The following is a 72,089-nucleotide window of genomic DNA, read 5'->3' on the forward strand; positions in this document are numbered from 1 at the left end:
AATTCATTTCCATAGCAGGCGCCCGCCTCCCTTGCTTGCAATGAAATACGACAAGCATCAGTTCCTCCTCTTCAATCCACATCAAAAATGATTGTGCTGGAATGGACAGTATTCACCTGACGTCACTGCGGGTAAAAACCCCTCACTGCAGTGCATTGTGGGAACTGTAGCAGACGAAAATCCGGCACTACAGCGTATAATAACACTTGCTTTTGTGTGGCTTATAAACTCTTCTTTCTATTTAAAAATGGCAGGTTTTTTACGTTTTTAACTAAGAAACGTTGTAAAAGAATGATGAACGATTCATTTGATACGAAATACTCTCTTTATTATCGTATTTTCATGGGTTTAAGCCTCTTTGGTTCCTTATCAGAAACATGGTGAAAACTCGAATTCTATTTTTATTTTCCCCGTTTCTCGCCATTTTTCATGCATTCGTAAGTCTTTTTAAGCCCTAAACATGTTCATTATGCGCATGAAGTCCAGTAATCCTTAAATAAAACGAGTTTCTTTAGCACTACTGACACTACGTAATTGGTCAAAATACCCGCAGACGGACAGCTGATGGGAGCGTTGCCAAACCGTGAATAAGGTCCATTGTATGCTAGCTAGCATTAAAAGTGGGCCAAAACAGTGCATGGCATGCTAGCATGTCTGCTAGAACTAGCAAAAAATTAAAGCAGCACATGGTAGAAATCTTGCTAGAAAAGCTAAAAAAAAGCAATGAATGGTATCTAGCAATGAAAAAATAGCACGCGGTGGTAGTAAATTACTGCTAGAATAACAGCAAGTAGTGAGTAAATGCTGCTAGGCTAGAAACTTAGTCAAGCAACACAAGCTAGAAATTGTATGCTAGCTAGCATTAAAAGTGGGCCAAAACAGTGCATGGCATGCTAGCAAGTCTGCTAGAACTAGCAACAAACTAAAGCAGCACATGGTAGAAATCTTGCTAGAAAAGCTTAAAAAAAGCAATGAATGGTATCTAGCAATGAAAAAATAGCATCTGGTGCTAGTCAATTACTGCTAGAATAGCGGCAAGTGGTGCTAGTCAATTACTGCTAGAAAAGCAGCAAGTGGTGCTAGTCAATTACTGCTAGAATAGCAGCAAGTGGTACTAGTAATTGCTGCTAGGCCAGCAACTTATTCAAGCAACACAAGCTAGAAATTTTATGCTAGCTAGCATAAAAATTGGGCCAAAACAGTGCATGACATGCTAGCAAGTCTTTTGCTAGCTAGCATAAAAAGTGGGCCAAAACAGTGCATGGCATGCTAGCAAGTCTACTAGAACTAGCAAAAATTCATGCTAGTTTATGCTGTTTTACTTGCTGGGAATAAGCATGTGACGCTATGCTAGCAAAGAAATTCTAGCATGAATTTTGACCTGGGGGGCATCCCCCGCCGGGCGGGAGTGAAGACATGACAGCGAGCCCTAAACCGAGCTTTAGCTGCATTAAAATGTATTCTTTTTACTTTTATTCAGTACTAGTGGTACCCACGCGGCTTTGCCCATAGTAGAAAATTAAAAGGTCTTTTGGTTCGCCTGTATATTTAAATAATGTATGGTGAATTTCCCGCCAATTCGCTTGCCCATGTTACAGTTCCGCATTATGATGATTTCATAATTTACTATTCCACGTTGTGATAATTTGTTCGGAGAAATTTTCTGAAAATTCGAACAGAAAAAGAACAAAATCAAACTTTTGAAAAATCGCTTCGAGGTGCACACCCTCATGCTACAAACTTTGCTAAATTTCATGAAAATCGGCCAAACGGTCTAGGTGCGATGCGAGTCACAGAGATCCAGACAGAGAGACTTTTAGCTTTATTATTAGTAAAGATTTAATTTAAAATACTATAACACATTCCTGTCTTTTTTAATTAAAAGGAAAGATAACATGGTCATAGTCTCTTCGGACGATCCTGCCCCTGCTTTACTACCCTCTGTGCAGCCTTGGTCAGACCCAGATCTTAATACTCGCAGACCCTGCAGTGTGTGTGGGGAGGGGGGGGGGCATGCCACTGAAAGTGCCCCCCGGCCTTTAGTGATATAGAAATTTAGTAGGCAGATAGCCGCCATTATGGTTTTTGGCAGAGGGCCTCAAAATTAATAGATTCGGGCCTGGCCCTGGTCATATACTATGTTCTTTCATTGTTCGTTTTACAGTACATGCAGGTGAAATTAGTTTTATAATTTTGTATTGGAATAAAATTTCTTTTTTTTGAAGCTACACTTATTTTAGGGTAACAAAAAATTAGTTTACATTTTACTGATGAAAAAACAACTGACTTCCTTAATAACAAAGAAGACATACTGCAATCACACCTGTTTAAACGAAATCAAAGAGACCTATTATGATCAAGATGAACTAAAATAAGTAAAATACAGTAAAAATGTGTTTAGTTGAAGTAAAAAGAACTTATCACTGCACAATGTGTATCATCATTTCAAAACTGGATGTATCTTATCAATGAGATTATTTGTAACTATTCTAGAAATTGGCTCCAACTTTTGAGTTTAAACTTGTACGTAACCCAAACTATTAACAAAAACTCTCATTTTGCTTCATAAGTAAACATATTTTTACTTACTACTTGTGCAAATGTATTCAACGTAGGGGAACTAACATGTTCAAATCAAACAGATATTACAATAGGCAGTTTAAATTCAAAATTCTCTAAGTATTATTCAGTTGTTGTTGTGAGAAAATTATTTGAAAATCTTTGACCCTCATCAGATTCATTCTCATCGGATGATTATCAAATCGTAATTTTTCTTTAAACATCATGCGTTTTATTCAAAACAAATACAATATGCCTAGTGAACATATAAAGCATTTCTTAAACTGCAACATTTTTTATCCAGTTTGCTTTTTTTTCCAACTGTAGAACTGAAAGTTGAAAAAAAAATAGCACGGAACATATCCATTACGCGAGCGAACATGAATTCAACATCAAAACAAATATTGCATCACGATTTTAACCATCTCAAACCCAGGGAGCTCAAACCTAATTCTCTCATTGGTTGACGTCAGTTAATCGCTCCGATTGCAAATCTCGTCGATGGCGATTGTCCCTCCCTTGGCGCGCGAATTTTGTTTTTTAATCTTCGTGTTTGGCAACCGCAGCATTTTTTATTGTTTTTGCCGATTGTGCGGATTCGCGTATCTTCAACTTGTGTGTCGTACTTTTTTAGTTGTTATTTATTAAATAGCTATGGTAAGTGCTTTAGCACTCTGGTTCAGGTGTAATATCTTACTGCTTAAATGTTTGCTTACTTAGTTTTTAATTTAATTTTTATAAAATTATTTCTTATTAAAACGACGCACAGTGGAGTATTTGACTGAAAATCCTGGCCAAAACTAGTTTGAAATTTTCACTCTTCTGAAGGCGACACCCTTGTGTGCGTTTGTGCGCTGTACGGCGAAGCTATCCCATTTATAGACATGAAACTTGGTATACAAGTTGTCTGAAATGTCTGATGTTACAATTTGAAACTCTATTTTTAAAATTTGAATTAGGAAATGAAATATTTAATATTTTATCCACGGTTTAGACTTTGCATGTTTACGACCGTAAAAACGATCCTAGTAAACGTAGAAAAAAACCCAATGCATCACTAGATAGGAAAAATAATTTTCTTCAAGCTTATGGTTTGTTTAAAATTCTAACGTAATTAACCGAATTTCTAAGAATTTACAAAGGGAGGTCACTTTTTCAACTTTTTTCAATTATTCAATCCATGTAAACTAAATTTCTTGCATCCAATATTCTAATAATGTTATGGCTCTGAAACTTTTTCAGGAATTAATATAAACATCTTACCTTCATTTACAGCGAAAATGGTGAAGCTATGTTCTTTCACTGATTTATAATGAATTTTTTTTCAATGAGTTGAAATAAAAATTTTCAATAATTTTCACTCGATACGAAATTGATTCCACGGTTGGCTCTTTGACCAATAATGCTTAGACAAGTGAAAAGTAAACATGTTCGATGCGAATGACTGTTTTCCTATGAAGATATGTAATTAAGTGCACTGTTCAAGGGAAAAAAAGCAAAGGCGGTTAAAAAATCCTAGTATTCTGTACAAAACAATAATTTAAAACCAAAAAAATAATCAATTTTATTCTTTTCGTTTGGTTTCAATTATTAAAACCCTAAATTAATCATGCACAAAAGAATTAAAGACAAGGGTTTCGGGGTTACAAAGAACCTTTTTTCTATTGAAAAAAAAATTAGTAAATGAACTAGGATATTATAACTGTAAAAACACTCGAAAATGGATATTCAAAAGCTCTTTGTTTTTGAATTGTATATATTGTACTCGTACCTTGGGTCGATCCTTAGTTTTACATCGTGTGATGTGTCCCGCTAAAAATTGTACGAACAAATTTGGAACTAAAATTTTATATAACTTGAATTTCACAATGAGTAGGTAAAATGTCTTAAATATGGATAGCTTCCTAGCGTAGGAACGTTAGGAGACAATTACAATTGTCTCCTAACGCTAGCAAATGGGGGGGGGGGGTTCCCCTTTTGCTACGTATAAGGGGGAAAGACCCCCTACCCCGGCACATTATTTGCAGCAATGATCTGATATAAATATTTATTTATTTTATCTAAAATCTATCTCAATTTTAAGGAAGTGCAAATTTTCTTAGCGAGATCACAAAATAAATTTAATTTATTAACTCATTAACGTACATGAGAAAATTAGCATAACTGAACGCAAACACATGTTTTACGGGTGCAGTGAATCTCTTTAGCGATGCATAAAGGTAAGCGTTTTCGAAATTAATTGGATGATTCTCATTCCATAACTTACATCTTTACACATTGATGAAGCGGTTTCTCGTAACCCTGAAACTCGTGTCTGAAATTTTATTGTTGTTTGTGCGCTCAAACATGTCGATCTTTTCATTCAGTAATACTTATGATAATTTTTTTACAAATTTATTAAATCTTTGTAGGTAAATTCAGTTTAAAATCATGACTTGTCACAAAAAGATCGGATTATGCACTTTAAAAAAAAATCATTTAAAAAAAGGGCAGTTGTAGGCGGAAGATTTTTTTGCTGAAATTAGCACTAGAGACTTTGCCAAATACGATGCAACTTTCAAAACAGCCCGACCAAGCCCGACACCCATTTAAAAAGCTTTCTCTAGTTATAAATTAAGGCGAAAAGCCTTTAAAAATCTCACGTACCAAGTTTTCTTTATTTTTTTTCACTAAAAGAAAATAAAAATATTTACTTTGATTTATAATTAGCACTAAGCCCTGACATTTCTTTATACCGTAAAATTGGTTTGGTTCAATTCCATTCATTTAGAAAGCCACAAAAAAATCTACACTGAAACGTAATAATTAAGCTGAAACGTAACAAAAAAGCGAAAATTCTTATAGAAATCTCATCTTTCACCGAGGCTATGAGCAATTGTATGTGACTCAAGTTTCCAAAACAGGTGCCGATCGATTCACCAGTTAGTCAACTATCATGGAATAAATTTTCATAAAAATCGAGTAAATTTTTAATTTTGGACTTTTGGCCAGGATTTTCAGTCAAATACTCCACTGTGCGACGTCAATATTTCTACAAAATTAACTGTTTAGTTATATTGGTAAGATTGTATAAAACTTATATTGATTTTTACGCTGAACATATATTTTTTATATCCATCAAAATATCATTTATAGTATATTTTTTTTCATCAACTCCCCAGTTGTGATGTTACTGCATTTGTTAGATTAAATATAGTTTAAAATATTAGGAATTTTTCACAAGTGAAGTATTTGTGCTCGTCCCGGATTTCAAGGGACAGCCCCATATTTTAAATTGTCCCAGGGAACATCCATACGGGACAGCTAAAGTCCCAAATTCTGGCGAATAACAGTGTTTTACAAAATGAGACATTATTTTAAGGGAGAAAAAATAACAAAAATGAGAAATAAAGAGCAAAAATAGTTATTGTTTTGATTTGGTTTGTATGTTTTTGTTTTGGCGGCTAGACCATGAGCCTTACTCATTCAGATTTCCCCATTGTCTGGTGTGGCATTAAAGCAAGTTTTGCTCCCACGATTCCTTACTCTACTATTTCAGATAAAGTAGTCGCATTTAACAAGAAAATTTATCGAGTGCACCTTTTCTCTTATAGCAAGCGCAAGTCTAAAACTAATCAGCACTTGTTCCTATCAAGGTCAACCTGCACACTGAACATTGTTCAATTGTTTGCTTTATTCTCTGAGATTCTTTCGTTCCTGCAAAATTGCGCTCGCCCATAGACAAACGGAGAGGAATCTTCCGAAAGCTATAAAAATGGGGTTGTTTTATCACCCCCCCCTTAAAAATACACCATAGCCAGTAACTGCATGTAATCTCGAGAACACCCCCGCCCCCCCCCTTTCACTCCTAGAAGCCTGTCCTGTATTGTTTTTAAATCTGGCAACCCCGATGCTATCCGAGGGACCCCCTCCCTCATCCCAGTGCCTTTGTTTGTTGAATAAAATGCTTTTTTTTTTGTGTCTTAGTGTGTGAAAGTGTCTGCTAGATATTTTGTGTTTCTTAAAAACAGCTGTTTTTCATTATCTAGTTTCTGGCCAACCCAGGTGATCCGAACCGTAAGGGGATTGACCTGCGGAATTTGGAAAACAGCGGTAAGAATATTTTCCTTTTTATTGCTTAGAATGCTTTATGTGTGTGTGCATATTTCTCATTTTTAGAAGTTCTTCCTTGTTTCATTTTTTTCTGAAAGTAGACTTGAGAGTCTTAGTAACACTTACACTCAAAAGATTAAGGCAGGGATAATTTGTTTCGGTTTAAAATGTTAGCGAAATTTTAACAACATTTAAAATTTTTTTATTTTTAAAGAAAATAATGACTATTGAAAGCTAATGAGTTTTGTGGATCCAAAATCCCTTGGATCCCCTGGAATGTCCAAGAAAAAATATATTTTCAGCTGCAAAATGTACCTACCCTTTCAATTGGATCGAGAAGCCCTATTGTCAGGTAGCAAGCAGCCTTGTTTTGGTTTGCGGGAGGGGAGGGGGACGACATTACAAAGTTTTTGACTAAACAAGATTTTCTCTGTGATGGGCTTCGCTAAAACAACATTTGACAATGACTGCATTTTGCATTTGAAAATAAAATTAATGTTTTCAAGTAGGGTAATGTCACCAGTTGGGCAGTAGTGAAGGGTTACGAACAAACAGTCACCACGAGGTCTGCCGACGTTTCACGTTCATTTGAATTAAATAAGTTCTTGAAATAAAGAACTTGTTGAAGAGAAACTCTTTCAAAGGGGAATTCAAGAATGTCTGTTACTGGTGTGGTTACCCTACGTGTTTTTATTTTATTAAAAGGAATTTTTTCAGGAGTTGGGGGCCCTTAACTCTAAGAGCCATAGTTGTTTAGCTTATAAGTAAATCCTACACTGGCTTGTCTTATAAGAAAATTCATTTTTTTTAAAAGTTCATTTTAAAATTACCTGATTGTTTGCTTTTTTTTTTGTGTACTACAATTCCTAAGAAGTTGGTTCATTTGTTTTGATCTGTCCTGTTGTCCCTTTCCCATGTTATTTTCTAGGAATACTTATGGTCCAAAAAACACTCTCCTTTGCACCATGAGCTTCAAAAAGAGAAGTTTTGATGCACATCCAAAACTATTGAGCATGTTGAAGGAGCATGATGAGCTGTGAAGCAACGAATTAACAACTTTTTTACAACTATACAACCTTGTTACAAACAAGTTCAACTATATTGTGAAATTGCTTTGCACCAACTTAGCTACAAAGTCTGACACTTCCCCCTTGTATTAACTATGTGTTCAATATTATAACGCATTCTCATAATGGATTAGAGCATTCTGATACTTTACCTCTCAATTATTACCCCCCCCCCTGCCCCCCAAGTAGTGTAATCCTAAAACGTTTTATTTTGCAGTTGATTTCTTAACTCTTGATCTCCTTGCTGCATCATTAGGAAACATATTTTTTTTCCACCATTAAAAACAAACAAAAATAGTAGTTTTCTTTTGTTATTTGTTACATTTAGTACGACATCGAATATTTCCTGCAGGTCAAATAAAAGCTTGTTTCATTAAAAAAGAAAAAAACTTTCATCATTGAGTTCATTTTTTTTTGTTACAAATTTAAAAACGCAAAAGGAAAATAGCAATTTAGCTAAGCAGGTTTTAGAAGTGTTCATAATGCGGAAACTGGGACAATGTGTACTTTATAGCTTAGAATAAAATTGTCCCCCCCCCCCCCAAAAAAAAAATCACCCAAATGGTAATTTTCTGCATTTATTTTTGAATCATTCCATGTCAAGTGACCTAGTGGTCCCTACCTCACCAACTCCAATTTGGATGAAATTTTACAGAGGTGAAGATAAGGGTGCCTATAGGGGGGGGAGGAGATTTTTAATTAACCAACAAGATATGATTCTCCCTAATTAGTACCCTCTTTGTCCGTTTATTTCTGTTGTTGTAGGCACGGTTGGCAAAAACCCGGGTTTTTAAAAAAAGAGCCCATGGACCCAGGGTTTTTTTTTGGGTTTTTAAAATAAAATCCAAAAAAAAAAAAAAAAACCCAACTGAAGCTGAGTTTTTTAAAAGAAATGTGGGTTTTTGTCTTTTTTTAGGGAAAATGTGGGGTGCTTGTAGCATACATATTGTGGTCTAAGTATATGGACAAAGCACAAAAATCGTCTTGGGGTAAAAAAAAGCTGGAAAATTCAGCGTTTTCTGAAGAAAAGTAAAAGAGATGACGAAACCCAAGAATAGTGAAGTTTCAGATTTTTTAGTTTCCATGATTACCAACAGTTAGGGCAAAGTTACTTCTCGAGTGATAAAATCTACTGTTCACTTGTTCCTTTTTAATTCCTACATTTCTTTTTTTTTTTTTTTTTGCATTTTACTTTATTGTATTTCATTTTATTATGCAATACTGTAGAATCTGAAGTAGTTTAAATCCCTTTTTACTGAATTCCAGCTGAATCAAGACATTTCTTTGAATTTTATGTTGCCTGTTTTTCTATGAGAAATATTAAATTTTTTCGTCGTAAGATAATGAAAATACTGTACATCCTATTCTGTTTTCTGTCCGACCATTTGTAAAACCTGTTAATTTCGAAAAAATATACCTTGTTTATTCGAGATTCGTGACGTGTTGGTTTGCAGAAGATAATTCACATGAAAGCCATTTAGCCAGAGTAGTTTCCTCTGTACAACCTACAAATAGTGAGAAAATCAGACCTGACAGGACTTAGTCAAGATAATTTGAGTTATTTATTGACCAGCTAAAGAAAATAGTTAAATATATTTATTTAAAATCTTTGAAGTATTTTTTTAATGTTGTTAAGCGTTAAGAAATACTATTAAAGTTCAAAATTCATTTTTTATGTCCATTGTCTGTGGTGGAGAACAAATAAAAAAGATGTTTAAATTGTGAAAGTATTTAAATTAATTAATTTTCTTAAAAACATCTCGGAAAATTTAAAAAAAACCAAAAGTGGGCTAAATAATGTTTTTTTTTTAAGAATGGGTTCTTTCAAAAAAACCCATTGGGTCCAATCCGGCCAACGCTGGTTGTAGGTAAGGTGGTTGGAACTATGTTATGCTTAATCTATCTAGTCGTTAACTCACTCAATACATTGGTGAGGTTCGTATCGGAACCTTAGGACATGTACTCTCTCACTCTGTGGGCACTCATGGAGTCATGGCGCATCTCGTTGGAAATTGCAAGTTTCCTGGATAAAGATCCAGGGCCCAATACAGGCTGGTTTTGCTACCGTTTTTCGGTACTTTCACAAAAATCTTGTTTTGAAATCGGTACTTTCACAAAAATCAAGTAATAAAATCAGTAGCTTCATAAAAACATCAAAAATTCAAAAAATCACATTTTAAAATATAAAATTTATTTCTCTGTTTAAAACACAAATTTACTCATAAAATTCTAAGCTGGTTTATATGAACAAGCACTTAAATAGAAACCTTTTTGTAGTATTTTAACTAATTTTTAGCTGTTTCTCGCCAAAGTGTATTTATGCAATATTATCGCAATCTTTCAACATCTGTTTTGGGAAACCGTTTTTTCTCATCATTTCCTATATTGTACACAGTACATAGCCCATTAAGCTGAAACTACGATGGTATTTTTTCTATTTCTTAGGTTTTTAGCTCCCCCTCCCCCCCTCCCCCAAAAAAAAAACGAAACCTGTTAAAGATAATACTAGATGACATTTACACTTTTGGAACTAAAATTTCACTTATTCTACTTACAAAAATGAGGATGCCTCTTTCTAAAATTTCACAAAAAAGAGTGCAAATGATAAAAAAAAACTTTCACAAAATAGAATGATGCAATACTTTCACAAAAATAGGTAGCGAGAAAAAAATCCTGGATTGACCCCCTGGGATCATTATATGGAGGTGAAGGGATATTGGGGCGGTGAGTGAGTCTTTGGCGGGACTGTAATGGAAATGCCTACGTTGGTTTCTCTTTTATGTGACAAATAACATGGTGTCATTAAGGTACTTCTTTTCTACGGAAATGTCTGCAAATTCAGTATATTTTGCTCCCCCCCCCCCCCCATATCATCCCACAGTTTTCAGGTCGACAAGACTTCGCTCGTTGGCTGCAATAGCGGCACAACTCAACAAATCTGGTTTTGGTAGTAGTGGGTTGAAAGCATAGGAAAATGCATTTTACTTCTGCCACATTACGGCGTCATATTGGATTATGCAGGTCTGTGTCCAGATTTTCATATAGGGAGGGGCTTTAGAACTCAGTAACTGGGGGGGCAGGGAGTTCAATCCCTTACAAACTTTAGTTTTAACGTTAAATTGCCGATTCCAGTATGACATTTACACACCTGTAAAGACTGCTCCCCCCCCCCCTTCCCGCACTTGAAGGATAATTCTGGCTCAGAAAGTGACAGCAGTACTTCATCATTTTACAGCTTTTTTTTATTCAAACTTAAAAAAAACCTTGCTTGTTTCTTTCTATTCAAATTTGTTTACTATGCAGTATATGCAATAAAAATGTTTAAAAAGCTTTTCACAAGTTCTCTTATAATGCAGCATGTATATCAGGCCTTATATTCTGAACATGGGTGCAAGACCTTCCGTCTCAGGACGGATTTCCGTCTTGACAAAATTTCCGAGACGGAGGTCGGGACGGATAAATTAGATGACGAAAAGAAATTCGATGACTTTCTTTTAGTTTTTAATGAAAAAAGAAAAATTGAGTGTTTGAAAAATATGTTTTAATATTACTGAACCGTTCCATAACCACGAATTTACATCGACATTCTCTCGGTTTTCTGCCATGGGCTCATTTTGTTTGCAACGTGCTTTTGGAGGAGTGGCTTTTCGACTCGCGCCGTTTCACTTTTTTTTAGGTGTAGCTCTGTTATTTCCAACTCACTGCATTGACCAAGGAGTTGCTGGTTGGAAACACCGATGGGTAACCGTTCCTGCATTTTTGACTAAGACTTGAGGAAACACTAAATTCTGTCATTGAATCTAACACTCGCTAAACTGGGAATATTGGAGAGGGGGGGAGAGAGAAAGGAAAGAAGAAAAATAACGGAGCACGAGTTTGCGAAAAAACGCTGCTCTTGCAAAGAGGGTAATCTGTTCGCAAATTAAAACGTAGGTTTTAAAACGTTGATATCTTGGATAATCTAAGGCGGGGTGGGGGGTTACTCACGGGTTACAGTATAAAATATCGAAAAACTGAATTGAAAATATTTTTGAAGCTAGGAGTGGTTCGATATTTCTCCTCTGCAAACCCTTAAAAATTTAAGGGTTAAATTTGGAGTCAAAAAGTTTTAGGCTGTCTTTAATGATGTAAAAGCGGGGAGGGGGAGGTTTTAAAAAAAAAAAAACGAAGACTGGAGACTTAAAAACACTAATTTAGGCAATCTTTGGTGAATTTATGAGAGATGGTTTTGGTGTTTTAGCATGAAAATGTTTTGTAGCTGATGTATTAAAAACTATTTGAGGCTATACGTAAATGACTTAAGTTAAAGGGCATTTGAGACCCTCTTCCGAAAAGTGTTTGTAATTGAAGTCTTAAAACTTTCATGCTGTCTTTGGCAATGTTAAGAGGGAGGGAGGGCGCTCTCTTTAGGCGAAATTCCGAAATTGGAGTCTTAAAAGCGCAACTTAAGACCATCTTGGGGTTTGGGGTTCTCCTTTCCCAAAAAATATTCAAAGCTGAAGTACTCAGCTTTAGGTAATCTTTGGAAGACTTAAGAAGAGGGAATTCGAAGGCTTTCTCTCAATACGTTTTAGAATTTAAATTCTTAAATCTTCGGTGATGAAAAGGGGAAACCGTAAATTTAAGTAAAATTTAGTGAACTTAGAGGAAAGAGTTCGGGGGGTGGGGGGGGGGGGGGTCTCTCTCCCCGAAGTATTGAAATGCTATTTTAGCTATTTTTGAGTGAGTTAAGAGTTAGGGAATTCAGGGGTCTTTCTCGAAACGTTTTCGAAATTGAAGTCTTAAAACTTTGGGTTGTCATTGGCGATATGTGGAAGGGAGTTGCTCTCTCAATAGAAAAATTAACCTTAAACAAAAACTTACACTGCATTTAGTAAACACAATGAGAGGAGGGGGTATTCCGCACCCTCAGCCCGAAATATTTTCGTTTCTGAAATTTTTAGAGCTTTGTTTTGGGCTATCTTTGACTGACTTAAGGGGGAAGGATTTAGGAAGATTCTTTAAAAAAGTTTCCAAAATTAAAGTATTAAAATTTTTAGGCGGTCATAAGTCATGTTTATAGGTAAGAGGGGTACTATTCCTACAAAACAATTTAGAAACTGAAGCCTTAAAAATTGAAATTTAGGACATTTGTGGTGAATTCAGAGGAAGGGTTTCGGGAGTTCTCTTCCGAAAATTCTCTGATGCTGAAATATTTAAAGCTCCACTTTAGACTATATTTGAGTGCCTTAAGAGGGATGTGATTCGGGAACCCTGCCTGGGGTTAGGATTCGGTTCCCCTATTTCTTTTTTTAATTAATGAATGTTGGAAAGGGTACCTTGTTTAAAAAATATATCTACTTCACTGAAGCGATTTTTTATTGCTAATTCTATCTTATAAAAGAATTATTTTTCAAATGAAGACTGTGTGGGGGAATGGTGACAGTTCATTATCATTAGTCGGCTTTACCCTTCCCCCACCTTTCCTTCTTTTCTAGTTTGTTAGCGCTACCTTGGGTAGACTTTCCGATCAGAACTGATTTATGTTGCAAAAGTGAAAATCTTATGTCCTATGCAATTTTATTGCTACAATAAAAATGTTTACGATCGGCAAAAAACTAATGGTGGGGTGCTGCAAACGCTTTTACCCCTTACATTATCCAACATCGTCTAAAATTGCGTTTTTGAAACTTCAATTTCGAAATGTTACCGAAGGCGGGTTCCTGAACTTCATCCCTTCAATGGTGCATTCAAAAAGCGTACAAACGTTATGAAATTTAAATTACAATTTGTTTTTAAATCTTCAATTTCAGGAAAAGCCCATAGCCTCCCTCCCTTCTTCTCTAATATTTTTTGAAGTTTGCCCAATATTGTGATTTTGGGACTATCAGTTTCAAATAATTGATGTAAGAGTCCCTGAACTTCTCCTTTCCCTGAACTTTACCAAAATGGCCTACCATAGCGTTTTTTGGACTTCAGTTTGAAAAAATTTATGGGGGAGACCCCCAGAACCCCCTCCCCCAATTTTAGCGCCGGATTTTAGACTTTTTGGAATTGTGATGTCAAATCACTTAAATATTACAATTTTAAGGCTTAAAATTTAAATCAAACAGATTCCAAAACTGGCATTGTTAAAATCTACAACATTTATACATACAAATTTTTCCTTAAGCCCGCATGTGGGTGGGGGGGGGGGGGCTGAAAATATTTTCCGTCTTGAACACATCACCAAACTTGCACCCATGATTCTGAAGTAATGCTTATTATACTAGACAAGAAAAAGCTTATTGCAGATGCAAATTAAATTACCAAACACAATGAACGCATCTTCATTGCTGCAACATGTACCAAGTTCATAATGCTTGGTATTGACAAATCATTCAGTGGTTCATCCTCCATAGTTTTTCAAAAGTATAATTTTAGTTGATAAAGCTCTCACAGTTGTAAATTGCATATAACTTCAAATTAAAAGTTTTATTTCTTTTGGTTTTTTTTTTCCGATATCGCTGCACACTAACTTTTACATTTGTGTTAATAAAAACCAAATACACATTTTCTTAATTTGGCTTATTAATTTTTTCCCCAATGGGTTGGGTTTAACTCTTAAAACCCTCCCCTTGGACACAGCCCTGGAATTATGAGTTGCGCTAGTATTGCTGCTAGAAAGAATGTGTATTTTCTTATTTACATCCGCCCTTAGTCCGTGACTCATGTTTTTTGAGTTGTGCTGCAGCGCATAAGCGACAATCAGAAAAACTATCCTGCGCATACTTTTTCTGAAGAACAAATTTATTTCGTAATCATTCTAGAACTTGAAGCCCTCTAACGAGTGAACTTGTCTCCCTACAGCAGCGGCGTACGCAGACAAATCAGTTCGGGGGGGGGGGGGGGCTGAGCTCGAAAGTCTTTGAGCTGGGGGGGGGGATACTTATGAACTGTAGCTAAGAAAAGTTCATGTATCGCTTTTCTGATATCAATACGAATGTAAGATTTCAAAAATACATCGTAAAAAAAAACTTGTTCTTTATTATAATTTTAATAATTTTGAAAATTTTGGGGGGGGGGGCTGTAGCCCTATCAGCCCACCCCCTGGGTACGCCACTGCGCCTACAGAAGTTTTTACTGTCTTTAGCAATCATGTTTGCAGTCAGAGTCGAAAACGAAATATTTTAATGGAAACTTTTGTTTTTTGATTTTTTTTTTCTTTAGTTCAAAATTTATTTACAATAATCACCTTGACAGCTTTATCAAAACTCTTTTTAATGAAGTTGTTTAAAAAAAATAATAAACTTCCATACATGATTTTAGTGAATATTTGAGGTATTTTTAGTGCCCATAATCCGGGCCCCAATCACTTTCTTTTGAAACTTGGTGAGAGTTATTTTTCTTCACTATGTGCAATTTTTATTTTATTACGCATGTTATTGTCAGTTTCGGGAATTGTAAAACAATTTAATGAAACAAATTTCGACTTCAGAAGGAGCAATTCAACGAATATTTGTTTCTGTGAATGTGAATGCAGTTGTACCGAATGTGTGTGGACCGTCAATATGAATCTTAATAGTATTTTTCTTGCCTAGTGATTTTGTATACATTTTAATGATTAAGAAATGTTTTACATTTTTTTTTTGTATTTTCTAATTTTTTTTTCATAATATTGCAGTGCTGTCAGCCTTTTGATCCAATACATTTTTATAGGAGCGATATAATGAACAAAGAGTGTTTTTTAAAACTCATACTGTCCCGTCTGTGAACATGTGCAATTCGCAAATTGAAGTTATAAAAAATTGTTCAGAGTTGGTAACTTTGAATTTGCCTAGGAGGGGGGTCACGTCCCACTCCTTAAGTACACCCTTGCCCCCCCCCCCAACTTTCAAAGTGCCCCTCCCCCGGAGCAAAAAGAAACACTGTCCTGGGCTCAGGGAGCAAAATAGTACAGGTGAATATTTTTTAATTCATATTTTATACAAAAGAATTTTAACCTTGTACTCTTTCTAGTTGGGCTATTTTTGTTTGGACTTGCAAAAGTCAGGTATTAATAATTCGTGCCATTTTAAAATTGGGGTAGTTTTAAAAATAGCACAAAGCCAGAAGAGATACTTTACGAGTCAAAGAAAAGTCGAATTTTCCAAATTATGTTTGCAAATGAGCAATTTTCATGATCATGTAAAAGAATGGTTTTAATTTTTGTGTTGAGTTCATTCGCTTGCGATTTTTCCCTTCTATTTACGTTATTGCCAATGGTAACATAATTCATGGGGGGGGGGGGGTATTTTTACATAGAAAAATTTCCAGGTAAATAGGAGTGCTTTCTGCTTGATCAATGGGGGCACTTTTTATGGTAAAAATGTTTATGATATTGTTTGAAAATAATTTTACAATGACAATCACGAAAAGTAAGGGCAAATTTAACCAATTTATTTTAATTCATAACTTTCACTATGTGGACAGCTTTTTCTCCTAGTATAAATTAGGTTCAGTTGAAATTGAAATTTTATTTTAACATTGCAAAGCTTTAAATTCTAATTTACCAATATACATTGCATAATTTTTGAGCAGCTCTGTGGGTTGTAAATAATTCTTATTTTATTTTTCTGCTTTTAGTTCCTGCTGGAAAGAGGAGGAGGAAGCAGAGCCCTGAGGCTACTGCAGGTATGTAAACAGGCCAAACACCTCTTTCTTTTTGTTAGGCTCAATGGTTCTCTTCACTTTTCCAATTGGTACCCATGTGACTAATGTAACTGCACCAGCAACAGACGTGCTTAAGACATCGCTCTCAGTTTAACTCGGTTCTCTGAGCCTTTTAATGTATTTAGACTTTTTTCTCTCGTGCAACTACATCCGTCTGACGTTCGGCTGCTTCTGGATCCTCTGAGTTGCTCAATTCTATTTTCATTTGCTCCATTTTGAGAAAAGGTGACCAGAAACCAGGTAAGATGAGGAAAGGATAAGTAATGAACCCCTTTTCTCTTCAAAATGTGCAGAAGTACTTTATTTTTAGAACTAAAGCCCTACTAAATTCAAGTGAAGATGAATCTCTGGGTAGTTGTTCAAAACCCTCCACCAGAGCCTTGTAAGTACCAACTGGCTCACAAAATGCACTCTGAATAGCACTAGATGGTTGCACTGTGTTCATGGGTCGCAGCAACCTCATTTTTTCATGCCAAAATTTCTTATTATTTACAGGGTTCGTATTTCCTTAAGAAACCCTTAATTTCATCAATCAAAATTAAGGTCCCTAAAAAACCCTTAAAAAGTCCTTAATTTTCTGAAAATTTCCTTAATTCTTTCAAACCTATATTAAGTTTGGTCCCCTTTTCTTAGTTTTTCTATTTTCTCCCTTCAAATTTTCATCCTCCGCGTTTTCTGCCGAAAACGTATGTTTGGGAAACATGCCAACGATGCCAAACACGTGTTTCGCCGAAAATTGCATGCGTTGTTTAAGATTTTAATCTTTTTGCATCCTGATTATATTTCAATCATTTTTAATGTTGGAAGGTTTTTTCACCATAGGCTACTTTATATCTAAGTATTTATTCATTATTTCAATTATAATTTTTTCTTAAATTTATTTTAGAAAAAATGCAAAACTCAGTCAAAAAAATGTGGGCTAACTCCCACAAGCTCAGATTGTATTGAAACTTGGCATGGTTATTTAGTGATACAGCCAAGATTGAACTCTAGCCCCCTCAACCCTTTATTTCATTACTTGGGGGGCTAGAAATTGCTGCCTCTCTTTCAAAATTTAAATTTATATTGAAATGTAATCCACTGATAATGGGGCGTCACAGTCAATTGCTCCTTTTCCTGCAGTTTGGGAGCAGTGTTATGCATTTGTGTATGTATCAAGTACTTTCACCCCCACCCCGGGAAACTTGGAAATGGTGTGCCTAAAATTATCTTATTATTTCCAATGAGTCCTTAAAAAGTCCTTAATTTTCACTTTTAAAAATAAGTATGAACCCTGATTTAAATCCAAACTTACTACTGTCTGTTACTGGTGCTGTTGCCCTACATTGCGTAATTTCTGAACAACTCTATGGGTTATAACTTATAATTCTTTTTTTCGTTTTTCAGTTCCTTCTGGCGAGAAGAAAAGGAAGCAGATCCTGAACGCTTCTGCAGGTATGTAAATTAGCTAAGTTTGTAAGATAAAACACCTCTTCCTTTTTGTTAGGCTTAATAGTTAGTTCTCTTCTGTTTTTGGACGGTTCTAATTAGTAGCCACTTAACTAATTGTGTAAACTTTATCAGGGTGGTAATACAACCTGGAAATCAGGGAACTTCTCAGGGATATTTTAATTTCTGGAAAGAATCTGAATTAATTATCAGGGTATTCAAAAAATTTCTCCATATAATTTTCAATCACCAAGCTGCAAACTTATGCTCCCTAAAATTTCTTTTTGTTTGGACATAAAAGATTTTTTTTTTTGCAAAATGAAACTGGTTGAACATTCTAAAACTATTTTAAAGCACTGCTACAAACCAACAAAACCTTCGTTGTCTGCTAAAGCAGAATAATCAGAGGTTGAGGTCTGAGAATATTTTAATGCTTTAAATTTTAATGGTTTGTTGTGTTTTAGTTGAAAAATTGCAGCCAGGGCATGTATTGTGAGATTTTCAATGTCGGCAGGTTTGGTTATGTGATTACCCATAACGGACAGCGGCTTGGTATTTTAACATCGCAAAAGCTTTAAACTTTAATCTGCTTTATATAAGTTGCTTCATTTCTGAACAACTCTGCCTGTTATGCCTTTCAATTCTTATTTTCTTGTATCTGCTTTCAGCTGCTTCTCAAAAAAGGAGGCGTGCTGAAAAGGATGAGGCCGTTGCAGGTATGTAAATATAGCTTTTTTATTTTTTAATGTGCAGCCAGGGGGGGGGGGAGCAAGCCCAGATTTATAAATTTTGGGTCCCCATGGAGCAAAATCTGGCCACTCCACAGAGTCCAGCAGTCATATTTGCAACGTTATATAAATCTTTGTGCTGGCTTTTTTAATCCATTTCTTGGGCCGTTGGGCCCCCTAATTGGGAGGTCCCCCCTGCACTTGTATCACCGGATTTAGTCATGATGTAATTAAATCAATTGTATTTTAGTGAAATGGAAAGGATGAATATTTATTGGTTAAGGGTGGGAGTAAAAATTTCAATTTTGAGTTAGCTGGATCGTATTCCAAATGATCAGGATCATTTTAATCACGATGGATAAATAAACGGGGGATGTCAAACATGATGGACAAATTGTATATGAAAATGAAAGCATTAATTTAGAATGTTGGAAACTGATTCTGAGGATGTGGGTTGTAGTGCAAGTTAATGGCAAGCAGACTTCAAAGCTTCGTAAGGAGTTCAGCAATAGTTTGATATAACTATTTCTCACTTCTATCTTTTTTTTTTATTTTCTAATGTTTGGTCTGTATTTTGAATGGTTGTATGCGAACTAAAACCCACGTACATAGTCTTTTGCTTTATTGGAAAACAACCATTTTTCCAGAAAATTCGCTGTTTTTTTAAAAATATGATGAAAATTTTACTGGAATGTTTTCAGAGAAAATGAATGGAAAGTGAATCAAAAATGTTAGCACATTGAATTGCAGTAAGGTTTTTATATGAATTTTTAGGTAAAATTAGGCTCAACTGAAAATCTACTTAGGGTTTTTTTTTTACACACATATGCAGCCTTATGCGCTGTTCATTCAATATCAAACTGCTGCATTTTCCTGTATATTATCCGCAGTGGCTTATAATCCGCATGTCCTAAAATCGGCCAGAAGAAAAAAAACCTTCGTATATAAATGATTTTTTAAAAAATAAAGATTTCTTGAAATTGTCAAGAGTCAAGAAAGGAGCAAACTGCCTAATTTTGTGCATATGAATGCCTTTACTGTATGTTGTTTATTTTATAGCCTGAATCAAGGGGGCCCATACTCAAAATTTTAAGGGGGGGGGGGGCTCAAAAATTTTCCCCATGGTTTAGCAGAATATTTTCCCCATGGAAAATGATTTCAGTAAAGATTAGAGATATTAAAATGACATTTTTAATAACTTATTCATTAATGGCTGGAAAAGAAATTTTTATACATTCTTGCACTGAAAATAGCACTAACAGCAAGGAAGTTCTCATTTCAGGGGGGGCTTGAGCCCCCCTTGCCCCCCCATATGGGCGCCCTTGACCTGAATCGCATAAGAACATTAAGCAAGTAAAATAACCAGCATACAGGCAAGGGTTTACGATCTCTTAGAACATTTAAACTGTGTAAAATAAACAACTTACAGGCAGGGTTTATGATCGCTAATGGCTAACCCTGCTGGAAATGTTGAGGTTAAATATGTTGATGGTGAGAAAAAAAAAGATGTACAGATAATCCACACCTCATTAATTTTACATCGTTTTAACGTGCGTATTATATACAGGAAAATATGGTATCTGTTCTGACAGTTACTCAACCGTATATTCTTCTTTTAGGTCCTATCCAAAGCGTGAAACCCATCGGATCAAACCAGGCTTCAACTTCAGCGCCCGGTAAGATTTTTAATGATTTATTTAGTTTCTTTTGGAGAAAATAATTTCACCTAATGAAATGATGAAAATGGCAACGATCGCATGAACTTTTCAAGCGAAACTGGGCAAATTATAGGGTTGTCACCATTGTTTAAGTTTCTATAAGCGCGTGTTGTTACGGAGAAACTATTAGTTACTAATAGTTTCTCCGTAACAGGGAACTACTAAGTAGTTCACTGTGAAATTTTCTGTAGCAATGCATTTTGCATTGACTAGCTTGTTTGCATCAGAAAAGATGACATTATCCCACTTTGTATCCATAACATAGCATTTTTGGCAAGCCCAACCCTTGGTTTCTTTTGAAGTTTTAAGAGGCGGTCATGACATAAGTTTCACATAATGAAACTTTCTCTTCCTGTAAGACTGGTTGAGCAGTTCGAGAACTGAATCGAAACTCGAATTCCCATTTAATATATCATTGTTTGTTTTTTGGAGTAAGATTGTCTTGTATGCAGAATAAAAAACAGGATAATTTTGTTTTTTGAACACGCTAATCTCTAATTTCCTTTGTAATTTTGTCTATATTACAGGAGTGTTGAATTCCAACTCCATTCTATGAATACAAAATTCCTACATAATTCCAATTAATTAAAAATATTTCTTTTATACCCCTGATAATCTGTTCCCAGAAATCTATAGCGGAATGCAGTGGTTAATTTACAGGTTTGGGGGGCCTGTCGAAATGCGTTACGGTGGTTACTGTGTGATCTGAGCTGTTTCAAAATGCGTCCATATCGGATTAGGATTTTTTTTTCTGGCATTGTCGAATTACATTATAAATAAAAAAGGGAAATATAAAAGAAAAGTACAATGATATTTTAAACAAGCCCAGATGGCAGGTCAGTGGACCTTTCATAAATGTTCCTCATTCTGCAAATTTTGCAGACGATTTGTCAAACTTAAAGACATAACTGTGGTACAGCGACAAGCTTTTTACGTTTCTCAGTATAAAAATTTTCTTTTAAATGATTCCTTATGACTTTTTTCAGAAAAAAATAGTAATGTAGGTATATTATATTTCATTATGAGGTAAAATTCGAAATTTATTTTGGAGAATTTTTTTCTTCTCCCCCCAAAATACTTATTATGAGACTCCTCTGTAAACAAGCTAAATGAGCAATTTTTTTTATAGCATTTACCTCATGAAATTGAAATGTTTTACCTGTTTCAGTAATTTCTTAAATCACTGCAAGTAGGCACATCCAAACAGCATTAAATTTCCATATTATTTTTATCCTCTCTTTTTCTGAACGTATGAAAAAAATTAAGATAGTAAATTTTCTAGAGACTAATAATCTATAGACTAGTTTTCAGTATGGTTTCAGGAAAGGTAAATCTTGTGCAACTAATTTATTACATTTCTATGACAAAGTTACCATGGCTTTGGACAATAAGAAGCCTGTAGTTGTTGTTTACATTGATTTTCAAAAAGCTTTCGATAAGGTACCGCATGTTGCTCTACTTAGCAAATTAGCTGATATAGGAATAGGAGGGAAAACTTTCATTTGGGTAAAAAACTGGCTGACCGGAAGGAAACAAAGAGTAGTTGTAAGGGGAAATTATTCTAATTGGAGTGAGGTTTTAAGCGGGGTTCCTCAAGGATCAGTGTTAGGGAATGTTTTGTTCATTGTTTTTATGAACGATATTCACAAAAATATTTCTGGGAATATGAATTGTTTTGCTGATGATGTCAAAGTTATGGGGACTGTAGAAAATGAAGAACAAGCAAAACAGCTGCAAGAGGATCTAGATCATATTAGGGAGTGGGCTGATAAGTGGCGTATGGCTGTTAATGTTGGGAAATGTCAAGTGCTACATTTAGGACATGGAAATAAGTTTCAGTCATTAGTCAGGCAGACAAAGTTAATGATCTGGGGGTCTTAATAAGTCAGGATTTAAAGTTTAGCCAACAGTGCAGCATCGCTAGTAACAAGGCCAATAAGATGCTTGGGTTTATCAATAGATCTATTTCAAACAAATCTAAAGAAGTTCTTCTGCCCTTATATAGAAGTTTGGTAAGACCTCATTTGGAGTATGCTGTTCAGTTTTGGTCTCCTTATCTTAAGAAAGACATTAACGTATTAGAAAGGGTTCAAAGGCGAGCTACAAGGCTAATAAATGGACTTTTGGATGAGCAAAGAAGAGACCGAGGGGACATGATTCAGTTGTTTAAATTTATTAAAATGAAAGATGTTACGGGGCTGAAGTTTAGCACTGAAAACAGGACGAGGGGTCATTGTTTTAAGCTATTTAAATCTCAGGCTAACATGGATGTTATTATAAATTATTATTATAGCAGGGTAGTGGAACCTCGGAACAGTTTACCGGAAGAGGTGGTAATGAGCAAGGGAGTAGATAGTTTTAAGAGGGCCATTGATCTTCGCTGGGGACTCCTAAATTGACTAGGACCAGTCTAGCTGGGCCCAGAGCCTGTTCTGGTGGTCACATTTGTATTTGTAAGCTATGGGGCCGCAACATCCCTTAATGCCAATGCCGATTTCTTGAACCAATCCACCACTGAGTCTGAGCAGCTCGAAGTATCGCCGAAACAAAAAAACTCGTAAAATCCGGAGCCCCTTAACATTCAAATTATATGGCACGAGCTCGCAACTTTGAAAAAGTGTGTCGCGATAACGAGGTTTGACTGCATATTTAAATCTAAACTTTATGAAATATTTCAATGACGGAAGAAGAAAACAATCTTAGATCACTTTTTGGTATACGCGCTAGACAATGCAGTCAGCAAGGAAAAAAAAAAGATGTTTAAAACTTTGTAAACAGAAAATATCTGTAATTGTATGCTCTTAAAAATTTAATGTCAAATTTTCACCTTTTAAAGAACCTTTTATATCCAATGTAATAAAGGAATGATGTATGAATGGTAGAAGAATAAATACATTAATTTTTAATAGTACAATGTCTTTTTTATTGAGATGCGTTAAAAGAATATTGTCGTTATTTGGATTTGTATTGGAAAAAATAAGGAATAAATCAGGATTGGATTTTAATTAAAATAATATTTTTGAAAAGAAAATGTATTTTCCTAAAGCCAATTTGTCCCATTTGTATATGTCTTCGCAATGATACATTACTTATAAAGAAAGATGTCTGTAACTTCTTCTTTTTCTTATTTTTAAACAAAATGCGTGTTGGCCTTTTTTTTAAAATTGTGCGTCAGACTTGTGATTCATTTGCGGACACTTTCTATGTTCAGAATACTTGATTTTCACTTTTATTTATATTCATTTGTGCCAAGGTCTATTTATTAGATGTATGGTACCTTTTTTAGTACTTAAAGATTTTCAAGCAATATTTTGCCTATAGAAAGCTCTACGCGTGAGGAAAGGAAGTCATGAGATTTTACTTTTAATTATTTAATTAATCATCAAGTAATTAAGTTCGACTGTGACACCAAATGTGGCCGTGGCCAATTGTTAGTGAATCAAGCACTCACTAATAACTAATTCAATAAATATTCATGACTTTCCAAAAATAAAATTCATTTTCTTACGTATATTGTCGAACCTGAATAAACCCAATTTAAACTGAAAAACCTGGCTTAAAAAAAAACTTTTTTTTTTCCGAACCCCACCAAAAACAAACAGAGGAGTTCTCTTGAAAGTTGGACTAGTTATCTCCCAATTTTTAATTTTTGGCACATTCAAAAAAAAAAAAAAAAAAAATCCCTTTGCCACTGTCAATCACCAAAGTTGATTGAACCGTTTTGAGCGTTTACTAGTACAGTAGAACGTTAAAAAAAAAAAAACTATTGTTTTGAACAGATTTTTGAAAACCATTAAGACAAGACAGCCACTCAGGAGAGCAGCAAAACTCAGGACTTCAGCAAAAGCATATAGCCATATTAATTGGCAAAATAAAGAGTGGGATTAAAACGAGCTCTGGATTCTTCCAATAGAATAATATTCTTCATGATTTATATCAATAGTGCAGATTAGAGAAAAACATCAAGTTATGATTTAATAATGTCAACCTCATATTGTTCAAAGATAAGTCTGTCTTTTTAAAACTAATTGCTTATTGTAATCCTATGTTTTTCTTTTTTTTTTAAATCAACACTGTTGTTGTGTTTTTTTCTTTACTTTTGTCAGCAAAAAAAAAAAAAAAAAGATTCATCACAGGTTAAGGTCTGAGAATATTGTAATGTTTTAAATTTTAATGGTTTGATGTTTTTCAAACCTTGCCAACACAAGATTGTTGAAGTTTAAAATTAAGTGTTTAACTTTTATATGGCATTGGGCTTCAAACAATACTAAAAGTTTCACTAAAATGAAAATTGATCCATTAGTTAATAAAATTTGCAAATCTAAAACTTGAATTCGCCATCTAGCTGTCATTTAAAAATTTAGCCAAAGAGTTAAAGCATTCGATACCTTCTTTGAGGTAAGACATTGGTTTTTTTTCTTTACTTTTGTCAGCAAAAAAAAAAAAAAAAAAGATTGATCACAGGTTAAGGTCTGAGAATATTGTAATGCTTTAAATTTTAATGATTTGATGTGTGTTGGTTTAAGAAGTATAGCCACAGCATGCATTGTGAGATTTTCAATGTCGACATGTCGGCAGGTTTGGTTTTGCGATTACACATAGTGGACAGGATTTTGACATTGCAAAGCTTTAAATTCTAATTTGCCCAACACATGTTGCAGAATTTCTGAACAACTCTGCCTGTTATGATGCCTCATAATTCTTATTTTCTTGTATCTGCTTTCAGCTCCTGTCTTGAAGCAGCAAAAGCCTGCATTGAAAAGGAAGCCATTGGGGAGCAATGCCGATGTTCCAAGTATGTAAATAGCTTTTTTTTTCTTAAATGTGCAGTACATAGTACAGGACAGATTACGGAAAAGTCGGGGAAATATCAGGGAATTTTGAAGAAATAACAAAGTTCAGGGAAAATTGATTAAATGAAGAAAAAACTCCCCCCCCCCCCTGAATTATCAATTTAAAAAAACGTAAAATAGGTGCGATTATACCCTGCCGTATATTAGTGCATCTCTTTCACTCAACGTCAAGATACTGATTTTTAAGTTGTTAACCCCAGGATGAACTTCCCTAGATTGCTTCTGTGTCTGTAAAATTGTTTATTTTATGTAGTTTGAATTTTCCTTCCAATTCATGCTATGTAAAATAAACTACCCTACAGGCAAAGATGAAGCCATCATTAATGCCTTAGCTTCCTTGCCTTTACTCATTGTTTTGAAGTAATTACCGAACTGTAATTACAATTTCAAGAAGAAATATTTGTTTCTATCAGTATTAATTTAAGAAACAAAGTTCATGTTCTTAATTTAATTGCTAAAATTGAAAGAAAATCAACTTTGTTGTTGCCTTTGTATCACTCATTGACGCCTCATAGTTTATTAAATGTTTTTTTCAGACTTCAAAAATTCTTTATTTTCAAACAAAGTTTTATATATAATATGTATATTGAAATTAGTTGTTTTTTGCATTTCAATGTTTGTTACAAAAGTAACCTAAGATTTTTTTTCTCAACAAATAATGAAATTATTTGACATTGCAAATGTTATGTTACTATTTACTCATTATATTAATAGTTAAAGTTGGCATTTTAACTATTAAAAAAAATATTTTTTTAATAGTTAAAATGCTTTATTCATTCATTAAAACCTAATAGCTCAATATGACTGCTTGTTAAAAGGGTTCAATTTGTTTTACATAAATACCTACTTTACTGTTCATATTTTTTAGCTTGATCATTTTGTAAAATTTACCTTGCATTTTTAAAAACATGAAGCGAAACAAATCAATTTTTTTTAAAGAAAATAATAAATTTTAGTTCAAGTGTGGGATACCTAAAAGTTTTTGAAAATCCGAATAAATGTTTTTGTGGTGCATATGGTGTGTGGAATGTAGGGGCAACAGAAATTTCTCTGTTGCTCAAACCTTGCCAACACAAGATTGTTGAAGTTTAAAATTAAGTGTTTAACTTTTATACGGAATTGGGCTTTGAACAATACTAAAAGTTTCACTAAAAGGAAAAATGATCCATTAGTTAATAAAATTTGCAAATCTAAAACTTGAATTCGCCATCTAGCTGTCATTTAAAAATTTAGTGAAAGAGTTAAAACATTCGATACCTTCTTTGAGGTAAGACATTGGTTTTAGACATTTGTGATGTAATTTCAAAGGAATAAAGAAAAAGAGAATGCACGTTTTTCGATCTATGTTACATTAATTCCCTTGGCAAATATAGAAATATTTGCATTAAAGAACGTTAAAAGAATTGATTAATCTTTTGTGTCATGTAAGTAAAGATTACTTAATTTTTCTTGTGTAGTAAATTTCAAAGCATGAGATACAGAGGCCAACATCACAATATGGGCAGAAGTACCAACTTTCCTTCTTGTATCTCTGTAATTACATTTGAAATGGACTGGTACTGCCATCTGGTGTATAAAAATAGAAATAAAACGAGATCCTGGCAAAAGAAATTAATCTGTTTTAGCGGGGAATTCAACTGAAACGGGTTCGATCGAATCAGAAACGGTCTAATTTCTCCTTCGAATTCATACGTTTTCGGAATCGTTTGATTTTTGCACTTCAACTTGCTTTTTGACGTTAGATCGAAACGCGTAGGGTTGCAATCGAATGTTTCCCTCGCTCGACATTTCATCATGTGGCCGAAGTTTGAGGCAGCCAATCACAAAATTGAATGAGGGAATGAAGTTACCTGTAACTGCAGCTGTTGTCCTTGTTTACATGTAACTTGTATCACAAACAATTGTTGTTTTTATTGTTTTTTAGTTATAATAATAGCTTATCTCAATACATTTTGCTTTAAGTTGAAACTTTAGAAGTATTTGGGGGGGGGGGGGTAAACACAGCTCTGATGCAATTTTATTTTTACAAAGCACAATTATTGTGAAAAATGTCAACGGAAAATCATGGACTTGAAAACTCTGAATATAACAGATACCCTGCTCATAAAACTTCGAAACAAAAAATCTTTTCTATCACATTTTGATTGTTCAGTGGTGTATTACCTCTATTAAAAGCAACAGCACAGTTGAAATTTAATGTGAAAAGTTATTAATTGCAAATTATTAATTTATTTTTACACTTATGATGTGTATGTTTTCTATACAAAAGTAACCTTTTAAATAATTAGAACTTCATTTTATCATTGGATTTAATATTTTTACGAAACAAATGACAGTTAAATTTTCAGTGTTCTGTAAATATTTAATGTTGTTAAATTTCTTTTCACTGATTTATTTATTTATAAGAAATATTACTTTAAAAAAAGAGCGAGAACATTTGGTTTAGAAAATAACAAAAAATGCAATTTACGAGTAGCAGTGTAATTGAGAGAAAGAGGCAATCAATAACCAAGTACGGCAGAACAATATAAAAAAATATTTTACCCTTGAAATACTTCCTGCTTTTTTTGTAAATAGCATTACAACTTTTTTAAATCAGTCTTCACAAAAATTACACTCCTCCCCCTTCCTCCAAAAAAAAAAAAAAAAAAAAAAACAGTTCCTGTAATTAGCCATGCAATATTGCTTTAAACAATAACTGCCATTAATTTTAAATTTATCAAAATTATAGAAACTGCGTAATTAACATTGTTTTCAATAAAACAAAACATCTATTACAAGTACAAACTCGTTTATTGCAGATTTGTGCTACACAATTTCTAACATTTGCGTGCCCAAATGCGGAATTATTAGTTTCCTTTGCTGTCATCATCAGTAGCTTTGGCACTCATACTTGGAGATCAAATGTAAGAAACATAGGTACAACCCGACCGTCTCTCAACAACTCCAATAGGGAAGTTTTTGATTTCTCTATTTTATTTTTATATGATCGAGTAACATGTATGAACATCATAGGTGAAAAAAAATTTTGCGATACGATAAGTAGTTTTTTTTAAATTCATTTTTAAAGTTCAAGCGCTTGTGACGTCAAATGGCATGGGAAGTGACATCATGCGCTCTTCCGATAGGGGAGAAGTCGAAGGTCACGCATTTGACTTCGAAGACGAAACGTAAAAGGCTCATCTTCTCGCATTTAACTCCTCGCGTTTCTGGAACATTAAACCTCTCATCCTCTGGGAAATATTCGAATACCATCATTGATGTTACACGAGGAAGATTATTTAGATTGTGCTTTAACGAATCCGGCCTCCATAGTGTGTTCAAAAGGATTATTGAATTTCTAAAAAATAAAAATATCAGCGCGCTCAAAATGTTCCTAGCGAAAACAAGGGATCTTCGGCGGAAGGCTGCCCATTCGCGCCCTGTGACGTAGGCTCGTGACGTTTCAGAAGAGCGCACTTTTGCGCGTGGATTTTTAAACATTCATTAAAAATCAACCACGGTGTTTTAAAATTCGGCACTGGTGAATTTTTTAGTTTTGAGGGTCAATTAACAATATCCAATAGCCAAAATATGAACATTTAATAGGTTGCAACTTCCCTATTGTTTGCAGTAAATGTCACACACCTAAATTAAAAAAAGAAGGAGAACAGTATCAATTCATTATCAAAACACACAAGGCCGTCCACAGATGTTGGATATGATTTTTAGATGTTATAGAGCTAATAGCCTACAGCTAAGCTGAAAATTAGGCAACTCATTTCCAACTGAAAATTTGAGGGAGTGGTCTGCCCGAAGAAAATAAAACATGAATCATTCTTTACACTGAAAAACATTTATTTAACATATTTTAAAAAATGGTTACAATACAATAATTTGGTCCTCCGAGGAAAAATTAAATTATGTTAAATCAAAAGATCTTACAATAAGTCCATGCAGGTGTCAAAAAGTCCTGTCGATGTTCCATAGCGAATCCCCACAGGTAGAAGGACGGCGTCGCAATATCCCCAGAATTGCACGCTGGTCAGTTCACACCTTATGAGCCAAGTTCACCATATCAGGAAAAATATCGAAGATGGACACAATCCTTTTTCTTTGGAGACCAAATGACCCACTTAAATTGGACTATAACTTTTCACTTTTATGGACGTCATGGCAGCACGCGCTTCCAAAACTGAAGACATCATTAGCGAATCATTCAGAAAAGATCAGACCTCACCTGAGAGGCCAGTAGCAAAAACTTATGATGACATGGACGAACACATTTACAAACACAAACAACACAAGACGAGGAGACAAGTGAGAGAAAAGAGTAGCCATCGAGCTACGGCCGGTCAAAGTATTTATAGCCAGATCCGACCTTGCTCATAATAATGTGACGTTACCTTATTTGCATATTGCAAGAACAACTCAACCCGAAAAAACGCAGCTTGCAGGTTGCACAATTCTTATTTAATTCAACATTCAGCACCCAACACCTCAACATGGTTTTCTCATGTGATCAACATGTGCTTTGTCGGAAGTTTACCGACGTCTGCCGAATGACGGCAACCAATCATAGCGTGCCACATATTTTTCCGAACACTTCCGATTCAAACTCGGACATTTGAGTGTCGGTGGCACGTGGATGGGATTTCCCGTGCAAGGTTTTTCCCGGAATGGCAAAAGGTAAGTTACAATTTTTTTTTAAACAATATTGGTGAAATCCTTCACGAAACAAAAATAAAGGCATTTAGCACAACAACAGAGATTTTGGGGCCCATCACAAAATGAGTTTTCCCGCCCCTCCCCCCCCCCTGTATTGTTTACTTCTTCATTCCAAGCCTAGTTTTGAAGATATTGGGCCCCTATCGGGTGCGGGTGTCCCTTCAAACTCCTGTGCACACTCCTGGTAACAAATGAACATTGAGTAAAGTTATCCCGCCGTAAACATACATGTCAAAACAACAAAACTGTCTACGGTAGGATACTACTGTCCGACCATCGATCACATGGAAAGGCTAATATCCGGTTTATAGTCGAAAATGGACGTATCTATTAGTTTTATAGGGGTGTTAGTTGGTTTGTCACAGATGTGCACTTTTGCCTCTCTATTATTTAGCCTTAGTTTTGTAAAAATGAAATTTGTTCACAGCAGCATATTTTAAATCTAAAGTATATTCGATCCATATTCTTACGGCAAAAATTAATTGATTTATTTATTCACAACGAAATTTTGAGCTTACCATTTTGCTTTTACGTTTCTGAAGGAAATGAAAATATTTCCTTTTATTTTTGTTGTTTCCATGGTATCTATTTTTGTCTTCCATTATTTTATTTTAGAGAATGCAATAAATGAGTAAGGCACTAGTGACATTGTAAAACGCGTGCATCAAAAGCCCATCGTTATTTTCCCATCTCACCTGCTAGATTCATTCAGATGGGATCGTCTTTACTCGGCAGATTGCCAAATTACATACAATCCATGGTCAAACAGTAGACTAGATTTTTTCTTGGCAGCAGGAAAATAAGCTGACAGCAAGCGAAATAAGTAGTTCCCAGCACTGTGTCGAGGTTTGAAGAGATATTAGGCATTTTACTTTAAATACATAGTTAATTTGTCAAACTGGTGCGTGTTTTTTCTTTTTTTGCTATAACTTTTTTAATTAATAATTTCAATTTTACAAGCGGGAGTCTTTTGTAAATGTGTTAGAATTGAACGTGCCAGCCAATAACTCAAAAACAATTTTCAATCTCTTCTGATTCGCCAAGTAGGTAGATATAATTTTGGTAAATTACTGCCCATTAGCTAGGGCTAAGGCAGAAATATATGAAATACACTGCCAGCTCAGTCATTTTAGCCGAGGACTGCAGTTTCGTACTTATTAGCACTCGATTTGTTTGGCACCCTTGGCTTCCTTAAGAGGTTTTCCACCTCCAGCTCAGTCACTTCCTGGGTCGGGCTGTTGAGTGCTAATAAGCACGAAACCGCAGTCCTCGGCTTTAATGACTGAGCTGGCAGTGTATTTCAGATAGCTGTAGTTGGGCCAACCCTAACCTGGCAATAATGCAATACTGAGATTAGGATCTGTGTAGCCTTCACAATGCTGCCAGGTTAGGTTTGCCCCAACTATAGTTAGTATAACATTTTATCTGCTAACTCGATTTTTCTACCGAAACTCATCACTTGACTCTCAAGAAAGAAAACAAATTTATTGGTGAAAAATATATATTTCAGAAAGTTGTATGAATTATTTTGAATATATTAATCAATAATTCCAAAATTAGTGTCGTAAAATGAATCAAAATAGATATAATCGAGTGTTATCTCGATATAAGGTCACCCTTCCAGACTGTTTGAAACTGATCTGAAGTGGGTGACCTCATAAACAATTTTTGTCATTTGTCTACAGTTCCTTTTAAGCTTCATATGTTCGAATATCTAGTGCTGTACCCAGTATTCAGTATAGCGTTGCTCAGAGCAACATTTAATTCCAGAAATAACACTAAAGTACCATACTGTTGCTCTACTGACCGTTCTGCTAACATTTTTTGACTTAAAAAAAAGGATTTTTTCAACCGTCTAAAATGGTTCCCCCCTTAAAATCGAGTCTAGATGAGAATCCACCCTCCAAAACTACATGGGACTCTGTTTGCGCTCAGATATACCATTTTTGGTGGTGGTTGGAAATGTTTTGAATCCTTTCTTTTTGACTTTCAGGTCCATCGGACCTGGTACGGGTCCCAAAGTCCGTCTTGGATGGCATCCATGCCGAGCTGCGGCAACTTCGCGAGAAAATAGCCTCCAATGACCAGGGTAAGTTGATTTCTCACTCAAAGGCTAAACGTTTTATCTTCCTCCCCCTCATGGGCGGATTTATGGGGGTGCAGAGCGGGGCAATGCCCCTCCAGTTTTGGGAGGACTTTATGTAGTAACAACACATCTTCCAAAACTTTTTAAAAAAAAATCATTTTTTCGTTTTCGAATAGTTCAGAAGAGCATGGGTGGCTTTATAGGGGGGGGGGGGGCAAAGGGGGCAATGCCCCTCAGTTTTGGGAGGAATTTATGTAGTAGCAACACATCTTCCAAAAATTAAGAAAAAAAATCAGCATTTTTTCGTTTTTGAATAGTTCAGAAGAGCATGGGTGGATTTATAGGGGGAGAAAGGGGGCAATGTCCCCCAGTTTTGGGAGGAGTTTATATAGTAACAACTTATCTTCCAAAATCTTACTACAAAAAAACTTTTCTGAAGGGAGAAAAGAAAAAGAAAAAACCGAACATTAAATACAAATAGTACAGCTGTCACTAGGGTACTGAAAATGTGTCTACATTCACTATTTTGGACTGAAAACCATTTGGGCAAGTATATGAATGAAATTATAGGCTAAACAAGCTATGCATTCTGCTGCAACACTTATAATAATTGACTCGATCTACTCGTTACGATTTGTTTTCTCTCTTTTCAGAATGTTTTTCAATTTGCGTGATTTCAAAAACTAATGTTTTGGGTTGTTACAGACGAAAGATTTTGAAGAACCTACTGGATTCACACGTTCAAATGAAATTGGTTGATTTGAAATGTATGCTATTGCAAAAGAAGTACATAGCTAAAAGGTTTTTGTACAGCAAAATACTATCAAATGTAACAGTTAACACCATACTCAACGAATGTATGTAACAATGAAACAAAAAACCAATCTAACCAACCAAACCTTGAAAATAATTAGACAAGTCTTTGAAACTCCTTAGCAAAGTGTGCTTCAATTTTATTTCTTATCAAGTGTATAAATTAAGAATTGTTCCAATGGGTGGTATGTTACTCTCTTGATACCTATTCTCTAAATCTGTGCACCATTTCTTTTAAAGTCTTAACTTGCATCATAAAGCACTTTTAAAGCGCAAAACTTTAAAAAAAACCCTTATCAGACTTCAAAATGCAGCACTTTATGTCCATTTTATATAATTTCCTCCGGGGGAGTAACCCCCGGGCTCCCTAAATTAGAGATATTCTATATCCTACTTAAAAGGGAGCCCTACGTCACTCTCTTAATACCAGCCCCCTCTCTTTTAAGGTCAATTCAATAAGGACAGCATGATTACACACAGTAATGAAAACGACACATAAAAAGTAAAGAATGGCCATATGCATCACAGAAAACAGACAAAAAATGGGAGAGGGGGGAGGGCAATTAAAAATGTTGCTCCAAAAAAAAAAAATCCTGCCCCCCCAGGAACTCAGTCCTAAATCCGCCTATGCTCCCCCTTTCAGATCAACTGAAACCGTAAAGCCTCATTTGTACTGCTTTCTGTTTCGAAAGATGCAGGAATCACTTAGTATGACTTGATTTAAAAATGGGGAATGTTTGATTCCTTAACACAGTCGAACACCGCTGTAGTGAACTTGGGATATAACAATCATCCGGTTGTAACCAACCTTTTAAATGCTGCCAACTGAAGTCCTATGTTGACTGAGGTACTTTCAAACACTTATAACAGAATTTTTCGAACATCACTTTGTATGACTTGATTTAAAAATGGGGAATTTGATTCCTTAATCAGGGGGGGGATTCAGGAATCAGGGAATCAGGGAACTTTATCATCAGGGAAATATCAGGGAATTTTGAAAAAATAAAAAAAAAATCAGGGAAAATTGATTTTATGAAGAAAAAAATTTTTTTTTTTGCTTTACGAAATTAAGTACTCTAATTCCCTACGCATTTTCCGCCAATTATCTGTTCTAAAAAAAATAAAATTATTGAGGTGTGATTATACACTGCCTCATATTAGTGCATCTATTTTTCTCAACATCAAAGTATTGGATCTTACTTATTAACCACAGGAGGAACTTCCTAAGATTGCTTCTGTGTCTAATAGGTTGTTTATTTTACCTAGCTTGAAATTTCCTTATACACTTTCAATGCTACGTAAAATAAACAACCATACAGGCAAAGAGGAAGCCTTCATTAACGCCTTAGCTCCTTTGCCTTTATTCCATTGTCTCAAAGTAATTAAGTACTGTAATCATGATTTCAAGAAGAAATCTTTGGTTTTTGAATTAATAATATAAAGGCTTAAAAATTATTACTTCACGTTTTTAATTTAATTGCTAAAATTGAACTTTCAATAAAAAAAACTTTGTTTTTTGCCATTATACTGTTTGTTGTCACTGCAGATTATAAAGGTTTTCTTTTCTTCAGACTTAAGTAATTCTTTAATTTTATAACCAAGTTGTATTCTTCTTTTATATATTTTGAAATTAACTAGTTATTTTTTTTCTTGCATTTCAAAGTTGTTTGTTACAAAGACAATCTAAGATTTTTTTTCGTTACATACTGAAATCATTTGAAAAAAAGTTAACTTGTGTACTTAAGTGAATATCTTTATTTTTTTATTGTTAAAATGCTGTATTCATGCATTAAAGCCTATGTTCTTGATTAGAGAAAAGCTCCCTATGAATGCATGTCAAATGGTTTCATCTGTTTTGCATAAATATGTCTATTAGTTATATAAGAATTACTACATTACTTCTATTCTTTCACTATTACTTGTTATTCTTGCAACAGTTATTAAACTGAAAACTTAGTTAAAAAAAATTTCAATTATGTTTAGTTCTATCATAAATACACGTATGTTTTTAAGCGTAATTCTAATAGTTTTTTAAAATTCTTATGTTAAGTGGTTTCTGGAAGTAAAGTATTTTTTTTTTCAAATTTTCTATAATCTTTCCATTGTATAAAAATTTAATATACTGTTTTGTAGTCCCCCCCCCCAAAAAAAAATTGTCTTGGCTTTTTTTTTAAATTATTTTATTATAAAAGCTGCATCTTTTTAAAATATATCTTTATTTCATCAACTTTACACAACTTAAAATGTTTAAAATACTGCATTTTATACAAACATACAATGGATTTCAAGTAGAGCAAAGAAAGAAAACCATTATCATTGGTAACGTAAATCAGGGAAATTTGGTGAACTTAATCAGGGAAATCAGGGAAAAGTCAGGGAACTTTTTTTCACAGTTCCTGTCGCCACCCTGTTAATACAGTCGAACCCCGCTATAGTGAACCTGGGATATAACGATCCTCCGGTTGTAACGAACCTTTTAAATGCCACCAACTGAAGTCCTATGTTGGCTGAGGTACTTTCAAACACTTATAACAGAATTTTTCCAACAAGTTACGACTGCTTTCCGCGATTGTAAAATCAGGGAAGTTTTCGGAGCTAAATCGGGTTATTGTCGAGGAACTGTTTTCTCCAGGATTGTGTTGCCACCATGTACAACTTGACCTGAGCACGCGAGAAATATTCCGTGCCTTCTTGGAGGTCTGATAGCTTTCTCTTTTCTCGGCAGTTTTGGCGGAGTTGAGTCGTGAAAAGGCCGACCTAGAGGCTCGCCTCGAGGAGCGTGAAAGGCGCAGGAAGGAGCTCAGACGCCGGGAGCCTGTACCACGGGAACCCGAACCCGGTAAGTTGCGACAACTGTTACTTTCAGTAACATCTGTTAAATTCTGATTTTTTTTAATAAAAAAAAGTTGGATTTTCTTTATTTAATAAAGACTGTTTTGATCTGTTAAACTGTGAGCTTTTAAAAGTGCTCAGCTTATTAACTTTAAGTGGAAGCTCAACCAGGACGTATGATACTTCTTGAAAAAACATATTTATCTTGTGCAACATCAAGAAGAGCCAAATTTAAAAAGTAACTTGTTTATTATGGCTATGATATATACAATGACATGTTAAAGGAAATATTGGGAATACGCTCTTTACAATATTAAGTAGCTCATAATACTTTAAATGACTTCTGAAGCTAACATTCTAAGTCAAAGTATGAAACGTTAAACATACTGAGCTATGATATTCATGTCAAAAGCAGTAAGCCGAAACCATCGGCAAAAACGGACAGACTCGACTGAGCTGCCGAAAGAAACAACCAAGTCTGACTTGGGTTGAAATTGAAAGGGAAGAGAATGAAGCAAAGTGCCGGGAGCTTAAATGCTACTGGCAATTTGCATATTCTGCTGACGCGATCTGGTTGCAAGAAGGACAGAATGAATGAGGAAAACTAATGCAAATTAAGGTTGCCAACACTTTTGGAAAATAATTTACCTCCTGTCGTAACAGGCCCGCCTCTTGCAATCAAGATCGTATCAGAACATTATATAATAAAAATAGCAATTTAAATTGAAATATTTCATTTCAGCATCTTGACTTGAAATTCTGGCACTGCAAAAATTAAAGTCCATAGAACATCACTTTTTTTTTTTTTCAAAAAATCAACCAAGCTGATGAGTTGAACTGTGGAAGCGCATCGGCTCCAGCGAACTTTGAAGGATCCAGAGGACATTAATGTTATATCGGGAATGACAACACCAAAAGTCCTACACGTGCTGTTGCATTTAAACGCTCCAGAATTTCCAGATACGTGAAAACAAACGACAACAGTCAATAACATATGAACATTTTTACAAAGTACACATGAAAATGTATTTGGACTTCGAATTTTTTTTTTTTTTTTCATTTAAAAAAATTTCTTATGAAAAAGTTTAATTTAATTTTGTTCAAAGGTTTTGTAAAAATATCCGCAAAATTTTGTTTTGTATTCACATAATTTAAATCAAACAAATTTTCTAATATTAAATTCCTTAAAAAATGAAGTCTTATGTCTATATGTTTTGTTCTACTGTTTTCTATTGGCGAATTTGAAAAATTAATTGCTGCTTGATTGTCGCAAAGTAAATTAAATTGTGGTTGATCTGAATAAATTCAAACTTTACAAGTTCATTTATTACGCGAACAATCCAAACAAATTCCTTTGCAGCTTCAGTAAGTGACACATATTCTGATTCCATTGTTGATAAACTAACAAATTTCTGTTTAAAAGTTTTCCAAATGATAGGCGATTGGTCAATGAATAAAAACGTTCCACCAATCGAGATTCTATCATCGCGACTTGCTGCAAAACTTGCATCACTATAACATTCGACTTTTAAATTTGAAACGTTAGACAAACATAATTTCAGAGATTTTGTGTAATTTAAATAGCCAAGAAGTTTCAGTAGAATATTCCAGTGATTCAAACCTGGGTTAGTTTGAAATTGAGATAATATGTTTACAGCGTAACTTAAATCTGTTGGCATAATTAAAGTTAAGTTTAAAATCCAAAAGTTAAGATATTTAAACTAAGCCAACATTAACTGGCCGTGTAATGTCAAGTTGGAGACAAGCAAAAAAACATGTTTCAGAAAAATACATTTATTAAATATGACTAGAATTTTTATAACATCCCCATAAAATAACACCCCCAAAATATCATAACAAAAGTGGTTCCAGTAAATAAAGGAAAAATGTCACCAATATGTCGATGTAGTCGCTGGCCAGTCCGAAGGATCAACTTGAAGACACACAAAAGGTCGCCCGGATCACACTTCAGGAATGTCCGTAATGGAAGGGCAACATTAGACAGTTCGTAGATCGGTCAACATCTCAGGTAGACACATAGGAACTCACTTCCCCGGCAATATTAATTGGCCGGACACAACACAAGTGTTTCTTCACCTGGACTCATACTAATTCCAGGACTTGGAAGATTTAGTTTCACATACCACAAAAAACCCCCGCTAGCATCGCGGGGAACCCCCCCCCCCACACACGTGAGCCGGACTAGGCTTCACGATCAAAACAACAACTGGGGATCGTTGAGAGAAGAGAGACTGCTGCTGGAGTGCTGCCACTCGCCACAATATATATGTTTTATCAGCCAATGAGATTCCATGCCTCGATGACGTCACCATACTAACTTCTACTTCGACCATCACTCATTTGTTTATTCCACTGCTGCGAATATTCGTACTCCTCTCCATAGCACGTGCGGTCAACAAGTGGAATTAATTCGAATCAATTAGGTGACAACTCAACTTTTTCTGAATCGACACATCGAGACATGCAATCTTCAATGGTTTCAGTAAACAGTCGCCATTAATTATGGCGTGGGGGAATTGTCGATTGAAGTGTTAGCACCAACTAGTTGACAAGTTCTACTTTTACCAGACTGGGCTTAAAGTAGGTACACTTAACTTTAAATTATTTTCTTTAAATTATCGGCTGTGGACCGAGAATAAAAATAAAATAATATTTATGCCAACAAAATCCCCCCTTCTCGGTCACACAGCACGATACACTTCAAAACGACATGAAAACTGACATATTTCAAACAACAATTTAAAAAATTTTTTAAACACTTTTGAGAAACATTGAAAAAATTTACACATTTGAATATTAAACTTTTACATTTTCATAATTACCAAAAATGAGTTTGCACATTTTTTTCAATGTACCCCGAGTCAGAGACTTGGTAAACGTATCCGCAGGATTTTCTGCGCTTTTCACATATTTTAATTCAAATGTATTCTCCTCTACTAAGTTTCTCAAAAAATGATACCTGACATCAATATGCTTTGTTCTGGAATTTTCTATAGGGGAATTTGAAAATTCAATTGCAGCTATATTGTCACAATTAATTACAGACCCGTTAAATTTATATCCAGCTATTTCAAAATGTGATGTTTCTTCTAAAATTCTTTTTAACCACACCACCTCTTTTGCTGCTTCTGTCAAAGAGATATACTCAGCTTCCATGGTGGACAATGAGACACACTTTTGTTTAAATGTTCGCCAGATAATAGGTACTTTGTCAATGTAAATAATAATTCCCCCCATCGAAATCCTATCGTCCCTATTAGCAGCATAGTCTGAGTCAGAAAAACCATTGATTTTAATTTCATTTATTGCAGATAGACTTAATTTATAATAATTTGTATATTTTAAATAACCTAAAAGTCTTAATAAACACTGCCAATGTTTTTTACCCGGATTTGCTTGAAATTGAGATAATAGATTAACTGTATAGGCAATATCCGGTCTAGTTTTCCCTGCTATATAGGACAAACATCCCAATAAATTGCGATAAGGTACTTTCTCCATTTCTTTTATTTCTTGGTCCGTTTTTGGACAATCACCTAAAGACAAAATTGTACCTTTCGCTATTGGGAGGGTCGAGTATGGGTATTGATACTTTTCAAAATTTTCACAAACTGTCTTAATATAAGAATTTTAGTGTATAAAAATTCCCCCATTTATTTCTTCAAATTCTACCCCCAATAATTTTTTAGTTCTCCCTAATTCTTTAATATAATTTTTTTTTGATAAATCCTGAATTGTTTCCTGAATTATGATTTCATTTTTTCCAAAAATTATTATATCATCTACATACATCAATAAAAACACATTTCTGTTTCTTGTATAAACACAGTTACTACATTTAAATTTCATAAAATTTAGACCTTGGAGAACCCTATCAATTTCCAGGTACCAATTTCTCCCCGATTGATGGAGACCATATAGCGATTTCTTTAGACGGCATACCCAGTCTTCTTTTCCCGGGATTACAAAACCCTGTGGTTGTCGCATATAGATTTCTTCAAATCAGCATAAAGATATGCGTTTTTTACGTCTAATTGAAAATGGCTCCAACCCAGGAATATCACCAGAATTGAGAAAAACATTCTGATCAGGGAGAAATTGATAACTGGGGAGAAAACCTGAGAATACGATTCTCCTGCCACCTGTCTATTTCCCATCGCAACCAATCTGCTTTTAAACCTGGCAATTTCCCCTTTAGCATTCCTCTTCAAATCATAGACCCACTAATTACCAAGTACTGGTTTACCAACTGGCTGGGGAACTAACTGCCACACCCCCCTTTCTTGAATCACTTTCATTTCTTCTGACATGGCTTCTTGCCAATGTTTTACTTCTGGGGTTTTCAAGCATTGATTATAGTTTTGGGGAATTAGCACTTCTGACAAATTTGCCTCTGGCTCGGGTTCCATTTGTTCATTAGGGGAATTAAAAATATCAAACAAAGGATTATAAGGTACATTTTTACTTTTGAAATCAAATAGCTCAGGATTGTAAACAATGTTATTCTTCTTACAATATTTTCTACATCATTGGGTGACCTCAACCTTGTTTTATTTCCCTTTTCATAGTAGTAGATATCAGTACGGTCCCCTGTCTTTCTTTTTACTGCATCCCTTACCCATTCAATTTCCTCACAAGGGGTGGGAGCTTTTATTGCATCTATCTCTTTATCTAAGAGAACTTCACTCATAGATTTAATAAAAGAATAATCATCATCATTGTCTACATTCCTATTCAAGTTTGATTTCCCCCAAATTAAATTTTCCCTGAAGTCCACATTGATAGTTTCAAAAATTTTCTTTAGCTCTGGGTCCCAAATTCTGTACCCTTTTGCTTGGGTTGCGTAGCCCACCATTATGCCCTTCTTACTCCTTGAGTCAAATTTCTTTAGATTTTGTTTTGGCATGCCTCTGTAGGCAATACATCCAAACCTCCGAAAATGCCTTACTGAAGGCTTGTTTCCCCAGAACAGCTCAAATGGGGTTTTCCCCCTTTCTTTTAGAACTGTTCTATTCCTGACATAATTAAAGCATAAGGCGGCTTCCGCCCAAAATTCTTCCTTTAGTCCAGAGTCTTTCAGCATCGCCCTAACCCCATTCATCAAGGTCAAATTGTATCTTTCTACTACTCCGTTCTGTTCGGGAGTATAAGGGTTGGTTCTCTCTATGCTGATGCCTTCTTTAATTAAGTGGGTCTCAAAATTAGAATTTGTAAATTCCCCCCCATTATCAGACCTTATGGCCAAAATTTTCTTGTTGAGGGCTCTCTCTACATGCCTCTGGTATCTAAGGAAATATTCCAAAGCTTCATCTTTTGACTTTAGAAAGTAAATAGTGGACTTCCTTGAGAAATCATCAATTATGGAAAAAATATATCTTTTCCCCCCTAGTGACTCCACCGGAAATGGCCCTGCTAGATCCATGAAAAGAAGCTCAAGTTGTCTTCTAGACCTTATCCCTGGAGTGGGCTTAAATGAACACCTTCTTGTCTTTGCAATAATACAAGGCTCACAATCTGGCCGGTTTCTACCTTTTATATTAAGTCCTTTGACACAGTTCTTCTTTTCAGTTTCCAAGATACTGTCATAATTAATATGGCAAAACCGTTCGTGCCACAACTCCAGGTCTAATCCTTTGACCTCGGTTACATTTACATTTGGTGGTGAGTCGCTACTTTGATTACTTAAAAATGAGATGGGTTTTACAAAATACAATTTATCAATTAAAAATGCAGAAAAAAGTTTGATACCATCATTGTTAAAAATACATATTCTACCAGGATACCACCTTAAAGAAAAACCAAGACTGTCTATCCTGGATCCGGAAAGCAAATTTCGTCTAAGTGTTGGAGCATAATAGACCTCATTCAATGTGATGGTTACTAGCTTACCATCTGTTTTAATTTCGAAAACAATTTTCCCTACCCCCTCGACTTGACTATTTACATTGCCCACAGCTACCTCCATTTTTGTATTTTTAACAGGCCTCAATTCACAAAATAGGTCAATATCTTTACAGAAATGTGCCGTGGCACCTGTATCCAGTAAAAATACTGGTATTTCCTCCTTCAAATTTGTGTTGTTGGCCTGTACTCCTGATACTTTACTGATGGTGCAAAACATTCCAGCCTTAGGGGGATTACCTTGTTTGAAAAAATTACGATTACCTTTATTTTGATTATTTGGTTTTCTGCTCCAACACCGAGCCGAAACATGCCCCTTTTTGCCACATGTGAAGCAAACTCTCGTTTCAAATTTATTTACATTTTCAACTTTCCGCCCAGTCTGGTGTTTATTTTGAACAGAAAAAGCATTAACACCTGAACTACTATTTCCAAAATTTTCATTTCCTAAAAATTTTAATCTCCCCTCTTCTGCCAAAAGTTCATTCAAAACATTTGAAAAGTTAAATTTATTTTCATCCCATCTATAAATATTTTGTACTATTCCCCTGAAATTTTGATCTAAACTACGTATTAGTTGAAATCCCTTTAATTTCTCATCCATTTTATAGCCATTCTCCTCCAACTGTCGGAGCAAACACTTCAATCGAGCCGCGAACATTCCAATAGTTTCTTTTTCATTAATTCTACTAGAAAAAAACTCCTCCCACAATCCGGCAACACGGGCTAAAGACGGAGGTTCAAAATTCAACTTTAATGACGTCCATACCGCATATGGATCGTCTAAATCATCAATTAGTTGTTTTAACTCATCCTCTATGTTGAGGTAAATAATCGCCACTGCTTGGCCCCTCCGTTTCTTTATTTCTGCCGAAATACCTTCTTCTAATTTTGTTTGGGTTAATTCCCATAAATCTCTTTCTATCAGTACCATTTTCATATTTTTCGACCATGTTGCCCAATTGCAGGAGTTAAGTTTCTTAATGTTTCGATAGTCCCGTTCCATTATTCTGAAAGCTTTTGCAAATTTGTCTCCAACTAAAAAGACATTCGACCGAGCTCTGCTACCACTTAGTTGGCATAATTAAAGTTAAGTTTAAAATCCAAAAGTTAAGATATTTAAACTAAGCCAACATTAACTGGCCGTGTAATGTCAAGTTGGAGACAAGCAAAAAAACATGTTTCAGAAAAATACATTTATTAAATATGACTAGAATTTTTATAACATCCCCATAAAATAACACCCGCAAAATATCATAACAAAAGTGGTTCCAGTAAATAAAGGAAAAATGTCACCAATATGTCGATGTAGTCGCTGGCCAGTCCGAAGGATCAACTTGAAGACACACAAAAGGTCGCCCGGATCACACTTCAGGAATGTCCGTAATGGAAGGGCAGCATTAGACAGTTCGTAGATCGGTGAACATCTCAGGTAGACACATAGGAACTCACTTCCCCGGCAATATTAATTGGCCGGACACAACACAAGTGTTTCTTCACCTGGACTCATACTAATTCCAGGACTTGGAAGATTTAGTTTCACATACCACAAAACACCCCCCCCCCACACGTGAGCCGGACTAGGCTTCACGATCAAAACAACAACTGGGGATCGTTGAGAGAAGAGAGACTGCCTGCTGCCACTCGCCACAATATATATGTTTTATCAGCCAATGAGATTCCATGCCTCGATGACGTCACCACACTAACTTCTACTTCGACCATCACTCATTTGTTTATTCCACTGCCGCGAATACTCGTACTCCTCTCCATAGCACGTGCGGTCAACAAGTGGAATTAATTCCAATCAATCAGGTGACAACTCAACTTTTTCTGAATCGACACATCGAGACATGCAATCTTCAATGGTTTCAGTAAACAGTCGCCATTAATCATGGCGTGGGGGAATTGTCGATTGAAGTGTTAGCACCAACTAGTTGACAAGTTCTACTTTTACCAGACTGGACTTAAAGTAGGTACACTTAACTTTAAATTATTTTCTTTAAATTATCGGCTGTGGACCGAGAATAAAAATAAAATAATATTTATGCCAACAAAATCTGGTCGCGTTCTACTTGCAATGAAGGAAATGCAACCTAAAATGTTACAGTAAGGCAATTTAGACATCATTTCAGTTTCTTCTTTAGAATTCGGACATTGATCTTTGGAAAGTACAGTTCCTACACCAATCGGCAAAGAAACAATTGGAAAATTGTATTTTTGATTTGTTTTGCATACTTTATTGATACAGCTTTGTTGATGAATAAATAATGCATTGTCTATTTCCTCAAATTCAACGCCTAAAAGTTTTTGCGTTTTTCCGAGTACTTTGATGTCAAATTTAGATTTCAGACTAATAATAACATCATTCAGACATTTGTTATTTTTACAAAATACTACTATATCATCAACATAAAGTATTAAAAATTACACTTGATTCAAAAATAAAAACACAATTTGCCCATGATAATTTCTTAAAATTCAAACCAATAAGAATATTATGTATTTCCAAAATTCATTCACGACCCGATTGATGAAGTTCATAAATTGCACGATTTAATTTACAAACATAACCAATTTTCTCAGGATCTTGAAATCCCTGGGGTTGTGACATGTATATGTTTTCCTTTAGAGGAGCATATAAATAAGCACATTTTATTTCAAACTAGCTGCGTGCCCGGCGTTGCACGGGCTACCTAAAAAATAAAGAGATGTTCAGTTGATTTTTTGCATTACTCTGACATCAGTTTTCAAAGCGTTAAGGAATAAATAAATCCGCGTAATGCAAGATTTGCAAAACACCAGTAGAGCATATTTTTGGCAAAAATCTCATTAACGTTAATCATAGTTATCAATGATACAAGTTATGAGTATTTTCAATTTGCACAAACGATGAAAATATATGCAACTATAATCAGCTATAATTAATGCAACTATAATCTGTGCTAAACTGAATTACACCTGATAGACTATATCTGAAATATTTATGTACAGTTACAATCAGCCTTTTACATAGAATGATACATACTGTTTCGTTGAATACATGAAACTAAAGCACCAAGACTTAATAAATACCAATAAGCATTAATTTAATACCAAAAAAGTCATCAGATTCCAATTAAGCTTTAGTTAAAATCCTTAAAAACAACTTTTTTTGTTCAACTCTGTTTCACTTAAAAAATCCAAACAATCTTGATTTAACGTGTTCTTTTAACGGTACGAAGTATATTTCAAAAGTAAAAACAGGCAGGAAAAAGAGAGTTATTACAATTCGAAAACTCACCCATGTGATGGAAAAAAGTCCAGCAAAATAAACATAATTAGTCGCACATTCTAAATTTACCAAAATATGAGGCCGGTCAATGATAAACTTACACTACAATAAATAAACATAATTAAAGAAACAACTTTCATATGCTGAAAAGAGTTAAGAACATTGGCTGTAAAAAATAGAAGGACAGACGATAAAATAAAGGCTACGTCCGAATAGGAGCAACCAATTTTAAACTAATTTAAAATAAAATTCTAAATGGAGAGGTTGTTTTAAGATTTGGACAGCAGCCAAAAAAATCTCTTTTAAAACAGTTATTAGAATTTTATTTGCTCACCCAGATTCAAAATGGCAGCAGGAAAGAAATAAATATTCCTGAATAACGTAATGTTAATTAACGTTTTAATTAATATGTCCGCTAATTAAAGTCGTACAATTACAAGATTGGTCCTATTGTTTTCTTTGGAAAATTTTGAATAGATCGGTATCTCGTTCGACTCTCGATTCGCAGTGGTTCTCGAGAAGATAGATCTTCAGACAGACAGACAGACAGACGCGAACAGATTTTAATATTATAGTGGATTGATGATGAATCCAATTCAGTTTACACACAAAGATAGAAAAAAAATAATCGTACCAATGAGAATTCAACGACTGGACTAAATACCTGGTCATAGTGACTACCTTTTAATTGTCTATGACCTTGAATTACCAGGCGACTTCTGAAACGAACAATTTCATTTTTATCGTTTCTTTTCACAGTAAAATCCCAACGATTGCCATTTACTTTGGAATCAGCCGGTTTAGGCACAAGACTCCAAACGTTCCGGGTTTGCATGGTATGAATTTCATCTGACATTGAATTGTACCATTCGTCTGCCTCTGGTGTTTTTGAAGCATCATTGAAAGATTTTGGTATACGAACGTCTAGTCATGTTTCTGAATTACTCATGTCTGTGAAATTTACTTTCCCTGAAAATTTACTTTTCCCTCTGAAATCAAAATTTTCTTTTAAATATTCTATTTTGTGAGATCTGCAAAACGCTTCAACATCATTATAAGACCGCAGTCTTGCGTTTGCACCTTCAATTGAATAATAGATATCCGTTCGTGATCTGTCAGGACGGGGAACAGCTTTCCGAATCCAAATAATTTTATCTGGAATTAGGGTTTGACTAGTACTTTGTTCATCGTGTTCCAATACGGACACTGGTACAACATCATTTTCCCCATCACTTAAACTTTCCCGATCAGAATCATTGTCGGAATCTGACGAATCCAGAAACTTAGTTGGGTCCAATGAGGCTCTACTGCACTCGGATTCTGCTTCAAATCTAACATTAATCGATTCCACAATTTTCCGTTCTGTAGGAAGCCAAATTCTATATTCCCTTGTTTTTAAAGCATACACGACGAAAGTACCCTTTTTGACCCGCATATCTAGTTTCCTTCTTAAATTTTTGGGGGTTCCAAGAAAAACAGGATTACCAAAAATTTTCAAATGCCTGACCGAAGGTTTTCGCCCAGAATAAAGTTCAAAAGGTGTTAAAGTTTGACCTTCATGGCAAACACGATTCCACACATACGTGAAACATAGTAATGCCTCAGCCCAGAACTGATTTCCTAATTTACTGGAATGTAAAATTGCCTTTACAGCGTCTAGAGCTGTGTAATTGAATCTCTCGCTTACCCCGTTTTGCATTGGAGTATACGTATTTGTACGTTCTGGTCTTATACCCTGTTCATCTAAATAGGTCTCAAATTTGGCACTGCAGAATTCTAGTCCATTATCAGTTCAGACATTTACAATTTTCGTATTCAAAAACCTTTCAGCCCTTTTTTGATACTTTTTAAAACATTCTAGTGCCCGACTCTTTTCCTTTAGCGGAAAAACAGTGACTTTACGAGAATAATCATCAGTTATAGACAGAAAATATTTAAACCCCCCAATTGCGACATATGGAAGTTTTCCACAAAGATCCATATGTACTAGTTGTAGGGGTTTTTCTGGTCTGATCTTATTCAACGGCTTGAAAGAGACACGTCTAGATTTAGCTATTTTACAGGATTCACAATTTAATTCAGTTTTCTTAAAATCACCTAAACCATTTACAGCATTATTTTTACTAGTATTAACAATATGTTTAAAATTAATGTGAAAAAACGTTTATGCCATACATTTAAATTGTTGTCGAATTTTTTACTAGAAAAAACACTATTAGATTTAGATTTTAAATCGCCGGAGTTGTTGGAGTTCTGACTAGAATTAGAATTTCCGGACTTAGACTCTACTTTTACATCATTTTCAGAAAAAAGAATCTGATTTTTCGGCTTCGCCGATAAATCATCAGTTTCGCGTTCTTTAAAATTGTTAAGTTCCTTTACATTTTTACATTTATAGATTTTATTATTTTTAGTTTTTGCATTTACGCTTTTAGGGTATTTGGGCAAGAAAGAATAAAGCCCGTCTTTACATTTTGCAGATATTATAATTCTACTTTGATCTTTAGATTTTACATTTAATACTCCATTTTTACATTCAAATGAATAACCATTTTTATCTAATTGTGAACCAGACAAAAGATTTCTCCGTAAGTTTGGAGAATAAAGAACATTATTTAAAACTAATTTGTCTTTATTACCTTTAGAGTCCAAAAGTAGCACAATTCTACCAGTTCCTTCAACCGGACAGCTTGGCCCTTTAATTGCTGTTGTAAGGCTGGATGCATTATTTGGAGTGTAATGCACAAAAAGTTTTAAGGTTATTGCAACAATGATGGATCGACACACAGTCCACCTACCAGTCATTGGATACTTCTGTGGAGTTGACACTGCAAACAAAATTCGATTCTTGCTTCTTTCTTTTGAAGCATCTCGCTTTCGTATGGCCGCATTTCCCGCAAAAACTACATTTTATTTTATTTTTCTGTCCCGCTTTAATGGAAGTTTGAAAAGCTATAGCCGATGACTCAGAGTCCTTTTGCACTAATTTTAAACGAGATTCTTCAGCAAGTAATTCAAGTCAAAATTTTATCAAACGTAAATTCATCCATCTTCTTTCCATCTATAAATTGACTGTACAATCTTTCCAAATTCAGCAAGCAAGTAACAAATCAAGTGGAAATACTGATAATATGACGGGATAGGTTTTCCTAAATCCTCTAACTGTTTGATAAGAGTTTTAAGTCGACTTGCATAGATATCAACCTCTTCACCTAACTCAATGTGACAATTGAAAAACTGGTCTGTTAAATCAATAATTCGTGCACGAGAGTCTGGTGGGAAATGTATTTCTAATTTCTTCCATGCTTCAGAAGGATCTTCAATCTGATTTATCAAATTCTTGTATTCATCAGATATGTGCAAATAGATTAAACTATATGCTTTGTCTCTGCGTTTACAAAAGTCTGAAGTTTCCGGTTAATCTTTATCTGGCTCTTTTTCAACTTCGGTAACTAATCTCCAGCAATTTTTGCTCATTAACAAGGCTTTCATATAGTTTAGCCATGTGGAATAATTTTCCCTCTTTAATTTCGAGATTTCCATGTTGAAAAAAAAAATTATCTGGCCCGCCGTCTGATAGACTTCTGTATCACGTTCGATGTTGAAAAACTTTTTAAGAATTTACGAATACCATCTCGTCAGGTTGGGCGAACAGCCCATAACCGATTTGTTAAACTGTGAGCTTTTAAAAGTGCTCAGCTTATTAACTTTTAGTGGAAGCTCAACCAGGACGTATGATACTTCTTGAAAAAACATTTATCTTGTGCAACATCATGAAGAGCCAAATTTAAAAAAGTAACTTGTTTATTATGGCCATGATATATACAATGACATGTTAAACATACTGAGCTATGATAGTCATGACAATAGTAGTAAGCCGAAGCTATCGGCAAAAACGGACAGACTCAACTGAGCTGCCGAAAGAAACAACCAAGTCTGACTTGGGTTGAAATTGAAAGGGAAGAGAATGAAGCAAAGTGCCGGGAGCTTAAATGCTACCGACAATTTGCATATTCTAATGACGCGATGTCGTTGCAAGAAGGAAGGAACGAATGAGGAAAAACCTAATGCAAATAAGGGTTGCCATCACTTTTGGAAAATAATTTACTTCCTTTCGTAACAATTTCAATAAAAAAAACTCCTATGGGGTTGTTCCCCCATGTCTTTGAACCCAGGGGCGGCATTTCAGCATTTCATTTGGGGGGTTGAGTTTCTTAAATATGAATTACCACAGTATGGAACCAAAGCACATATTGGCTAACAGCAAGTAATCATGATATGGGTTTTAAATTAATAAAAATAAGTGTTCAAAAACAATTTAAATTTTTATGACAAAATTTGTAGTTTGTTTTTAAATATGTCATCAAACCAAGTGTTTTGGTATTACAATTTTAACCTTTTAATAAAGTTTTGATGCTTGATTTTTTAAAATACGGAAGAACAGAAAATCTTGTTACAAATCCAGCAATGCCTAGTGTCATGCTCTTTTTTCAGCTAAGTTTTTTTCCTCCCATTGTGCTTCGAAAATAATTCTCCTACCTCCTGAAACACGAAAATGATTTTTCTCTCCGGGCTGAACTGATTGGAATGTTTGAAAAATAATTGAAGTAACTAAGTTACATATGAAAACACACTTTTCACATCTTGCTCTTCAAAATCACCCAAGTAACTTTAAAAATTGTGATGATCTTCATTTTTCATCGTAGGATAGTCTATTCTTGGCTAGTCTCTAAACAATTCTTCTTGCCTCATGCAATAAATTTTACTAATAATTGAAACAATTTGTTTTTTGCTTTCAACATTGAATCCAGATAATATAGAGCCAACAATACAGGAAAATATTTATCTTCAAATCTTGTGTTAATTTCATTAGAAACTGAATCTATTATTTTATACAATATGTTAAATCAAGTTTTGACTTGACGTCACACATGTGCATTTTGGTTTACTCTTCTAAATTCATTTGAATATTATTTGCACCTTTTTAAAATTCTCTGGAGTAAGAATTTTTTTGAAAAAATCCACGCTTGGTTGAAATATACATCCAGGTGAAATGTAAAAATAGTTTCAATTGTAGCTTACACTGAAGCTTGAACAGTCAAAAAATTAAGGTTAGCTGATTGAAGATGTTTTGATAGAGTAAAGAGTTGTTCGAAAACTCTCCGCAATACAAACAAAACGAATATAAATTCATATGAAGACATGTTAAAAGACATTAGCTTCTTCATAATTGAAAGAATTGTTTTCTAAAATCACTGCTTTGGAATTATCGAGAAGGGTTTTTATGATTTAAGAGACCATCTTGTGTTGCCTCTTGAAGACCCTCTTGTGTCACGCTGAGATTGCGTTGTTAAAGAGCCCACAGAAAAGATATTTGTTGATATGAAATATTTTTTTCAAAAATAGTATATATTTTTAAGATGTATCTATGAAAGTATACTATGCATTGAGCAGTTGAAATGTGTTTCTCAAATGACACTCATTGAATAGACACACTTATAATATGACCGTGACAATGAATGTAAAAAATCAAGACTTTTAGTGACAATCATGCAGCCACACCACTGCACGAGCCTCTCATAACCGTCGTTACACAGAACACACAAGAATGAAATATTTAGCCTATATGAGGTTTACGTCTTTAGTTAAAATTAACCACGATTCTTCATCAGTTTTTTCTGTTCTGAAAAGGTCGGTAAAGGCTTGATGAATTTCTAAAAACGGAAAACACTTGCTCATGTCTGAAAACATGTCGAGTCTCTCCAACCATTACGGAGAACCAGCAAGATTCTTTTTTCATGAACATTGGTTTGCGATTTACGTAAGTTGAATTTACTCGTTTTTTATCATTCCTCTCAAAAAATTTGGGGGTGCGACCGCCCCCTCTCGACCACCCTATTTGCCGCCCCTGTTTGAACCCTTGTTTGAGAATCCGCATTGAAAGCAAAAGCTAGTGCTGTAAAATGACATGCTTTCAAACTTCACATTTAATGACACATTTATCGACTCGCACAAATGAAAAACCATATTACTGTGAGTATTGTAAAGAAAGCTTCGCTCTGAGCCTTGAATACACATTTGAGGGTGCACACTAATCCAAAACCAATGCTTAAAAGAAAATAAGTAGCAGTCACTTTCGTTTTCATCCTTCTGGGTGTGTACGCTCTTTCAAAACCACTTAATTATCCTTCATTTTGAGAAAAAAATTCAAAGAGCTCTTTGAATTCCTGCATTTCGCAACTCACCCCTTCAAAACTCTTATTTTTTTCATTTTAAAACTGTAAAATCTCATTCAAAAAGTGACAATTTTCTCGTTTTCCTAGTTAAACACGTATTTCTTCCGCCTTTTGATATTGTCATCGAAGCGATGATTTGTCACCAAAATGTTTACTTTCAATTTACGGACATTTATCATTGCATCCGAAGTTCCTGGATTTCCATTGGATGAAAATGGTGCTTTCAGTCACCTGCCAAAATATGGAGCATTCTATGCAGACTTGCTTTTGTTTGTAGGGAGACTGTAATATTCAGGTGAAGGGTCCAAGGTTTTAAGGGGTTGAGGTAGAGAGTCCTTAGACCTTAAAAAAAAAACAGCAAAATTCCTTATTTTCTATTCGTGTTGTGTGCTTGTGTCCATTTTTTCAATTTTTTTCATTTTCTTTCTATTTTTTTTGAACGGTAGACATCAAGTTGAAGAAGCTGCCAGGGGGGGGGGGGGTAGTGCCCTCTCCCCAACATTTTTTTTTTGACCTCAGTCAACATCGTTTGCATTTGGGTTTATGAGCTTATCCAAAGGGGGGCAATGGATGGCAGCTGCACCCCTTTCCAAAATAAAAAAGATTTAAAAACCTTAAATTGACAGTTGCTTTACTTTCTAAGTCTATCAATCAGTTTGACTGTAGTAGCTTTGTCACTAACTTTGAAAGTATGCTTAGGGATCCCAAAAAAAGGAAAAGAAATTGTGTGTCTAGTTGGGTTAATATCGCTATCAGTTTAGAATTACATTGCTACAAAAATTTGGAGGGATTTTGGGGGTGGACTGGTCCCGTAATCGCCCAAATGATCGACCTGCCTAGGGCCGAAATTCATATTTTGGGGGGGGGGGACTCTCAATTTGCCGTATGTAACTCCAAATTTCATCAAATGATGGTAATTTTGCCGAATCATCAGACAAAACTCGCCGAATATGGAAAATTTTTTGAAGGTTACAGGAACCGCACATCGAGGCTCCCCTGGCCTGACCCCCACCCCTTACATATTGAGCTGGATACGCCCTTGTTTGGGTTTCACATTGTTTTTAATACTTTTAAATTTTCATTAGAAAAAAATCTGCTCCTTAATTTAGGGTGTCTTGTTCATATTTCAAGTTTAGATATTATAGTTTAGTGGTTAATTCAGGAAAACATCGTTAAATCCTAATAGATGTAGCGAAAGGAGCTGAAAGCTTGACCACTTCCTGGCAATTATGTAGCGGATGCCCTGTTCACACCCGTAGCAAACAATATCTGTTTAATGTATTTCTCACATGTATTAAATTATAATGGAAAGCAATGGACCTCCCCCTCCCCACACACTGGAAGAACCCTTGCCATAGATTCTACTAAGTAAAGTAATTATTTCAAACATAATGTTTTTTTTTTTTTTTTTGGTGGAAATATTTTTATCTTGTCTGTAGTATATCAAATAATAATTTGGATTATTATTTGATAATCGGAAAAGAGAGGAAGGTGTCACGTATTGCTCTTCTTCAGCTCAAATGGGAGGTACCCCTCCCCATCTGGAGCCGCTCCTGAATAAAATTTGCAATGGATAGCAAAGTTGCGCATTTTATACTTATTTTATATTAATGTTTCATTTCAGTATTATATACTGAAGTACATTTCAGTATTATAGTACAAGATATTTTATTTGTTTTAATCAAATCAGTTTTTCTTTGTTTTTTCGCAGTCCAACGCATATGAAATGCTAGAAAAACTTTTCGATCGTAAACTCTTAATGCTAGTTTAAAAATAAAAATCCTAAGACAAAATTCTGAGCGGGCATCTCGTTTACAGGACCAATCTGTGAGCTCAGGGCCAAATTGGAACTGTTATTCCCTCCCCCATCCTCAACTGCTTGCATACGTAGACACCTGTATGTGTAATTTTACAGAGGAACTAAGAAAATGTTTCTATTTTGAATTAGTAATTACAAAAAGGAAAAAGATAAAGTTTGTTTTCTTCTACAATAATGAAAGGACGTTTATAAAATACCTTCAATAAAGCATTGCCATTTTCTCTGGCGACTGGGCAGCTTATTAATTTTAAGTATAGTCAAAAATTGGCCCAATACTTATTAACCAAAATAATTCCAGGTACATAAATTAGTATCAAAGTCCAAAAATCATATTCCTCATACTAACATAAAGGTAGTGTTGTTGAAAAAAATTCATCATTCTCTTCAAATTTTCTAACTTTCTGGTTTTGTCTCCATTATTTAACAGATGCTCTTAACATGTGAAATCTACATTTTTACGTTAAAATTTAGTTTACAGTCGAGCCTTCATATATCGAACTTCCACATATCGAAATTTTCTATATATCGAAATCGCAGCAAATTTCAATGTTCATTACATAGAAAAACTGTTTCTATGTATCGAAAAAATCTCTATATATCAAAATTATTTTTCGAGATATTCGAAGTTTTTTCCGCTTTAGACTGTTTATCTGATGAAAAATGAAGGTTGGGGGAGACCATTATATTCACTAAAGGTTGCTACGAAACTCATAAGGAATCTGAGGTTGAGGGGTGAGTATAGATAGGTCGTTGTTCCATTCTGGATTCTTAAATTCCCTCGAGTTCATTTCAAATCTTAGTTGTAACCAGTAACACTGTAAAATCAGTTTCAAGTTATCCTTTTTGTCTGTTGATTATCATTCCTAGTCATTTTAGCTTCAGTAAAAATTATTCAAGTTAAGTAGATTGATTTTTTACTTGTCTCACGATTACATTGTCAGAACGAAAATCCCCTAATGTTGCGAATCAAGTTGAACTGCCAAAGAATGAAGATGTATGAAGGCACAAAAATGTAATTTCTGTTAATTTTTCAGTTATTAACTTTCGTTTAATCCGATGCTCGTATAAATTAGAAATTGGGTTTCAAGCACGAAAATGAGCTTTAATTTTAATGTTTTAGGATATTTTTATGATAAAATACGATCGTTTCTATATACAGGGCTCCCAACACATTTTAGCCATAGAAAAGGGTAAAAGAGGACCATTTTGAATCAAAAAGGGGACCAAAGAGGACCAGTTAGGATTAAAAAGAGGACCTTGGGAGCACCATTCATAGTTAAACCCAGGGTAGCACCAAAAGGCAAATTAGCTGCCTGGCAATGAGTACATGAAGATAATTCGTTAATTAACCAAAATAATGATTTTTAATGATAAATACTTATCACCTTCTGTACATCTGAACTTCTTATCCATTGAATTATATTATTCACACAAACATTTGGATGGGGGGGGGGGGGGGGAGTGACAAGCAAGCATGTGACTGACCATCTTACAGAGTAACTTTAATTGTAAAATAAATTTTCTACTACTTAACAGGTAAAAACTGGCTAGTTAAAAATAATCACCCAAGTGACCGATCAATCAGTGCATACCTAATAAAGACCTTTTAGATACAGTTATTACAGTAAACACCTTAGTACAAAGTAGTTTACAAAATTTTCCCCATAACCAGTTTAAAGAGAATTCATTTTGATATACTGCTTTTACTGGATAACTTAATGTAATAAATAAATGTGTAAGTTTAGATTCATAGAGCTATATTTTCAAATTGAAAATACTCATTATGAGTACTTAAAAAAATAAGGATACAAAGTTTTTTAGTTTTTAAAAATAAAATTAAATTAAATAAAAAAATTTGAGGTAGCACATGTCAAAATAATTACAAGATGCAAAAGGATTGAAATCTTGCGCAAGAGAATCAAATTTTCGCGAAGTATGTTCACTGTTGGCATAGTTTCAAAAAAAAAAAAAAAAAAAAAAAAAGAATTCTCTAAAACTAAACATGACTAAAATTGAACATAAAATATGCTAGTCTAGGATAGCATATGTGAAAATAACATTCGATTGCGCAAAATATCAAAATATGTACAAGATGCAAAAAGATTGAAATCTCAAAGACAAGAAGCAATTCCTCGCGAAGTTCGAGTAAGTGCAATGCTGCTATGGTTCCAAAAATAAGAAAGTTTATTATCTATTAAAATTAAACAAAAAATAAGCTATTCTATGATGGCGTATGTCAAAATAATTTCTGATTGCCAAAAATATCATAACATTAACAAGATGCAAAAAGATCGCGAAGTGCGAGTAAGTTCAATGTTGCCATGGTTTCGAAAAAAAAAGTTTATTAGCTATAAAAATTAAACAAAAAATAAGCTAATCTATGGTGGCGTATGCCAAAATCACTTCCGATTGCCAAAAATATCAAAATATTAACAAGATGCAAAAAGATTGAAATCTCAAACACGACAAGGCAATTTTCCGCTAAGTGCGAGTAAGTTCAATGTTGCCATGGTTTTGAAAAAAAGTAGTCTCTTATCTATTAAAATTAAGCAAAAAATAAGCTAATCTATGGTGGAGTGTGTCAAAATAACTTCTGATTGACAAAAATATCAAATTATTTACAAGATGCAAAAAGATTGAAATCTCAAACACGACAAGCACTTTCCGAGAAGTGCGAGAAAGTTCAATGTTGCTATGGTACCAAAAATATAAAAATTAATTGTCTATTAAAATTAACCAAAAAAATAAGCTAATCTGAGGAGGTGTTATGTCAAAATAACTTCCGATTGCCAAAAATATCATAACATTAACAAGATGCAAAAAGATCGCGAGGTGCGAGTAAGTTGTTCAATGTTGCCATGGTTTCGAAAAAAAGAGTAGTCTCTTATCTATTAAAATTAAACAAAAAATAAGCTAATCTATGGTGGAGTGTGTCAAAATAACTTCTGATTGCCAAAAATATTAAAATATTTACAAGATGCAAAGAGATTGAAATCTCAAAACCCAGCAAGCAATTTTCGGCGAAGTCCAAGAAAGTTTGATGTTATCATGGTTCCGAAAAAAAGTTTATTATCTATTGTAATTAAACATAAAATAAGCTAATCTAAGTTAATGAATGTTAAAGAAACTTCTGATTGTCAAAAACATCAAAATATTAACAAGATGCAAAAAGATTGAACTCGCAAACACAGGAAGTAATTTTTCGCGATGCTACATATCGAACACGAGTTCAGAAAATTGCACTGATGAAACATTCTTGATTTTTTTCAAGTGCGTACGAACCCGTGAAAAATATCGGCAGCAAAATGCTTTGATTTCACGTCATAACTCTTCCCCCAAACTTCTCCATTTGCTAGATTTCCATGTAACAGCGGTGGGAGGAGGAGTAATGACGTAAATCTGAAGCGAAATAATACCAGAAAGTCAAGTTCAATAGAAAAACGGCGCCGCGGCAACGTGTTCGAGCTTAACATAAGTCCGCACACAGTATCTTTTAATGTAATGAAAATTTTTAAAATCTGATTTTTTAGTAAAAACAATACAAAAGCGGACTAAACGGACCAAAATGTTAAAAAGCGGTCTAAAGCGGACTTTACCCTAAAAAACGGACTTTGGCGGGAAAAGCGGACCATTTGGGAGCCCTGTATATATCGAAATTTCTGTATATCGAATTTTTTTCCGGCAATTTGCTACTTCGATACAAGGAGGTCCGACTGTATTTTCTTTTTCTCATATATTCAAAACTGGGAATAGAAACGCGTTTGGTCCATCGTTTTCTGAAAAGTTTCACTTTTGGTTTCGATTCTATCCCGTAGCGCAAATGTTCTGAAACTTTTTCGATTCGCGGCACCATTTGAAGAATTATAATTTTTCGAGGCATCCCAGTCTTTATCCTATATGCCTACGAATGTTATATATTAATATCGTGGGCATTTCTCAGCATCTTTTTTTCGTGGATTAATCGGTAAAAATCGGCTAAAAAGAAAAATTGCGAAAGTGGCCCCCAGCCGATGTACTAATTATTTGACGCATCTCTACTCTGCACCAGGGAAAAAAATGACGTGTATATTCCGTTTAAATTCTTGAGACTTTAAACAAGAAAGTGAAAACTTTTATATATTTATTTTTTTTTTCTATCCTTAAGAGAGAAAATTAATAAAATACAGATGACATTCAAACATTGACCCAAAAATGAGGAAATCAATAAAATATTTGTAAACGAATTAGTTTCTTTTATTTCAACTATATGGGCGATTCTCGAAAAAATGTCCCGTGCGTAACGCTATTTTTTCCAGCTAACCAAAACCTTCAAAAAATAATGCTGTAGGGGAATAATACATGCTTTAATATACAATCAAAGCATAACAGTTAATCCCATATTTAATTAATAGTTACTTGAATAAAATAAAAAACTTAGCATTACGCACGGGACATTTTTTCGAGAATCGCCCATATTATGTTTTATCATTTGTTGTGGGGCCTATTGACAGAATGTGTTAAATTGATCCCTTCCATTTTGGTCGAACTTAGAAGCATCAATCATGAATTTTAATCTCTTTTGATATTTTTCAGTTGGGCCCAGGCCCCATTGTTGTAATACCCCCTTAGTAGTTAGCACAATCATAAAAGTATATTTCAATTTTTCAGAAAATTCGACGTGATAAACAAAGGTTACACAACATAGTTTTTAATTTTAATCCATAGTCTTTTTCAATAAAAATATTAATTTGAAATTAAAACTCTACCAATGTTTGGAAAAGTAACTTAATCTTGAAAACTAAGAAATTACGACAGAGATAGCAAAATCGAAAGAGCTCTATTTGCAAATCGTGTATTAATTTAAAAAGAAACTCTAATATATAAACATGCATACTTGATGAACATTGCATGACTGACACAATTTTGCCTACTCATCATTTAGTCATTAACTAATGCTTTTCTTGCTTAGTCTCTCTAATTTATCTTTCATTATATTATAATTTACTTTATATTGTGGGGCTCCTTGGCAGAATGAGGGACACTTTCATTTTGGCCACACTTAGCAACAAGAATATCAAACAGAAAGTTTTAATCTCTTTTTTTTTTGTTTTTTTGAGCAATCACGATTGCTTATTGTTCTCACTTGACTGTTTTGATGTGCTATCATTTTATTTTCCCGCCAGCACCCTCTGCAGCATCACCGTCAACCGGCTCCTCACGATGCTGCTTTTACAGAGAAAACCATCTCCAGGTTGCATCCATATGCTACACACGCGCATACATATACAACTACACACACACAAACACATACACAAACACATACACACACTCAAACACACACCTACACACAACTACCCACACACTCATCACACACATGCGTGCCTGCACACAGACACAAACATATATGCCTACACACACATACACCTTCCCCACCACACACAAACACTCATGCACACAACTACCCACACACTCATACCTGCACACCGACACAAACACACATGCCTACATACACATCCCCCTACACACAAACACACATACCCCACACACACATAAAGACACATGCCAACATACACACACACTCGTGATTGCGAAAAACATAATTTGAATTCAAGAGGTCAAAGTTCAAATTAATTCTTTTTTTTTTTTTTTTCAATTTTGCCCCTATTAGACATGCTCCATCGTACCTTTTAGTAGAGTTCATTTTCAAAAGAGAAGCATATCCTCTGTAATATACAAATATACACAGCATTGATGAACTGTATGTCTGTGTGTGAGACAATTTCTTCTACTCAAATTCATTCAAAACACAACTGAATCAGTGCTTATTCGCTATATTTGCACCCAGATTTCACCTGATTAAAATGTCCCCTCCGCTCCCCCTACCCTTTTCTAGGCTTCTTCCATCCTATGTAATATAAGAAGTTTATAGATTGATGTAACTGTATCACTTTGTCACACTTGTAAGATAATATCACACAGAAGTAGCAAATTCGATTTGAGGTTTGCAGAAAAAAAAAGTAACTATTTAATAGAAAAAATTAAATATACAGACATAGACTTGGATATAATAACTTTATTTTTAGCTACGAAAAATATAGGCACCATTTCAAAATATTTAATCTTAACTTCATGATTAATGAAACAGAAATGTGATACATGCTTATAAACACAAAACTATTTTAATAAAGTTGATTTAATCTCGCCAAGCAGGTGGTGCAGTTGATACCACTTTATTTTTCAAAAACACCTTAACTTCTAACATGAGAGCATAAGAGATGCGAGAATAGAGCGGTTTTAATGAGGATTACTGGACTACATGGAATGCAGCCGAGGCCCTGACCCTAGATGGCACCCTTGTAAGATATCACTACATGAAAGAAATAGTAATGAGGCATCAAGGAAAAGGAATTACTTTGTGATGATGGCTGTTTGTTGCACTGAGCAAAACGGGGGACACTCAAAGAAGCTTCGATACCTGGAGTAAAATTGCTTTATACATTTCCATAAAAGTTGTGTAAAGAGGGAGAGGTTTTTAAAGAAATGATATGGGAAAAAAAACATTTAAAACACACACACACACAAAAGTTTCTCTTGTGCCAGTCATAGGAAATTGAGGGGTTCAACGAAACTCTCCACACTTTTGGCTACGCTTCATTTACAGACAAAAAATATAATACATTCAAATCTCAGACCAGTTAATACTTGAAGTTATGGAACGTTACCACAGCCCCTCAAGGAATACTTCAAGATAAAGGAATATTTGAAACATTGAGAATTAAATGTATGACACAAATAAAAAAATAATGGGTTCTGGTATTTATTCCAGATGGATGGAGACCTCAGTGATCGTCAGTGGTGACCGGGGCTTGTTAAATATGTCAATGGTCACAAAGTCCTTCAAGTTCCCATGCCATTCGAACTTCTGGGGCTGCTGGATCAGGAGTTGCTTGGCTCCTGCTCTGAATCAAAAAACCAGAACTGTCTTCAAGGCCCCATCCAACTGGTTAATCTCTATGTTGTAGTAAGTATGGGGATCCTGGAGGGCTGAGAGAGAAAGAGAATCCCATTCTTCAGTTGATTCAGTAACTACTCTTCAGGCTCGGAAAAAACCGAAAAGCACAAGCAGAGTTAATGGCAGCAAATGAAGCCAATTCCCTCTACTATGTGCCATTCAGTCAGGAATTTTCAGCCTCTGCAACTGGACACCTGAAATAGTTCTTGGACTCTGGGAAGAGAAAACAACTTAATTTAAAAGCAACAATATTACAATGGTAATGGACACAGACACAACTGGTTTTTTCATCCTATTCAAAAAAAGTAATATAATTTATTTCTCAACATGTTTCTAATTAAAAGATTTCGTCAATAGGTACAATAGTAAATTAGCTGTTATGAATAGCTTATTCGTTATTACTTTTTTTTTGTCATTGATTACACCAAGGTGTAACCATGTAAAAAAAAATACTTAGCTATGATTCCTTTATAATAGAGATTATATCAAGCATAGAAGCAAGACACATTCGTACAAAAGATTATTCAAGAAACAAATGCATTACCTGCATATTACCAGAAAATTCTCAAAAATATAGTAACAAAATCAATTCAGGTTGAGAATCAAGTTTTATAACAGTCTAGGAGTAACTCTAGTTTCCAATAATCTAATAGATAATAGCATCAGAAAGTAACAATTTCAAAAATCAAACATACCCATACTTCCGTTGATTCAGTAATTACTCTTCAGGCTCAGAAAAAAACCGAAAAGCAGAAATTGCAGCAAATGAAACCAATTCCCTCTACTATGTGCCATTCAGTCAGGAATTTTCAGCCTCTGCAACTGGACACCAGAAAGTTTTTGGACTTTGGGGGAGAAAAATTTAATTTAAAATTTAAATCCAACACTATTACAATGCTAATGGAATGGTATACATTAGTTCTCAATAGTTATGTTTCTAATTGAAATATTTCTTCAATAGGTACAAGTAGTAGCTGTTATCATCAGCTTATTGTTTTTAACTTTTTTGTTGTCTATCACACTAAGGTACCATCTATTAGATAAAAACAAGTATTTAGCTATGATATCTCAATAGAGATTATATGAAGAATAGAAGTAAGACACATTCTATTCAAGAATTGAATGCATTACCAGCTTATTACAGGAAAGTTCTCAAAATATAGTATGCTACAAAATCAATTCAGGTTGGGAATCAAGTTTCATAACAGTCCATAAATAAAACAATTTTCTATTTACACAGACAAACAATATAGAATAGCATCAAAGAGTAGATCTGTAATAACTTAAAATAGATTGGACATCTTTCTGCATATAGGGAACAAATTTTCAAGAATAAAAATGATTGTTTAGAAACTGTTTTATAACTCAGAAAGTTAAGAACTTGCATCAAATGAATATATTCCTGCTTTACAAACATAACTCGGTGAACAGGTACCTAAATTTTGAAGAAGAAAAATGTATAAATCTTTTTCTTCTAGAAAATACCATATTTTGCCCGTCTTTAACGTGGGTAATTTTACTCAAATGTAACAGATTCATGTAGCCTTAAAATAAAAATATACATTAATTGAAGAGATTAAATGAGACAAAACACTAAATCACCGTTAAAAAGGCACACTATATAGGAAGAAATAATATTCAAAGCTAAATATAATATATTATAGCAGCAGAAGTTATATTCAGGCAATGTAAAGAAGTAAATAAGTCAATTCTCAAAATAAAACAGTGATACTTAAATCCAACAGAATTAATCAGCTGAATTATACACGTGTAAATTAATTCTATTCTACATCATCATTAAAAGAAGAAAAAGAAGTTACTGAAACGATTTCGAATCGAAGAGAGAGCAACAATAACATTTGTCTAAAGAGCAAAGTATTAATTACATAGCAAGAAATTATTGACAGTCAAATTAATCAAATCCTTATTTACATCATATCCATAACTACGACGTTCAACATTGAGCGAAACCGTTTTGTAAGATACTATTAAGAAGCATTTCTTTAGAAATTAGTTATTAAATATGAAATCTACATTAAAGGTAATTAAAAGCAGTTATCTAAGTTTAGTTTTGTAAAATATAGATAAACATGTACCATTGTTTGTTTCCTTTATGAAGCAAAGCAAAATCCTCTTTGTTCTCGTGTTCTGGAGCTTCAAACCATTACGAGTTCACTCTGAAGAAATACATAAATTAATCCTTTCACCTCAATAGCTCAATATTAAATATACATTGTAACTTGTTATTGACATCAAATTACATTAACGACATGCAAGATCCATCGAAACCATTTTGTAATACATTAACTAGAGACAATTTTGGAATAAATATTACTTGAAATAACAAATGAAACTAGCAACATTGTTAATTACGGCAGTAATATAGGGTTTTTGTCAAAGTCTTTTAAACATACCTCAGCTAAATCCTCAGGCTCCCTCGTTTATCTACTGTTCGTTCGCGCGCCAAACCATTGCGTCGACACATGTCCAAGGTTGCCGTAAATTCCCCTGTCGAAATCGCCAAGATTTTACTCTTATTAAAGTCTGCCCAGAAGAACTTCTTTTTGATTGCGCTACCAGTCAGGCAAAGTTTTGTCATAGCAATTAAGAAGCGAATTGGGAACTCTAAGTGCCAACAGTTAGTCCAAAAATTAATTCTATGAATTCAATTATTTGTCTGAGAATATTTTATGTTTAAAAGAGCCTCGCAAAACTACATCGCAGACGCCTACTTTTGCTCTCGCGCCGCCACTGCTGATGATGCAGAGAAACTAAAACACCTGCACATGCACATTGTTAAAAGCGATTCCTCCTTTTCCTGCGCTGCGCGCGCAGCAGTCAAATATTCCCTTCCCCCTATGGAAGAAAGTGAACACCGCAGATTTTCCCTGCCCAGAGAAGTCGTGAAACGGCTAAGTTTTAAAGTCCACAACATTCAGGGGCGGATCTAGAGAGGGGCCATGGGGGCCATGGCCCCTCCCAAAGCCTTGTGATTGCAGGAATTTTTTTAAGGAAAAAAAAATATTATGGGAAGATAACAAAATTTAACACATGTATTTTACTGAAAAAGAAGTATAGGCCTTAATTGGGAGATAAATTATATCCTTATCCTCAAAACAAAACTTTTATTTCCAAAATTTTTCTCCATCTTTTACATCATTTCTTGATACCAAGTACAGACACTTGGACGATCCCTAAATGATACTGTTCTCAGAGTATACCTATTGTTCACAAGACCAAAGAGAGCCTAAATTTTCGTTTTTATGGCTTTAATTTTGAAACTAGGGGAGAACCCCGTTTTCACAAATGCCTTGATATGTAGCAAAAAATTGCATTTTAAGTCTTTTATTTGAAAAAAAAAATGTCAACGGAAACTAGCTTATCCAGCCCTTATCACTTAACTTGCTTAAAAGAAACTTAAATGAAATTTTTTGGGACTTCAATTACAAACGATTTTTGATTGGATCAACTCCCTCCCTAGTCTATATCGTGATGAAAGCTTTAAAAGGAGGTTTTTAGAGGAGCTCACGAATCTTCCATCCCTTTCTAAAATATGTATAAATATAATTAAATTTTCAATTTTTAGAGCCTCAAGCAAAATATTTCCAGGGAGGAAGGATTCTAAGCATCTTCACACTCCCTTTAAAGTAAGCAAACATTACCTAAAGGTGTATTTTTAGGCTGGACAGCTGAAGAGCTAGAGAAGAGCACCCCTCCTCTTCTAACTTCTCAATGTATAATGACAGAATATTTTGGTTTCTAAGCTTTATTTTCAAAAAGTGTTCTGGGGCCAGCGCCCGAAACCTGACCTTTCTCCGTACATCATGACAAATAGACAAAATGCGCTTTTACTTTCCCAATTTTTAAAAATTACTCGGAAATTTCCATTTTGAAACATTTTCGAGGGAGATTCCTAAATCCACCCCCTCACCTAATGTCTCGATAGCCCGAAAATTGAGTTTTTAAAACTTCATTTTAATAAAATTTCTGGGGAGTTCGGAGTTTGTTCAAAATTTCGGATGGCCCCTCCCAAAACAATCGGCTGGATCCGCCACTGACAACATTGTTAGCAGAAATTATCCAAAAAAATAATAGTTTAAAAACTAAAAAAACACGCTTTCGTGGCAAAATGAACTAAAAAGTGAAAAATAATCTTTGGATGATAGTAGTTGACCAATCACTTCATTTTAATGTAATACAAAAAACCGTGGGGTGCTGTCTATTTACATTTTTGCACGGACAACAAATGCAAGAAATTCAAGACAACTTATAAGAAGCCCCCCACACTTTTTTGTATTACTAGTGGCACCCGCACGGCTTTGCCCGTAATAGAAAATTAAAAGGTCTTTTGGTTCGCCTGTATATTTACATATAATGTATGGTGATTTTTCTCGCCAATTGGCTTGGTTACGGTTTCACGTAATGATAATTTCGTTTTTTTCTCGTCCATCTTATGAGAATTTTGTTCTTAAAATTGGAATAGAAAAAGAACCACATCGAATTTTCGAAAAATCGCGTCGAGGTGCACACCCCCATGCTACAAACTAACTTTGTGCCAAATTTCATAAAAATCGGCCGAACGGTCTAGGCGCTATGCGCGTCACAGAGATACTGACAGACAGAGATCCAGACAGACAGAGATCCTGACAGACTTTCAGCTTTATTATTAGTAAAGATATTAAAATTAAGTGATTGGTCAACTACTATCATCCAAAGATTATTTTTCACTTTTTAGTTTTCATTTTGCTACGAAAGCTTGTTTTTTTAGCTTTTTAGCTTTCTAAACTATTAATATATATATATATATATATATATATATATATATATATATATATATATATATATATATATATATATATATATATATATATATATATATATATATATATATATATATATATTTCTACATTACTTTGAAAATTTGAGATGCATTTGAATAAAAGTTTTGTTCAACAATGGTCTAATCAGCAATGAATTTTCAACTGAAGGCTCACCTAAATTTTGGCGTGAAATTAGTTAAAAACAATTATATTTCATGTTATAATTACCTTGGAACATTAGAATAAATTTTGTCTGATGCAGAAAAATGAAAGGTTTTCGTAGATATTTTTAAATAATTTTTGCGAGCATTTTTTAATATTTTTTTTTTTTAATTTTAATTTTTCAATGTAGCATTTATGCAAAAAATATTGATTAAAATTGGAGGAAACTAACAAATAAAAGAGTTAATTAATTTGATTATAGAATATTGCATTGTCATCGGGTCTGAGGTGGCGTGTCAAATTTCAAAAGAACCCGATCGCAGGAAGTGGGCGAAATTTGAGCTGCAAGATTCCGTTACAAGATACATACATACATACAGGTGAAGCTAGTAAAAGAGCGTGTTAATAAATATAAAAAAAAGCAGCTATTTTTAGTGCTGCCATCTATGTTCAAAATAAAGAGCTAGAGATCGACCCTAAAGCCATTTTCCTTTCCAGGTGCGAAAGCGGCTTCAGATACGTATTGAAGTTTTTGAATATTTCTACACAGTTGTTACAAAATAAAAATATAAAAGTAGCCACAAAAATATTTACAGGAAATGGAAATTCAAAAGTAGAATATGATTTGGAATATCGCACCTCCAACAGAGAAACCATATTCGATAGTGCTGCCATCTTTACTCATGGTATCGAACTAGAAAATTACCCATAAGTATTCTTCAAAGTGGAATGAAAGCAAACTTTTTTTTTTTAATTTAAACTGCTTTAACTTTCTAAAAAGCTGTGGTGGACATGAAATAAAAAATTTATTTCCAAACAAAACTGAATGCCTCAGAAAAAAATGAATAAACTCATAGAAAAGGAGAATTGGAATTTAAACAATGGGGAAACGATTTTTTTTTCTGATATTAGGTCGTTTTAATGAGCTTATTATTATTTTTTCCTTTTAAAAGCGATTAAAAGATTTTTTTAATGGAAAAAATATATAAGCTGCTTTGTTTAAAGGTTTGTTCGTTTATTTATTTTTACATAACGATAGAGGAGTGTTGTACCATGGGACAGTGCGAATTTCTAAGAATCTATTTTTAGCTGCCACGTTTTTGTAATCTCTAATAGTAACCTTCATCACTCAATGGTACCACAGAAAAAATCAGCATTAAATGAGTAAAATTGACGATTTTGTGAGAGAAAAAAAATTTCACGACACAAAAGTTAATATTTTCTTCGTTTTTATTTCATTTTCTGTCTTTGTATTTGTAAAACTAATCAACTGAATTTTATTTTTCTATGAAAGAGAAGAACTTTAAATAGTTTGGTTATGAGAAAGTAATGATAGTGCATCTAGATTGACTACCATTTTGGTTTTTCTTAAACCACGTGGTGATTGTCCCTTGGGGCAGACAAACATATTGTACCTTAGGACATGTTTCAAGGAACAACATATGCATGGTTCTTAGTAATTAAGCTATGTTTAGGAATATGGAACAATGTTCTAATCCTTTGTAGTCTTTTAAACACAATTAATGTTTTATAGTAATTCATTATTTATTATTCATGATTTAATTCACTACCATTAAAAAAGAAATTTTTCTTTTGTCACTTAGTGCAAAATTGGTTAAAGAATATGGCTCTTTCCTGAATTGACTTTCCCATAGTACAACAGGATGTGTCCCAAGGTACAATAGGATGTTGAACCTTGGAACAGCTTGGAACTACTACTTTAACTAACTGACAATATTTTATTTTCAAACTGTCTGAATTTTTAAAAATGTATTGCATAGAAATATGTTGGAGAATTTAAATGTGACTTTTAGATTTTAAATTTGGTTCAAACAATTGACGTTAAAAACTAAAATATGAAGAGTCCCAAGGTACAACACTCTCCCCTAGAACCTCTTTTAAGTAGGCTTGCCAGTTCTCTGAAATGGCCCAGCGGGACACCAGGACCTCCCCCCTCCCCCGTCGCTAGTATTCAAAAGGAAACCAGGGGGTGATAGTGGACTCAAGTAAAATTTTCTACAGAATTGAATGAAATGAAATTTTCAGAAACTATTAGAAACTCGACCCCCTCCCCCCATAAAAAATTTTGCAACATGCAAACTGAAATTATTGAAAATAAACATTTTCAAAGTTTTCTTTTTTTTAAACAATTTTTCAGCTTTATAATGTGTTGTCAGCCCAAAATATTTGGAAATTTCGGATCACAAACACCCTTTAAGGGAGGGAACACACCCCTGGCTAGTTCTTAGCGTATTTTAGAGGGTAGTTCATTTTCAATGCTATGAATAAATACTAATAATGAGCCTAAACCAGGGGTAATAACAAATGACACAAGCAGATAAATTTAAACATTTTATTTTTTACATGTTAATATTTATTAGTTACTTCAGTAAGAAGAAATACTTTAAATGAGGAATAAAAACTTGAACAATATTTACATGTATTTTTCACTCGCTAGGACTTTTTTTTAAAAGTCTTTTTTGGTTTTAATGTTGTTGTAAAAATCCTCACAAGCTGAATCGAATTAATTTTATAAGTCTATGTTTCAAATGACAAAGTAATTATCCAAAGTAATCCTACACAGTTAATATTTTTTTAGACTTTTTTGGTCATCTAATCAAATTTATCTTTCTACGGGACCTGAAGTAAACTGGCCGGGACACCGGGATTTTCCCCGAAAACCGGGACGTCTGGCAAGCCTACTTTTAAGGGACACCTCTGAATAAGAGACACCTCTATTTGAGGGACACTTTTTCTGGTCTATGTCCGTTTGAATGAGGACACTTCCATGTATTTACCTCTAATTAAGGGACACTCACAGAGAAAAATTGCAGCAATTCATGAATATAAATTCATAAAAAATAAATGCATACAAAATGAATTTATTGAAGTTAAGGTTTTTTTTTGCCTAAAACATAACTGGAAAAGTTAGTCATTAGCATGCAAAGAAAAAAAAAATAAGTATTTTCATATTTTTCATCCATGCTTTTTCCTCACAGCAGATTAATTCATTTGGGTTCAGCACTGCCCATGACTAACTTTATACCAGACTTCAATGTGGTGCCACTGTTATTTACGTTACATTGAATTGTAAATTACATGACATGAGGCAACAAATTACTTCAAAGGTATTACTATAAATTACATAATTTTGATTCTACTAAATGATTGAACTAACTTTAATTTTCAAAATAATATTTTTTTTTTCAATTTGACCAGCTCTAAATTTTTTTTAGCACCATATAAAACATTTTCAATATTTAATCTTAAATGTAAATAGTCTTCGCCCAGTATAATATTATACTACAAGTACACAACATGCATCATTTTAAATATCTCCGAATACGGGACACCTCTATTTAAGAGACAAAAAGAGAGTTCAGTCCCCTTACTGATGAGAGGTTCTACTGTATATGCATAATGGAAGAGACTGGAATTTCCGTATTTTAATACCAGAATTCGGGAGTATAACCAAAACAGAGCCCATTAGCTAGTTTTACATGCGAGTAAACGTTTTTACTTAACACCCCGACATTTCTAATTTCCCCTTAACCCTACATTATTTCTGTTAGTATTTTAGTATTGAATTACATACATTTAAGGAAAAATTAGAAGCTTGAAATATTTCATAGTAATAATTTTATTTTAATTGTTACCTAATTACTCTTGCAGGAGAGAAATAGAGTAAGTAGTACCAATATGAATATTTGTTTCAACTTGGTTTTTACAACTTGCTGTCCAGAACATGATGAAGCATTAATTCTTGCATTTATGAAAAAATTAAAAATAAAAAACAAATGTTTTTTAAAAAATGATATTGGATACCTGTGCAGGGGTATTTTCAATCGAAAAAAGAAACACGTTATTATTCCATTTATTTAGTAACACACTATTCTTCATACCTATTGCTAATGGACAAAAATTTTATTGTGTGATAATATTTAAATAGGGTGGTATAAAACAGTGATTAGATACATGAAATACACAGTCAAAAAAAAAAAAAGCTCAGTCATTCCAGCCGAGGACTGCAGTTTCGTGCTTATTAGCAGAGTCGTGCGAACGGGTGTCACCAGGGGTACCGCAGTACCCCCATTAGCTCAAAGAAAACAAAAATGACAGAATGAAAAGTACAGAGCACCTTAATGTTTCGCTGAAAAATGTGTCCGTGGAGAACTTTAAGGATGGCGCTCCCCCCCCCCCCCCACCCCTTAAAACCGTTCATTATGAAACAGCAGAATCTAACCGAAGAAAAATATTTTCGTAGAAGTCGAGGCATCCGGGGATTTATCTCCTACTAAAAACACGAAGCTGTATTGCTTGTAGTAGTAAATTTATCGATAAGCGTTTGTAGTTTGAAGCTCGTACATTAAGGTGTTTAAAGAATCACTGAAATACAAATGCAAATTCGGTTTTCTTTTGACAAAAATCTTTTCAGTCATTCAACACTTTCTCATAAAAGTATAAAAAAACCAAAAGCTTTTTGTTGCGTGAAAGTTAATTGTACTTTTGATATCTTTTTTCTGTTAAAATACGATTTTGAGGCGGCAATGTGCTTCGCCTGTTAGCCTAACATTGACAGTTGAAAAGAGAAATTGATGAATGACCAATTGTAAGGATTTAGGAAGACGTTCCCAAGAGGCCCTGAGACGTTCCTGTCAAAGGCGCCCACAGGGTACTAATTGTACTGCTAAGCATTTAAGATAGGTATCGAGATATGACTCTCATTTGCAAACAGGTATGAGTAGGGACTACCGAAAATCTTAGACCCCCCCCCCCTTTCTCTTTAAGATTCGCGGCGGTCCCGGAGGAGACGGATTACTCATGAAAAGACTGATTATGATTTCGATTACGATTATGGGAGTATCACAGACAGACTATGATGATTACACAAAAATGTCATCGATTACTCAGATTACGATTAGGTAATCGGCGATTACTCCAACCCTGATTAAAACAAAAAAGAAGATAGAGACAAAGCAAAGAAAGAGAGAGGGAAGTCTCCGAAACGTATCCTTTTATTTAACGTTACCTAAGTTAACCTAATAAACCGTTTTTGAAACTTTGATTTCAAAAAAATTCCAAGGGAGAGTTCCAAAAGCCCCATCCTTTCACTATCTTCATAGAGATGGCTTACGATTACATATTTAGGACGTCTACTCCTTAAGACCTCTATTTGTAAAATTTTCTGAGAATCCTCGAACCACCCCAACTTAATATCAAAGATCGTCTAAAACTTCTATTTTAAAGCTTTAATTTCGAAAAATTTTCCGGAGATCAACTACAATTGCATATCTGAAATTTAGTTTCGGAAAACACAAAGTAAGGGTCCGTGAACTTTTCTGTCCATTACCAAGAATCCTCTAAAAACTGCGTTTTAGAAGCTGAGCCCTCTTGCCAACATTGTTAAAGTTCGTCTTAGACTTCGTTTTAAGTTCATTGACCATTCGGAAGGAGTGCCTACATTCTCAAAGATCGTCTGTAATTGTTAGAGCTGAAGTTTTGAGCAATTTCTGGAAAAGAGCCCCTTAACCCCCTACTTCTCAACCCCCTTTCTTCCCTCCCCTATACCGGAAATAACTCTGTTTTTAAAAGTTTCAATTTCGAAAAATGGACGAGAGAGAAGTACCCGAACCATTTGCTTTTAAAATTACCAAAGATAGTCCAAAATGCATGAATAAGACTACAATTTTGAAAAATTCTCGGGGAGAAACCCCGCCCCCTCATTTCTGAATGAATATTATGCTAACAATTAAGGTCATGTTTCTAATTTAAATCTAGTTTTGACTGCCTGACTCACTTTTAAACCAGAAGCTAAGTCCCCTCTCTATATTTAAGATGTTTTTGGAAAAAAAAAATCAGATGTCACTAGTCTCATACTCGCCAAATGTTTTGACTTCGCCAAAGCCCTACCCCCCTTTTCCGGGCGTTATTTAAATCCCCAGGCCTGGTATAATGGTACCCCCTATTACTGAAGCCCTGCTTATTAGTACTCATCAGCCCGGCATAGGAAGTGACTAAGCTGGAGGTAGAAAACCTCTTAAGGAAGCCAAGAGTGAAAAACGAACTGGTAGCTAATATAGAATTAGCACTGACCACACGAGTGACCGAAGCAATGGTTCGGTTCAACTCAAAGATTGAAGGCGAGGAAAGGTATTTTCAGTAAATTACCTCCCTAAAGCCAGCGCTAAGGCAGAAATACATGAAATACACCGCCAGCTCAGTCATTCCAGCCGAGGACTGCATTTTCGTGCTTGTTAGCACTCATCAGCCTGGCATAGGAAATGCGACAGCTTTGTTGGCTCATTCAGTAATCAGACCGTGATCCTCGCAAAAAGCATAAGGAAGTTACAAGGAAATCAAAACAGTTTTATCATTTTTTGCTTTTAAAAAATTCCGTTTTGTTTGGGGACCCTTCCCAGCTCGGGAGCCCTCGGTGATCGCCGACTTGACTTGTCCAGTCCGGGCCTGGGTTAGGCAAATTCTGAAAGCTTGTGACCAGAAGAATGGTGAAGGGTAACAAATAGACTGACATTGCGTTTTTTTTTTTAAATAAAAATATGCATTTGAAAAGCAATGTAATGTGTGACAAATTGGAGAGGAGGTAAGGTGAAGTGTGACCCTCTTTGACAAAGAGGTGAGTGAGGTGCAAAATATTGAGGTAAATGGTGACATTATTTATAAATGGCTCATAAGAAGTTGTTTACAAATGATGCCAAGCTTTGTGTGGGAAGGGTGGGATAGGGGAATTCTGACAGCTTGTGACCATGCAAAGACAGGGGTTATCAAATACAGTTACATTACATCATTTTTATAAAATAATGCACAGAAAAAAATAGTGTGGTAAGTTAATAAGTGGGGTGGGGGTAAGGTGAAGTATGACCCTCTGGGACGAAACTGAGTCGGGGCACGAATAGAGAAAAATAGTACATTATTTTAAAAAGACCCTCGTAAGCAGTTTGCATATAATGTCGAGCTTTTAGTAGACCGTTTGGTGGGAAGGGTGGTTTAGTAAAATTGTGACATCTTGTGACCAGGTGAAGGAAGGGAATAACAAGAAGACTCAAGTTACATTTATTTAAAACAAAAATATGCATGTAAAAATTATTGTGGCAAGTGACAATGTATGGAGAGGCTAATGTGAGGTGTGACCCTTTGTGTCAAAGTGTAGAGTGGGGTCAAAAATACCGAGATAAATGGTGACATTATTTATAAATGGCTCATAAGAAGTTGTTTACAAATGATGCCAAGCTTTGTGTGGGAAATATAATATATATGAATAGGGGAATTCTGATAGCTTGTGACCATGCTAAGA

At 34.5% G+C, this 72,089-nt stretch overlaps 1 protein-coding gene across 1 annotated transcript; it reads left to right on the plus strand.

Annotated features, from left to right (window-relative positions):
• The first annotated feature begins 3,144 nt into the window (after positions 1–3,144).
• On the plus strand, positions 3,145–34,678 carry LOC129221086 (uncharacterized). The gene is made up of 8 exons (XM_054855526.1): positions 3,145–3,216; positions 6,588–6,651; positions 16,302–16,349; positions 17,775–17,822; positions 18,485–18,532; positions 20,164–20,220; positions 31,816–31,911; positions 34,659–34,678. Exons 1-8 carry the CDS (start codon positions 3,214–3,216, stop codon positions 34,676–34,678), a joined length of 384 nt encoding a protein of 127 aa, XP_054711501.1. The 5' UTR covers positions 3,145–3,213.
• The last annotated feature ends 37,411 nt before the right edge of the window (positions 34,679–72,089 follow it).

Source organism: Uloborus diversus, chromosome 4, assembly GCF_026930045.1.
Source record: "Uloborus diversus isolate 005 chromosome 4, Udiv.v.3.1, whole genome shotgun sequence".
In the NCBI taxonomy this organism is placed as follows: Eukaryota; Metazoa; Arthropoda; class Arachnida; order Araneae; family Uloboridae; genus Uloborus; species Uloborus diversus.

Bases quoted from the DNA above. Each gene is read 5' to 3' on its own strand.
- LOC129221086 (XM_054855526.1), top strand. The intron at 6,652-16,301 runs GTAAGAATATTT...TTCTGCTTTTAG, and splicing joins GCGGAATTTGGAAAACAGCG to TTCCTGCTGGAAAGAGGAGG. The intron at 17,823-18,484 runs GTATGTAAATTA...ATCTGCTTTCAG, and splicing joins GATCCTGAACGCTTCTGCAG to CTGCTTCTCAAAAAAGGAGG.